General features: G+C 35.4%; 4 protein-coding genes, 1 non-coding gene and 1 pseudogene across 7 annotated transcripts; 2 read left to right on the top strand and 4 right to left on the bottom strand.

Annotated features, from left to right (window-relative positions):
- Positions 1–4,156: 4,156 nt before the first annotated feature.
- LOC113780744 (protein JINGUBANG-like) lies at positions 4,157–5,509 on the top strand. Its single transcript, XM_027326519.1, has one exon. It carries the CDS (start codon positions 4,157–4,159, stop codon positions 5,507–5,509), a length of 1,353 nt encoding a protein of 450 aa, XP_027182320.1.
- A 2,332-nt stretch (positions 5,510–7,841) lies between these two features.
- On the bottom strand, positions 7,842–9,949 carry LOC113779625 (aquaporin TIP4-1). The gene is made up of 3 exons (XM_027325275.1): positions 9,708–9,949; positions 9,239–9,480; positions 7,842–8,420 (listed from the first exon to the last, which is right to left on the bottom strand). The coding sequence occupies exons 1-3, from the start codon at positions 9,832–9,834 to the stop codon at positions 8,046–8,048; spliced, it is 744 nt and encodes a 247-aa protein (XP_027181076.1). The 5' UTR covers positions 9,835–9,949; the 3' UTR covers positions 7,842–8,045.
- On the top strand, positions 9,892–11,431 carry LOC113780743 (annotated as a pseudogene).
- A 10,206-nt stretch (positions 11,432–21,637) lies between these two features.
- LOC113780583 (VAN3-binding protein) lies at positions 21,638–24,994 on the bottom strand. Its single transcript, XM_027326371.1, has 9 exons — positions 24,863–24,994; positions 24,481–24,755; positions 24,290–24,355; positions 23,167–23,235; positions 22,707–23,079; positions 22,440–22,604; positions 22,315–22,364; positions 21,992–22,049; positions 21,638–21,915 (listed from the first exon to the last, which is right to left on the bottom strand). Coding segments are annotated over exons 1-9 (1,254 nt in total). The 5' UTR covers positions 24,864–24,994; the 3' UTR covers positions 21,638–21,718.
- A 3,959-nt stretch (positions 24,995–28,953) lies between these two features.
- Positions 28,954–39,930, bottom strand: LOC113779013 (casein kinase 1-like protein 3). 3 transcript variants are annotated; one of them, XR_003469422.1, is made up of 17 exons: positions 39,691–39,930; positions 39,515–39,555; positions 38,634–38,703; positions 38,370–38,518; positions 38,091–38,186; positions 37,908–37,978; positions 37,283–37,344; positions 37,145–37,208; positions 36,940–37,024; positions 36,337–36,463; positions 35,389–35,471; positions 35,129–35,195; positions 34,782–34,882; positions 34,400–34,583; positions 34,193–34,295; positions 33,679–33,928; positions 28,954–29,273 (listed from the first exon to the last, which is right to left on the bottom strand). XR_003469422.1 is itself a non-coding variant. In XM_027324411.1 (15 exons), exons 1-14 carry the CDS (start codon positions 39,764–39,766, stop codon positions 34,404–34,406), a joined length of 1,272 nt encoding a protein of 423 aa, XP_027180212.1. In that variant the 5' UTR covers positions 39,767–39,930; the 3' UTR covers positions 34,049–34,295; positions 34,400–34,403. The 3 variants fall into 3 exon arrangements, 2 of the variants coding, with proteins under 2 accessions (XP_027180212.1, XP_027180213.1); XM_027324411.1 differs by lacking the exons at positions 28,954–29,273; positions 33,679–33,928 and having other exon boundaries at positions 34,049–34,295; XM_027324412.1 differs by lacking the exons at positions 28,954–29,273; positions 33,679–33,928 and having other exon boundaries at positions 34,049–34,295; positions 34,782–34,879.
- A 6,114-nt stretch (positions 39,931–46,044) lies between these two features.
- On the bottom strand, positions 46,045–46,117 carry TRNAF-GAA. Its single transcript has one exon. It is a non-coding gene; the product is annotated as a tRNA-Phe (tRNA).
- Between the last annotated feature and the right edge of the window lie 16,357 nt (positions 46,118–62,474).

Here is a 62,474-nt window from a genome sequence, read left to right as displayed (position 1 = left end):
TTAAAACTCTGTCGTAGGCATTCACGAAAGTGTCTTTTTTCCTTAAATTTTTAAATGTTGAGTAGGTGAGAATTTCTTTGAGTGATAAATTTGGGGTAAAAATAAATAAATCCGGCATCCAAAATTTAATGTCTTTTTCTTTTCCCCTTTTAGCATGTCGTTGTTCTATCTTCACCAATAAGAATTACATGTCATGAATTATGCGTATTCCAGCAAGTGGCATTGGAATATGAATATTTCCATAGTCCACATGCAGACAAATATATGAGCGGAAAAATCAAAGTACTTGAAGAGGGAAAAAGTTGAGTCGACTCGTTGTTGAAGGCCAACAACTACAATCATCTATTTTCCATGAGGATGAAACTTTAAAGATTATTTGAATCTGTCAGTCAAGGCTACGAACTCGTTGATTACATATATGTATAACACTATGCTGTTCAGAACATTTAAGGACATTAAGACGTGTTATTGCCTCAAACTTCTATAGTCTAAAAGGATATAGTGTGTCTAAAAAGCTAGACCGAATAGCTGTGATAGTTCTCAACATGCCTGATTTTTGGACCTCGCCATTCACAAAGATATACCCATTTTTTCTCATACACCTGTTGGCTTCTCTTGTTTAATAGGAATAACACAATTACCTGAATAAACTCGATCTACCAGTGTACTTGTAAACTATATGATCTATGAAATAATTTTATAGATTTTCTTACATTATCATAAATCACCTATTATCACTTTTCTTACATCTTGACTATTGCATATACCACATGACGTGTAAGTAAATTGTAGACTAAGCCTATATAGTGCAACTTCTTTTTCCTACCAAAAAAAAAAAGTATTTATTAGTGCAACAATTAGTTGGGGAAAATGCAAAGAACGAAAATCAAATGTTTTTTGTCTTTTTCTTGTACCTTATAGAATCAAGACGCACCAATCTGATCTCGAACCACTACTTAATCAGTTTTTAGCTTGAAGTAATCACAAGGCTGCTACATGATGAATTTTACAGGGACAAGAAAGATAAGATTAGGCAATTTTCCCCTAAAAAATTTAGCATGTCCACCTCAAATCATATTACCAATTTAGCACCAATTACAGAAAGCTTAAATAGATAGAAAATGCTCTAGCATAATAAGGGGTGAATAGCAAATCATCCCCTGTATTTATGAAATACACAGATTACCCTTAAAGGCTAATAGTTAAACACCAACTTTAACCTTCCGCCCATGCAACTAGCAAAAAAATCATTATACCATCGGATAATTTATCTATTTACAAGTTTACCCTTTGGACGTGAAAAAGTAAAAATCTCATTCCAAATTTTGCTCTTCTAATGGAGGAAAACTATCATGTGATGGGAAAAAAATGTCCTTCTGCGCAATTCATCTGATATGCATTATTAATGAAAAAGCCATTTTTTAAAATAAATTCAGGTGTTTCATGTGTATTTTACAATTTCCACAAATTCCGGTGCTTCATGTGTATTTTAGTTTTCTTGTTGTTAGCTCTTTTCATGAAAAAAGTGTATGTGCGCATATGGTTCTCAGTGTTGAATATCCTTTTTTTTTCTGTATTTATTTGTCTCTTCTTTATGTCATTTTGGTAGTGCCATGCATGTCCTCTTCTTTATGCCATCTTGTCTCTACTTTTTGCTTTTTTTTCCCCTCTAGTGAAAGCCTGAAAACAACCAAACAAAAAGAGATGGCTAATTGTGGAGAGGATAATAAAAAGTTTCTCTTATCATTTGTCCCAATCAATTAAACTAATCTTAAAGTAATACAAAATAAGAATTTGAGAGAATTTTATGTCTGTAATCTTCATAGTGTTTGTGATATGCTTCTAGAATCCATTGCCAAATTTTATTTGTCCCTGCTGCATCTTTCGAGTTTCGGGATCCCTAGCTGAATGTAACATATACACAGTATTGAAATGAAAGAACTAAAATAGATGGTTTGCTTACTATCTTTCAACTACTTTATGAATAACAACACTAGATTACATGATCCTAAAATGAATCGCAAGAACGAAAGAAATCTCTCTTATTTATTGGAAATCCCAACAAAAGCTGTGTAAAATTGATGAAAGAACAACGAGAAAAGCTCTAGGATTTGACCTATTTATAAGCTACAGCGTTTATTAGTCAAAAGAACGAAAAAAATAAAACGATGCGACTGATAAAGTCTGATGTGAAGACCGGTTATTGAACCGATGACGATCTTTGAGCTTCAGCAATCCGACAGAAACTAGAATAAGTCCGGCGCCATCTCCCTAAGCCATGCCCGGCCGCCGATGTCAGCTGGTCTTCAACTTCGCCTGCGGCTCTTCGTCGAGCAATCCCACTTGGCCAAAACCTGGTTTGATATGTTTTCTACGTCATCATGACCTCAGCTAAAAAGTTACAAAAGAGAAAAAGAAAACGATTAAAGAGGAATTTTCATCTCCTTTTTTCTTTTAATTATTCTTTTTTCACTAATCAAACTATATGACTTTAGAAATTTGTATTACAGAGAATGTACTTCATGAATTAAAAACATGGAATGAAAAAACAAAAAAGGAAACAAAGTAATACAAAATATCAGTAAATTACATTAATCTCCTCTCCAGTTTTTGTAAAAATTAGGGACTTTTCCTCTTGATTTTGGAATAACAAGAACTTCCTCTCTTTATTGTTAGATAATAAAAACTTTTCCATCATTATTAAGGGAGAAAACTTAGCTATTTTTGTCATAAACTCAATTCAAAGTCCCCAATTTACCCTTGCAATTACATAAGTAATTATTTTGAAGAAAAATTAAGAACAAGAGAGTGGAGCTTTTTTTTTTAACTTTATAATCATAACCAATTGCTCACATGTAATTGTATAGCCATAAAAGTTGGCCCTTCATCATTTCTTTCTTTTATTTTTAGATTAAGTGTGTGTATTTTCAAAAGTAAGTCCTTAATAATTTTTTTCTACTTTACCATAAATAAGTTGATATCTTGAATCTTTTACGTAATATTTATGTACATAAAACTTGAAATTTCAAAGTAATAATATATTTCATAAATGTACAATTGTGACACCTCATTTTATTGTAGTCTAGTTTGTTATAGAAGTAGATACACATGCAAATCTATTTATTTTGTTAGGTACGAACAAAAAATAAAATAAAAAAATATCGGAGCTCTCCAATTTTCATGCATTAAAGTCACTTATTCTTGGTTTTTTATTTTTCTTTTCCGAGAGAACTAATACTCTTTGTTTTGAAATAATTTCTTTTGTTTAATATGAGATAAAATGTAAAAAATTGAAATCAAAACTATTATAAATGTTTGCTTGATAGAAAACATTGATAAAGAATGTTTGTGTCAAAAAAAAAATAATAAGGTTTGTGTTATTTTGGCATTAAGAGGAGAGGTCCTTAACTTTCGCAAAATCTAGTGGAGAGATTCACTAGAAATCTCTAAAAGAGCCTCATCAAAGTTTTATACTCTATCCTTATTGTTGTTTCTGTTGAAACATAATAGAAGAAGAAGGAAAAAATGGAATGACTAGCTTAGCCCAAGATGCTAGAGATCAAATACATGCACCTACCGTGGTGATTCACGCACTATTGCAGCAAACGGATTGAAGCTTTTGACTACAGGCTAAAACCAAGTTGGTAGCCTAACTTATGGCCAGAGCTGAAATTAATTCATCCTATTATTTGATTTGACATTGATTTCCACTTTATATAACGATCAAATACTTTTGTGTAGGTACTGTATTAATTAATTAAATAATTCTGAATTTTTTGTTTTTTGTACACAAATGTAAACCTTTTGCATTAATATCTATGAAATTGATCAATATCTGCCTTCTTGTCTGCATAATTTATGTATGTTTGCCAATGAGCTAGCCAACTTTTTGAATGGAATCCAATTATTTAGACAAGTTTGTAGTAGTTTATTCTGATGAATTTCCCTTATATTTTCAAATTCCAACCAACTCTATGAACATATGTCTATATGGTTCTTTTTTTTTCCTTTCCTTTTTGGGTATTATATGTCTGTATCGTGTATATTAATGCTAGACATCGAAATATATACTACCATATCTCTCTCACTCAGTAACCTCAATCCTACTGAAATCCTCCCGTCTCTCTCTCTCTCTCTCTGGAAGTCTGGACCAGCCATGGATTACAACACCAGGAAAAGTCTCTGCACCTTCATGGATGAAGAAAGAAAGGCCAAGCAATCCCCTCCCCGTCTCTCCTTTAAATCCTTTAAGCAGATATCTGATCGAGATCTCAATTATAGCCATTCAAGATCTTCATCAACTGCTGCAGGTATGTATTCATTAATGCCACCTCCTAGTCCAGACTCGCCCTGGACACTCTCACCCCTTCAAACACCATCGCCATCTGTCCTCTACCATTGCATCGCCTCGCTCCATCGCCATGAAGGAATCATCTATTCCATTGCCGTTTCGCGAGGGACAGTCTATACTGGCTCCGAGAGTAGCCGGATTCGTGCATGGCGACAGCCGGACTGCACTGAAAGAGGGTACATCAAAGCCAATTGTGGCGAAGTCCGTGCAATATTAGCTTATGGAAACATGCTTTTTACATCACATAAAGATTGCAAAATCCGCATGTGGAATGTAACAGCTTCTGAGAATTTCAGGGCTAAAAAAATAACTACAATGCCAAGGAATAGCTCGATTTTCTTGTTTAATTGGTCGAGTGGACAGCAACATAGAGATTGCGTTTCTTGCATGGGATATTATCATGCAGAAGGACTTTTGTATACTGGATCATGGGATAAAACAGTGAAGGCATGGAGGGTTTCCGACGGTAAATGTGTGGATTCATTTCTTGCTCATGAAGATAGTGTAAACGCAATTGTTATCAATCAAGAAGATGGATGTGTATTCACTTGTTCATCAGATGGTTCTGTGAAGATATGGAGGAGGGTTTATGACCAAAGCTCTCATACTCTCACCATGACATTGAAATTCCAACCATCCCCGGTCAATGCTCTAGCCTTGAGCACCTCACATAGCTCTTGCTTCCTGTATTCAGGATCATCAGATGGATTTATCAACTTCTGGGAGAAGGAGAAAATGTCTAGTCGATTTAATCATGGGGGGTTTCTTCAAGGACATAGGTTTGCTGTTCTTTCTTTGGTTGCTATTGAGAAACTAATATTCAGTGGATCAGAGGACACAACCATCAGGATTTGGAGAAGGGAGGAAGGGAGTTATTATCATGAGTGTCTTGCTGTCTTGGATGCTCATAGGGGGCCAGTCAGATGCCTGGCTGCTTGTTTGGAGGTTGACAAATTAATGGTGATGGGATTTTTGGTTTATAGTGCTGGCTTGGACCAAACTTTCAAGTTGTGGAGAGTGAAGGTTTTGCCTGATGAAAAGAATGTATGCATGGAAGGTACAGGTAGAAGTGATAAGATGAGGATTACAGAGTATGAGATGAGTCCTGTTCTGTCTCCTTCATGGGTTGAAAAAAAGAGGCAAGGTAATCCAACATGACGGAGTATTACTTGTTTCCCCTGAAGACAAGAGAAGGGCTTGACATGCACTGGAACAGTATACTCTAGACTCTACCCTTCTAGTAGAAACAAATATGTATCCTTTTATCTATTTTTTTTCTTTGGTTGATATCATAAGCATTATTGGTAAGATAATCATTCTCATATCAAAAGAAATCTATAGCATTTCATTACCTTACTCATATATGCTCTCGCATTTCGCCAGGGTTTTCAGGATATGGAATTTTTTGCCACTTTGACCCATGTTAACCATGATCATAATAGCAAATGTTTCATGTTTCATGTAAAGTAGGAAAGGCAACGAGGTATGGGATACTTCAATAGTAGCTAGCTTTAAGAGTCTGGCACTCCTTTTGTCTCAAAATTACAGTCATTTTTTCGCGAATCCAAGTTCTTATAGATGCAAGTAATGATTATAGTGTAGATGAGTGATTGTAAGAAAATTTACAATTTAACCTTGTAATCAAATTATGTGCAGTGCCTTGGTATATGTTAAAGTTAATTTTTCAGTTGCAAAATAGGTGATTAGTGTGTATACACATATGTATATATGAATGCATTTATGTGTGTGTGTTATGTCTTCAAATATATATATAAAAACATGATTTATGTATTAGAACATCAAAAAAGTAGAAACATGATAGTAACAATGGAGGGAGGAAGTATATAATTGAGACATCTGATCAATGAGACTTGAAACATATTATCTTCAAGAAGAGTAAGTTAACCACTACTGAAGTGAATAAACCTATGGTTTTAGTTGTAGCTAAATTGTATAGATGGTAATGACTTGATAAGAGATTGTTGTTGCCATTTATGAACTGGGAGATGGGCATTTTATTTTTCTTGCATAACTGGGGCCTAGGCCACTATTGCACTAAATTTAGAGATACACATTTAACACGATTGGATCTTATGCTCTTCACATCCCCAATTGGACATTGAAACAACTGAAATGAGTAGTTATCAAAAATGATGGGGGGAATGGAAAAAAAAAAATTGTGCACTCAACCAAGTAGCACTGTCAAGTAATTGAGGTCGTTGTTGTTATTAATACAACCACTCGAAGCAATTATAACAGGTAGTTTCAGTATTTATTTTCATTGATAATTTTGTCCCTGTATGTTGTTGTGAGCGCAATTCATACTAGTTTTTCTGTGCCCGGTATTGCTTAACTTTTAAAAGATTGGATAGGGCAGACTCATGATTCTGCATGTCAACTTTTTGTTTATGAAAGATAGATATAGGGCAAATACAGTTGTCCTGGATTTCCTTCAACATTTTCAAAAAATTTGAGTTAGGCCTCAAATAATGTCATGTAACTTAGTCCCTGATTTTCAGAATTTAGTTTTAAAGAGCCTTGAAATTAATACTGTTGTCACTTATTGTAAACATGTGCAGACAGCTGGATGACTATATTATACAAAAATTGCATCCCATGGAAAATTGACTAATTCAATCAGTAATATTTGCAATGTTAAGGGACTAATAAAAAGACGAACCAAAAGTTCACCAACTTTATGCCTAATTAATTTGTTGTTTACTTTTGATCTTATTCTTGCCCGTGTTAATTTACAAGAAGTGAGATCAATTAGAAGAATTTGTGGACAAATGTCGTTGAAGCTAATGAAAATTCACCTCCATATTTTGAAGTTTAGGGACCAAATAAGTCCCTATCAAATAAATGTTTAGGGACATATATTTGAGAAGCCAGGAAATCCTGGCAATTGATGCTGGCAAGGTGATTTTGATCCTCCAATCAGTACCTCGAAAGGGACTTAAAGGCCGTCATAGTAGCCACTTGGGTGTGGTAACTCGTTAGAAAAAACCTTGTTATAAAATACTAGCCACAACATATTAGTCATATATAAAGCTGTTAAATGAAACGAGCAGTTCGAAAGCTCGATTGAACTCGACTCAATAAGGCTCGAGCTCGACTCGTTAATTGTGGTAAACGAGTCTAGCTCGAGCTCGAGATATGCTTGTTTAATTAACAAGTCGAGTAAGCTCAACTCGATTGTTATCTGAGTAGCTAGATTATACTCGATAAGGAAGGATATATATGTCATTTCACAATTCAAAAGTATAAAAATTGAAAATTATAGGTTTTTATTTGGGTTAATTTGCACGAGCTTTAATTCGAGACACATGTCCCATTTGGCGAGTCGAGTTCGAACACATTTCAAAGCTCGTCCACCTAGTCAAGCGAGCTCGAGCTGGGCAGCCAAATACTCTGTTCGACTTGGCTTGATTTACAGCTCTAGTGATATACTTATGAAATGTAATTGCTTGTTTTCTGACCCAACAGAAGCTACTAAGAAACATAGGTTACATATATTTTGTACAATAAGGAGAGGAGAAAATTTAGAATTCACTGAACTTAGATTACATAAAAAAAATTATAACAGATACCTGATAAGCAAAACTCATCAAGGCTAACAGAACAAGTCTGTCCAAGGGCAACATATTACATATAGAGCAGGATTTGGAATCAACTAGAAACAACTTCCACAAGATCAGAAAGTTTCAGCATTTGAAAGTGGCACATGAGACCTAACAATGAAGAAATTCTCATAGACAAAGCCTGCAAGCCCACCTCCAATAAGTGGGCCAACCCAGTAAACCCAGTGATCGGTCCAGTTTCCACTCACCAAAGCCGGACCGAATGACCTCGCAGGGTTCATCGAAGCCCCTGAGAAAGCCCCACCTACCATGATGTTTGCACCAACAACTAGCCCAGTAAGAAGTGGGCCCAGCCCATCAAGGTTTCCCTTCTTGGGGTCCACAATTGTAGCATAGACGGTGAAGAGCAGGGAAAATGTCAAAATAATCTCCATTATCACGCCTTGCGTGTAGTCTACCCCACTAGCAAGTGTATGTGGTGGAGTTGTCTGCGGAGAAATCAATGTAGAAACAAATTAAGTCCTATCAAAGTAGGAATCTTGGAACATTTTGCTTTCTTGATTTTGTCATTTTTGCAATTAAAATGCAAAGAGAATGCTAGGATGCTGGTAATAAAATAAAAGGCAAGTAGGAGGGAAAACAAAGATATGGGGAGGATTGGATTCGATAGTAAAAAAGTAGGGATGATAAGCAGAAAGTTTTGAAAAATAATTTATAAACACCGTATAAATAAAATAAAGATTTGCACTTTTCACAAACTACATGGTATAGGGGAGTCCATAAATCAAGTTTGCCTAAATATTTTTTTTTAAAATTAAAATAGCTTAGTTATATGGACAAATTTTTTGGTGGAATAAATAGACGTCATAATTGCTAAGGGACCTTGGTCTATTAATATTTGTTGTCCTTTTGTTTCAACGACAACAATATATTCTTACTTCTTGACTATGGAAAATGAAAAAACCTAACTAGACTTTGTATAGAGGTTGGTGGGAGAGAAAACCTACTTCTAACAGCACAAATTAATGAACCAGAACTACTACACTTTTTGAATTTTGTTAAAGAAAGGGAAGTATTATGCTCTCTCTTAATGTATTAGATGAAATATGAACCTCTGACCTAGTTTATGAGAAATCTCTAAGAAGTTCTCTCTGACTATTGGATCAAAGTCCAATGTTTCTGAGTCTATTAATCAAGATTAAGAGGTCGTAGGGCAACTCTCATCAAATTGTAAGTTATTCTAACGTGGACCTAGTAATTCACGAAGTCAAATACCAAATTACAAAATGAGTGCAACTGTACTTACAAGTCCTCCGGTGAGATACTTGAGCAAAGCACAAGCAGCTGCAGAAGCTAAACACTGATCAATCCAGTAAAGGATTGATCGGACAACGGTGATATGGCCACCGACACAAAGGCCAAGAGTGACAGCAGGGTTGAGATGGCCACCGGAAATGCGGAAGCCAGCCGAGATCATCACAGCCACCACCAAAGTGTGCGCCAATGCCACGAAAAATAGCCCCGTCAGCGGACTCCCACTCAGTTTATCTGCCCAATAAAATCAATGTACAAGGCATATGTATACTTTGAGTTTCTTGATTGACAATAATCATTCAGGAGTTTGATCTTGGGTTCCTAAAAATCTTATCAAATTTTAATCTTTACATTTTGAAACCAAATATCAAAAGAAAAAATTCATGTCATGAGTCAATTTGAACATGTTTCAACGTTGTTTTGTCAAGCCCACACCGTGTGCAAAGAAATCGAGATCATACCTGCAGTCATGGCTGATCCAACACCAGCAAAAACAAAGAGGAAGGTGACAATGAACTCAACAACAAGAGCTTGGAAGACATCAGGCTGGATTGCCTCCCGGCCGTTTCCAAGAGCGATTTTGGCCATGATCTGAGTCACAAAAAAAAATGGTGGCCTAAGCTCAATGCTCAGTGCTCCTGACTAATGACTAGTGAGTCAGAAGTGAGTATTAGCCAGTAGACACCCGTGGCGAAAGACCTGCAAATATTAAGGATTATATAAAGGACAAGAAGTGAGATTAAGATTCCATTATTGCACCACTTGCTATCACGTTCAGAATTTGGATGGTTGTGGCATGTTATGAATTATTGCATTGATGGTGTGCAATTACATGTATGTCCGCTGACTTCAGCTCAAATTCTTTGCATTGCCATTCTCCATCAAAAAGCTACATTTACTGTTAATCATGCATTGAGGGATTAATTACGGTAGGGTAAAAAATCTGAGGAGTCCTTAAATTATTACCGTTGCCAACTTTTAATCTCTCATCTAAATTTTATTTTCGATTGATCCTTAAATAATTAAAAATGCATACTTTAAGGCTTCTTGTGAATTTAGGCACGAATGTGACGGGATTTAAAGAGCATTTTCATTCATTCATGTTTGAAGCATGGGGACCGGCAACTACTCATTTTGTCCGTTCATGTTCATGCAAGCTTTTTTGGGACCAAAGCTACCTTCGCCAACCCTTGCCACGGCTTCACCTCCTTCCTCCAAGGCGCCACCAGCAACAACGGCCGCATTTACAAACTCTCCCTAAAGGGCTCCATCTCCCTCAATATCTCCAGCTGTACTAATCTCCAAGCACTGGACCTCTCCCCCAACGCCATCTCTGGCCCCATCCTCCCTGACCTCCAATACCTCGTCAATCTCGCTGTCCTGAACCTATCCTCTAACCGCCTTTTCGGCCCAATCCCGCAACAGCTCATTCTCTGCGCCTACCTTAATGTGATTGATCTCCACGATAATCAACTTTCCTGGCTCATCCCTCAGCAGCTGGGATTGCTGGCACGCCTCTTGGTTTCCGATGTTTTGAATAACAAGTTATCGGGTCCGATATCTCGTCCTTAGGAAATAGGAACAGGAACCTGCCGAGGTTTAATGCGAGCTCCTACAAGGGGCATAAGGATCTGTACGGGTACCCATTGCCGCCAATGACGAGCAAAGGGCTATCTATTCTGGCCCTTGTGGGGATTGGATTGGGAAGTGGGTTGTCGAGTCTGGTGCTGAGCTCTACAGCTACTTGCGTACAGTGGAAAATTTCGGAGCAAAAAATGGCTGCTAAAAAAGGCAAAATTAGTCAACTTATGCCGGATTACTGATTCAGCTTTTTTTTTCCTCTCTTCAATTCTTCTTTTTTTTTATATATTATTAATGGAGTTGCCACTAAGAATTAATGGCTGGATAGGATTGGATGGAACTCACCGGTATGTTTAGGGAGATGGTGTTAGTATTGGTAGTAGATTAGTAGTAGTGGTAGTAAATTTTACTAGTGATGAATGTGATGGGCATCTGGATTGGAGTTCCATGTTGTTGGCTTTTTGCTAAAATTTGGGGGCATTTTCCTATTTCATTTTCCTATGCTGGTCCAGTTGCTAGTCCCAAAACTGGTTCTTAAATGAGTAGTTGCTGGTCTAATGCTTCAAACATGAATGGACAACAATGCCCTTTAATTTCGGCTGCATTTGTGCCTAAATTCATCGAAAGTCCTTAAAGTATGTATTTTTAATTGTTTAAAGACTAATCGAAAACAAAATTTAGATGAAGAGCCAAGAGTTGACAACGGTAATAATTTAAGGACTCCCTAAGTATTTTATCAATTAAGGTACACTGGCTTAATTGGGTTTTAAGCAACTTTTTTTATGAACTTTCTTTTTTTTTTTATAAAAGTCACAATTTCACTCATGAGATCCATATTAATGGCAGAATTACATCATAGGCACGTCATAAAAACAACAAATCCGAAGGATCAATAAATATATCGGATTTAAGCAACTGTAGTTAACATCTTGTAGTTCTGCTAATGTAATTGCATGCAAATGCTAACTAGCTGTGTCATCTCCCTCTTGAATTGATACATGCTCTTTTTTTTTTTTGCTGACGGAGTGGGTGTCCGGGTCAATCCTTGCGGGGTCCGACTAATCCCACTCCCGTCCGGGAGGAGAGGTCCCATCCCCCCGAACACGATAACCACGGAACTCGGACCATTGCGGGCACTAGACATCAGCTCCTAAGGAGACTTGCTGAGACCAACCGAGTTGCCCATGAGGGGCAGACAATTTGGTGGGAGGCAAGGGTTGAACCCCTGACCTCCCACCCCACCAAGAGAGGCGGTGGCCACTGAGCAAGGGTTGAACCCCTGACCTCCCACCCCTGAATTGATACATGCTCTTACATACGAGGCAACTAAACTTTTGTGTTAGTCTGATAAGTACAGAGTCATAGACTCGTAAGTACTGAGATTCATATGCTCAAATTTGCACCTTATTTCTAAATTGTCTGACAACTTGATATTTATTTATTATTGAAGAAGGAGAAGTCAATCAAACCTCCTCTTATAAGCATTGGTGATCAATCAATTCTACTATTCTAAAGTTTTGCACACACAAGAACACTGTATTTATCCAATTAACATTATTATGCTTCAACTTCAGCATACATGTTCAAGTTGAATACGATGTATTGCCACAAAGTGTTCTTCGTGTCCGACCAAACCAAAGGTTGAATGGTAACCATCAGTCATATAGAAAGAGTTTACAAAAATGAGTATGTTTTTGGTGTTGCTGTGGTCTTCTTCCTTTCTTTTTCCTTTAAAAATGGCTTTTATTTTCTGTTTTGCTGGGTTCCATTTGACATTTAAATAGTAACAAGCTACATATCACCTAAAAACCTATGAATAAAATTCAATTGACTTCGTCGCCAAACGAATCTCTTCATTGATGAAGAAATTTCATGAATATACCAGTACCATTATTGAGTTTTGGCCATCATTACTTTATATCACTTCTTGAGGAATAAAAGAGACAACCGGGACCATTAGGTCCATTTCAACCTAGAAAAGAAAAGGAAAAAAAAAAAAAGGAACACATTAAGTTCTGAAGTCCAACTCTTTTACCAACCTATGATAAGTTAGATTGAAATTGTCCAAAGGCCAAAAAGCAAAAAAAGTTCAAAATCTTTGTTGTGCCTTAGGAAATCCCAATATTGTAGTTCTAATCAATAAAAACAAATATAAGTATATGTTCTAAACTTAGCAGTACAATCGTGATTAACCTGTAAGATATGCTTGAGAAAGTCATATTTATTAGTTTTTATCCTAGTATGATGCACGAAAGATAAACAAGTACAAGTTGATGCTGTTTAATTTTCTAACACACGACATGCCTAAGTCCTCACCCATGTGTCATGACATAATTCATAATTATAAACTAGAAATAATAAAGTAGCAGAAAAGATTAGTAGAGATGAAAAGATCGATCAGGACCAATGGAAAGCATGAGTAGACTTCAACTTTTTTTTTTGTTAGAAATTTATATGTAAAGCAAAAGGTACATGGGTGACATGTACCTCTCTGTCATATTGTTCATTATGTCCACCAAACAATCATAATCTCATAAAGAATTCATTTTGTTCCTCCAATGGAGAGTCAATAAAAGTGCTAGCCGAATCGCTTCTCGCGTGATTGTTGATGTCAATGAAGATGCTAATGCATGACAGAAGAGAGAAAAAGCTGAGAGTCATCATCCAATTAGCTTTCTTGCATATGGTAATTGCTACGATGAGTCCTTAATTTTTCATTGAGTAATCTACATTTGCGCCAGGAGACATGCGCATTTGATCGAGACATGCAACTTTTATTAGGGATAATTTCAGAAACCTCCCCGAGGTTTCAGACAATTATACATAAATACCTTCTTATATCAAAAATTATACTACTTTCCCCTTGATTGACATATTTGGTAACAAATTGAGTCCATGTTATAAAAAGTAAATTTGAAAATGACGAATCAGTCTTGTTAAACAATTATATTCCAAATTTACCCTACAAGAAAATGAGTTGAAATTTTTGGGCAAGAAAAATGGCAATAAAAAATAGAAGAAAAATTGGATAAAATTGTAAGAATGTACCACCAAAACTTGAGCCTTGGTAATTATATAGTGGTAGAACCACAAGATCAAGATATGGTAGATTTAAATTCATCTACAATATTTAAGAGGAGTTTATCTACCATACTTCAAAATAAAAAAAATTCCAGAACCACTTATACTGCTGCATGTACAAGTGGTACAAAGTACTATAAACCAAATAAACTAAAACAACTCTTAAATATGATAAATAACAAGATCATAAACTCAAGTTGACTGATTACCCATAATGAGCAATCCAAGGCAAAAAAAAAAAATCATCTTAACAGGCTTTGCAGACAGTTAGGATTGTAAATGTTGCAACTATAGCACCTTACTTTCAGTTATAGATTTAAGTTTGCCAAGCAATCCATTGAACGCAAAACACCATCTCAGACTAGTTGTTTGGATGGTGAGGATTGCTAAGCTTAGGTGACTATATAGTAAAAGTTCCATCAGGAGATTTGATGTATAAAAGATTCAGACCACCACCACCGACTGCAGGCTTCGTAAAATACTATATAAATTACTAATTAGATATGTAGTGATCAACCATTAAAACCACATGTTGAAGAAGCTACTAACATTGGTAGAGTTAGTAGTTGCATCAAGTTCTATGGTAACAATTCTAGATGTTTAAGAAGCTCCAATGTTGCTCTCCACAGAGGCATTTTCTCCAGAAGACATACGGGAATGAATGGGGGTACCACCAGTCCTTTTCTCAGTAGTGTTTCTTGGCCTTGTGGCTCTAGCCTTTGCAGGCCTTCCTCTCTAAGAAAAATGAATCATAAAGTGCTCTTTCATACTAGAGACATGTATATGCATATAAAGATGTATGTGGCTGTCTAATGAAATTGAAATGAACAAAGTTATACCTTCTTTGTTCCACTTAGGCCAGCTTGGAATTGAATTTGTACATTAGCAGTAGCTAGAGGTGGCAAAATGGGCGGGATGGGCGGGATTTGCTTGGGTTTGTGATGGAACCGAGTCATATGGGTTTGGGCCCAACCTTACCCATATGTGTTTTGGGACTAATTTGGGCGGGATTACTTTGGGATGGGTTTAGATTGATCCCGCCCAATACCCAAATCTATTTTCTACATATTTTTTTTCCTTTAATTCATTTTTATTTTTTATATAATTTTAATATTTTTTATTTATATAATTTTTTTTAGTTTTATTAAATAAACATGCAAGTGCTTTATACTCAGGATACCTATCAAAAATTGGATTAACAAATAAAAAAAAATAGATATACAGTCATATTCCAACATATATCAAGATGGCCAAGGTACTTAAGGTGTTGAATATTTATCCTTATCATTGTCCAAAGACGACAGGTCTAAATTGACTGAAATGTTGAAAATTCTTGTGGATAATGACTAGGAAAACTACTAGATTATATTCTCTAGTATGACTATAAAAATTGTTAAAGATAATTTTTGAATCTAACACTCCGTTTGGATTGGCTATTTTTTCAAAAAATAAGTTTTTCAAATACAATGTTATAGTAATATACAATAACTCAAAAAACATCCCATCCATATTAGTATATCAAATATTTCAAAAAAATTTTATAGTAAAAATTTTTCATATACACTGCTATAATAAAATATTTCAAAAATACCCCTCAAAAATAGCTAAACCAAACAGAGCCCTTGTTATTTGAGCCCAATGGGTACCCAAGTATTTCCCAAGTATTCCCATCAATTAATGGGTATAATTGGGATTTGTCCCATTTTAAACTCAATATCAAAATCCAATACCCATCCCGCCCAAAGTCCCTATGGGTATGGGTAACCCATTGGGACTTGGGACAAATTGCCACCTCTAGCAGTAGCAGATGGAGTTCCGGCACCCAATTGAGCTCTAGCAGACACAGAATTTGTGTTTCCCTTGATTGTATCCAATATTTAGGTATCTCCATAAATTAATAGCAATCTACAAGGACATGAATATAAGACATACTTGATTTGCTACCTTGACTTGAGAAAACAATAGGTACATTTCCAAAAACATAATCCTGTATTCAGATATTAAATGTGGCAGTTGATAGTGAATCCCATAATAAATTTTGAATCTAACAACTATTGTAGTACCCAAAGTACAACCCCAGATAACGTTGTATTAGCCAATCCTCTGCTTGGTTTCCCTCTTCTTTGAGGAATCTGATAACATGAAATCAGTTAGAATGTCACATTAACCAAAGCAACTAATGAACAAAGCTCATATAAGCAATGTGCATAACCTGACTACTAGAAGCATTGCTTGCCATTTTTGCTTTCACTGGAGCTCTTTCACAAGTTCTCCTATTATGCCCATAAGATTGGCACAATAAGCACCTAAAAGCTTTGGACCTTCCTATTTGAGCTAAAAGAGCATCTTCATCAGCTTCTCTCCTTCTATTCTTCTTTGGTCTACCTGTTGCTCTTCTTAATAGGGGTGGTAATAGTGTAGCAGGATCACCTCAGGCATATCAGGCCAGTTTCTCTCATTAGAAACTGGATTTATCATTCCAGAGTATTGTCCTCTGGTACACCTCAATTGTAAATATTGGATCGCAATATTTTTCAAGATTCTCTCTTCTGTATATAATTCCTAAAACAACATACTTGCATAGAATTCCTGAAATTTGAAATGTTCCACATTCACAAGTTCTCTCCTGAAGATTGGCTATGTAGGACTTGCCAAATTCCTTTACTTCAAACAGTGTCTCACTAGCCATAGAAACCTGACACTTTTTAGATTGAGTGGCAATATCTCTCAGTTTCTCCACAATCTTAGGTGGCACAACACCTGCGTAGGTACAACTCTTATGAAATCTTTTGTGTAGTTTCTTCATGAATTTTCTCCTTAAACCTTTAAGCAATGTAAGAATAAGCAACCCCCTCAGATCACCAACCCATGCATTGAAAGATTCAGTGAAGTTATTCGTCACGTGATCACACTTTATAGCAGGAGAAAATGAGTGTCTTGCCCAAGCTGTTAGCGATATCTTTGTCAAGTATTTCCAAGCTTCAATATTTATCTCTTTAATTCTCTCCATTGCTTCTTTATGACTAGCTGCATCAAAACTCTCAGCTGCCTATCAAAAGTAATTACTAAGCAGCGGCCCTGGAAAGGACAGTTTAAAGTTGCTTTGAATGTGCCAACAATAGTATCTTGCATCAGCATATGGTATTAGTTCTTCATATGCGAAGTTCAAACCCTCCATTTAACATAATTTAATGAGCACAAATAGAAGATTAGTAGTTAAGTCATATGATAGTAGAAATGGGACATTTGTAAATAGAACAAAAAGTACCTTTTGTCTATCACTCGTAAATATTAGAGGCAATTGGTTATCAAATGGACCAAAGTATTCTTCAAAGAAATGAAAGAACTATGACCAAGCTATTTGTTTTCACATTCAGCCACAACAATCGCGAGAAGGAATATGTTGTTATTCCTATCTAAAGCCACAGTAGTAAGCAACATTCCTCCATATGATCCTTTGAGGTGGCAACCATCAAAACCAACAAATGGCTTGCAATATCTAAGAAATCCATCTTTTTGTGTTTTGAAACTAATAAAAATTATCAGAAATCTTCATTCTATCAAGAGATTTGGCCTATCAAAATAAATCTTGCATATGCATTCAGCGTTACTTTTCCTTAAAATCTCAGCATACTTGGGCAATTTTGTGTATGACTCATAATGTGTACCCCGTATCTCTTCCTGTGCCCTTGTCTTTGCCCTCCAAATCTGCATCTTGCTAGGATGCACACCATATTTTGATACAATCTCAACATAGACACTTTCTATATTCATTTGAGGATGGATCCGAAGAAGTGGAACCAGTTTCTTAGCAATCCAATCAGATGTAGCCTCTGCATTCCTATTGTTCATAACACAAGTGTGTTGAGATGTGTAAGACTTAATTTGAAAAGTAGTTATTTCACCAATAGGAGAAGCATGGATTCTCCATGGACAACCTTCAATAGCACACTTAGCAATACACCTTTTCTTTTCATTTTTCAATCTTACTATGTGAAAACATTTCTGGATTGCAAAATCCTTCAAAACAGCCCTAAAAAGATCAACATTGGTGAATAACATATCCTTCGCAAATTCAATATCCTCTCTCGGATTATAGGTGAATATTTTTGCTCTTAAAGCTGCCCTATTTGGATCAATTTCTTCCTCCGATTTGGAATTCGGAATGACATCACCATCATCATTCACCTCATAATCTAAGGAGGCAATATCACTCATATCAAATGATTCATGTGCCTCACTGCCATTGCGTAAGCTATCCTCTTTTTCATTGTTTGCTTCATACAACTAAGAATCATCATCACTTGAAATGAACACTTCATCATCCCTTTCAATATTTTGTAAATTAGGTTCAGCATTTCCAGCAGTCTCCTCAATTCCTAGATTCTCTTGTCCACCACCAAAGTTGTTATTGTTGTTCACCTCAAGCATATTAAATGGAATTACATCCATTTCGTCCACAAACAAATTGATTAGCAGCTCATTTTCATGCACCTTAAACATTTCCATGACTACCTTATCAGTGTTGACATCCATTGTTGCAGCACTTCTTGAAATCCTACATCTTATATGTAGCAAATAATTAAGATCTCTAGATAATTCATGAAGTCCTTTCTCACAAACATCATTCAACAGTTCTATATAAGAATACTTATCAGGATCCATATTGGGAATCCTGGTTCTTCTTCCATTGTAGTGAACTACAATGTCATGTGCAACAATAGGTGACATCCTATTTTACCCAAATTAATCATTAGTATCATAGTTGCTACTAGATCCTCTCCTTACTCTATATCTATTTCTTTTGTACTTTAGAAGCAGTATGACTGTTAGGAAGGCGCCAAAAGCATTATATATCCCAAGTTTAATGGCCCCAAATTGCATGTAAAAAATATTATACTTGGAAGATTTATATTTTTCCCACATTTCTAATATTTAGAGACTGATATTGTGAGGGTATTTTTGTCACTTTGTTGCTGCTGAAGTTGACATCTGGTCACATCAGAATGAAAGGGGAGGACAGTGTAATTTTTTATATTGGAAGGTATTATGTGTAATTATCAGAAACCTCCACTCTGAAATTATCCCCATTTATTAATTTCTCAAACGATGATTTAGATTTCGTGGAATATGTTTACACTAAAGAAATCCTTTCTTTTCATTTTTTGATCCAATGATTGGATGGTTGGTTTGTCTTCTTCCAAGTGAATCCCATAATGCATGATGGGAATAATGGAATTGCTTTCACCTTTGGGCTAGCAGTAGAACTGTAGGTGCCCGAAGGCTAGGAGATTTCTGCATACTGTCAAGTTTGTATTTTATCAAGCATGGTAATTGATGGAGAAGCCAAACTTTCAATCAAATATAATAAATGCATAAAGCAGATAGAGATACAGATAACGAAGCAACTTCAACATCCTGATATGATGAATAGCTTGGACATTTAAGACGATGTGAAAAAGTGGGAGTCAAGCAAGATATCCTTTGTGCCAATTAATCTTCTATGAACTACTATAATTAGCATAACTAAAACCAAAAAGAGAAAAGAGCTACACTATCTCAGAAGAGTTTTTAAACAAAAGCACATATTCTTAGACTAAAAGTGTTATTTGATATAGTAATTTAGTGATTTAGATTTTCTTTCTCCACCAAGACTCTTATTATAACATGTTAATTTGCTATTAGTCCAAATTTGAATGTCATTTTTACCATTATTTATGGTATATTTTTATTTTAGAAAAGAGACATTTGTTGCATTATATTTGTTAAGATATTTACATGCATACGACTTCGAGACACAAAATTAAATTGATATATTAAAAAAAAGAGTATTAATAACATGGAATCCCATCTAGATAGCTAATTCATTTTTGTTTTGTAGGTCCTATCGTATTCTTAAGATACATTATATATCTATCTTCTCGTATATCGATGTTTATTTGTATGTGACAAGAAAAATATAAAGGTAATGTTAATTATACTCTCTTATTTGTTAATAGTATTCTACTATTCTTATTTACCTTTTGATAATGTGAATTAAACAAAAACACTACTCTTTTCATAGTGATACAAGTTCACAATCGCACCTAGCTTGATTCTGAATTCTAGTGGGCTTCGAGCCTATAGTTTCAGATAGGGTAAAATTTTTATAATTTCCCCCAAAATGTTTGGTTTTGATTCGTTATATTTCTGGGTACAATAGGAAGATTAAAAAGATAAAAATTTAAAAAAAAAAAAGAGGAAGAGCAACCTTCTACATGGGTTTTTTTTTTATTGTTATGTAGTACGATTAACAGCGCAGACTACAATTAATGTCCCAAATTTGAGCCATTAAATTTGAGATGAAAATGTTTTTTTTTTAATTTTAAAATGTACAACTCAGATTAGATTTGAAAATAAACGGTTCAAATCAGACTCATAAAAATGTTGCCCGATCTATAAACCTCACTCTATTGTTGCAATGGCTCAGTCTACTGAGGTCTAAGATAAAAGGAACCTTTTAGACATATCTGTGATTTAATTTGATGAACCCAAATTCCACAGAGATGCCTGTTACAATCCTTTGATTGATGAATTGCAGCACTATAGACAAAAATCAAATATGGGACTTGGTTGATCTCCCTCGAAGAAAATACTCCGTTGATTGTAAACTAGTCTACAAAATCAAGACTTTTTTCTTGTGATGGATATTGGAAAGACAGAAAGCCCACTTGGGTATTTTGGGCTCTAAGTGGAATGTGTCAATGTGGCATAATATTGATCATGAAATTCATGATGAAAGCTCCAATTGTCTATTTTACTTCTGTCAGAAATTTATTATCTGTTACTGCTAAGCAATGTTAGGAGTCGGTTTAGATGTAAGTGAAGAATGCTTTGTAAACGTACGATGTTTATACTCTTTACATGCAGCCACCAGATGTGCTCCACCATCAATCAAAAACATAAGCTTCACAAATCTCTCTATGGTCTTAAGACAGATTTTGGGATCTTGGTTCTCTCTAAATTTCATCACAGATCTAGTAAGAAGCAAAGTGTTGCATCAAGGTGCAGCACTAAAGCAAATTGTACTTGGCTGTTGGCAGATTCATATATACCACCCAAGAACTGAGGCTTCGATGATGGTTACTATCTGATGTGGGAGTGTCAAATGAATTAACCTCAAGTCTTTGACGTTATAGTACAAGTGCTATCAAATTGCTCATGGCGGTGTCATTCTTTAAGCATGCCACGCACATCGAGACTGATTGTCATTTGGTTCATCATCATAGTATTTAGGAAACGACTAAATAAGCAGTATTTAGGAAACGACTAAGCTTCTCTATTTCATCTTCTGATCATAAGCAGATCGTCCTGCTCGTTCTCATGATTTGGTTTTTGTACTCAAGCCGGTTTTAGTTCAACCACCATGTAAATTTAAACGAGATATTAATTGTAAGTTGCCATTTCCCTTGTATAATTTCTTCATTTTGAGTATCTAAGCCTATACTAAGGCACCATTGTGCAGCATTATAGATACTTTTAAATTCCAATAGAAAGATTTCTCAATATTGTCTTTCCATAATTAGATATGCATAGAGTTTGCATTCACATACATCTTGTATTCATATGGTAGTTTTTTCTTTTCCCTTTTTTTTTTTTTGGGGGGGGGGGGCGGTGGTTACATGAAGATGAGAATTAATAATGAGAATTTCATTTCTCAGGTGGTTTTTAATTTATTTCTAGTTTCGAATTTGACAGACAGAACACTTTTATTGCTTCATAAGACCACAATCTTGTAATCTCCCACCGATATAATACTTAATACACAAAATTATGCCATGTTTGCACGAAAATGCAACATATGTTGGATCCCATCCACCCACAACTGTTTTTCCCCTTTGTTTCTGCATTCAAACTCAACCATCCTGTCAGCAGTTTGTATCGCAAAATAGGCCCTTTGCTCATTGCATTCCTCCCTTTCTCGTCCTGTCCATGCTGGGATATCAGAATAGACTCCAGAGATTACACCTGAACTCGGCAAGAATCAGTTCACTTAAATGTTGCTGTGGTTAAATGGAACTCTTTACATGTAAAAGTTACTTACACTTCTTTTTCTTTGTGAATGTTCCTGCTATATGCTTGCTCTTCATCTTGGCTACTACCTGTTTCATTCCAGTTCAATTGATTATTTCCCAATAAGTATATAGAAATGTTCAAAAAACCGATAAGGAGATCACCAGAAGATAAAAGTTTTTCTTTTCCTTTTGGTAGTAAAAACAAATTTGGATGTATTTAGAAAACAAATCATCTAAGAGATTAAACTTTAATTTCCTTGCCGAGATTCAATTTGCCGACATATTGCAAGGACCTTGTGGAATATTTGCATTGCCGTTGTTCAGTCATCTAAATGATATATTCATGTCATACCTGCCAACTTGAATTTATGTTGATGGAGACTAGTTTCCAGTGGAGATCACCTGGATCAACAATTACAGCAGAATTAGCTATAAATATCTCTTCCATCGTCTAAAAACATACTGAAGTATCATCACCTTTCCTCGTCCTTTTAAGAAGTTCTCCGCCCCTTGAAACGAAGTCCATTGCAGCTAATACATTTGACTCTTTATTATTGTAATCATGTTCCTCAGCAAGAGCAATTGTTGCCCCTGCATAGCTCCTTTGCAACCTTGCCCTCAATGTGGCAGCACCTCTTAATGCTGTACAACAATGTTTCATAATAAATGAGAGGGTCAGCATTTTATTACTCCATTAGGATGAATTTCTCTGAGAGATAATTATTTGAATAGACATTTTGATACCTGTAGCAGCTCCAGCAGTTAGTGTCATAATATCACCATTAGTTCTTACATTAATTGCTGAACTGACAACTGATAAGATTTGTTCATGATCAGCCCCCATATCCTCAGCAATTTCAATGCAGTGGGATGCAACTACAGCTGCTGCAGATGCAATTGCAGTGGACGCCTTTGAAGATTTCTTGTTCTTAGTCACAGAATTCTCTGGAGACGTTACTGATGAGGCTGCCAGCGCAGCCACTGCAGCAGCAACCCCTGCCACAGAAACTGCTGCGTGCAATTGGGCATTGTGTGTTCTGAGCTCCTGTTTTTTCCTTTCCCTTTGATCCTTTATCCATCTACCCACTGTCTTTCCTCGCGTGGTGTTTCTGTGGAGCTATATTAATATGGAGAATCTTAATGATATTAGAATGATACTAATTAATATGATTAGGAATATTGATTAAGCCAAATGAACAAATACCCCATTTTTGAGCAACTGCTGATTATGGATGTTATCTGGATTAAGTTCTTGATGAAGCAAGAATAGTTCCTGCAAAATAAATTGTTTTTTCAGCAAATCACCATAGAGAAAAAGAATCCTAAAACATGGATGATGCTTATTTACAGGCTTACAGCTACAAATTAACAACCAGGTAATTTATCGCCAAAATTCAGATCGAGAGAATTGATATATACATCATCATATATTGATCCCTTGCAGTTTTATCCTATTTGCAAGTTTGTAATTATCTATGCTTAGCTGATACCTATGGAATTACTCTCAGATGTTTTCAGTTCATACACTTCCTGCTCATTCTTGATTCAATGTACTTTGGTTATACATATGCCGGTACACGTGCATGTCATAGGAGACACTTCTATTATCCGAATGGCCATTGAACTTTTGGAATCGTCAAGTTTGGCCATGAACTATTAAAAGTGTGATTTTGTCCACTGAACTATCTAAAGTTTATATTTCAGGCCATTCGGTCAAATTTAATAGTTACTGTGCCCCTTTCTTTTGTCTCGTAAATCATGCGAGCACTCAGATTTGTCATGTTTAATGATTAAATGTAACAGAATAGCGTGAATGTAAGCTTTAGATAGTTCAATAGTCAAAACCAAACTTTTAATAGTTTAATGATCAAAATTCGACGATTCCCCAAGTTTTGTAGTCATCCAGATAATTTGTTCTCATTCAAATGAAAGCCTAATGAAAACAGCCAAAATTCTACTTTGACAGCCGGAAGCCCTGGGAGGTGGATGAATATGTTTCTGTTCTTTCTTGTAAGAATATATTTTCTTGATTCAAATAGCAATGAATTTGTCAAGCACCAACTTAGATCTAGGTATTCCCATACATAATAAGTCATTGTTTTCACTGATGCATCATAAGATTTTATGAGTCTCTTCAGTTAAATAACTCGATGAAACAAGATATAACGTTGATCTGTTAGGCTTAAACGGGAAGTAGAATAGTAAGGTCAACTAGAATATGCCTAGGAATTTTTGAGTATCATTCATATAGGAAGACAATTATTAGAGGCAACCAATCACAAAAATTATAATAAATAAATAAAGAAAAAACAAAAAGATAAAATTACCTTTGTATCATCACTCCCTCTGGGAGAGACTGGGGGACTATCTGAAGTTGATAGTGGATGAGTTTGCTGTAGAATGTGGAAATTAGATAAAAGTGAATATTGAAGCACGCTTAAATACTTGTAGAAATTAACGTGTGTTGTTTGTGCTGTAAATGACTACTGTAAGAAAAAAGGTTTGATAAAAGGCTTACTGCAGGTTCAGTTGAAATTAGAGGGCGTGCTTTTAGAGCTTGACTGTCACCTAGGAAAGACAACTGTGGCTTTTCATCATGGTTCATTGCACCGTTAGTATGAGTGAGAGCTTTTGAGAGTTCCATGGAGGACAAACTCCAGGACCTGGCAAGGAATTCCATGGACTCAGTAGGGGTTTCAGGTGGAGGACATGTTGCTGGTAGCCAAATTGCTTCACTGTCTTCCTTGATGCCTTCAAGCTTATTGGGCATGCATTTGGAGCTGAAGGAACTCACTGAGAGAGAAACAACACATGCAAAGGAAAAGACTGTGTTTATAACTAAGGTGACATTATTGTAATTTTGTTAACTTTAAAGAATCATAAGTTGTGATCGAGCTTACTACTAAATTTGTACTCCTTGCAGCCTTGGATGGAGAGAAGCCTCTATTTAGCCGCTCAGACTAGGAGGATAGCTTTGAATTGGAAGATACATTGTTATATATAGCATGGCTTATAGCAACAATTAAAGTAGCAGTATTGTCTCTTCTATACTTTAATATCATATTATATGTCAAAAAAGGTTGCACTGCAGTAATGTTATCATACACAAACTAAACAAAAACAACAGAAAGTGTGCAGAAAATCTTTGGTGATTAAATACTCAAATTTTAAAACCAACATTGGAAGTGGAAGTACATGCTCTTCATAGTCTAATTTACTGTGTGATGTGTCCCGATTAAAGTAGAGGAAACTTTGTCTCCAACTAAGCGTCAGCCTTTCTTATCTCCACTTTGTTTTCTGCTTTAAGCATAAAGAGCTAAAGATCGTTTTTCGAGCGGCGGGCTTCATAATGACCAAGGACTACTTTGACGCTATTATTACTGCCCAAAGTAAAGATGTTAGGGCCCTCCATTCCTGTATTCTCCAGACTGCAATCAACCAACAGAAAATGTCGGAATCCTCCTCCTGTTGGGATGTAGTGGAAACTGTTGCTGTTGTTTGATTCTCTTACGCGACCATCTGTGCATGTAACTGAGCACAATTAGCACGGCTTTCCCTGATTGGTTTGAACATTGAGATCACCCTCAGTAACATGTGCAGATTGAATCTTTCCAAAATTTCTTGGAAGGCCTTGAGCAAATTTAGCCATGTAATAATACTACTTTTTATTTTGTGTTTGCAACGCCGAAGAAGCCTTTGTCTATTGACTAAAGTTGAAGCTCCAAGATTTAGAGATTGTGATTCCAATCCCCCTTCCCTCCCACCCTTCCCCTGCTAAAAATATTATGTGTTTGCAAGAACTTAGATTGAGGAATTGAGACATTCTGAATTGTAGACGGATTCTCATGATACAAATTGCTTAATCATTGATGGTATGGAGTATAATCCTATCTAAAAGACCTCCTCTTCTACCATCATTCAAAAAGCTCTTTCCCAGACTGGCTCCATGGCAGACTGTTATAGGTGCATAACAATTCTAAACTCAAAACGCACGGGTGCTTGACTTGTAAATGCCATGTCCTTTTACCGATGTTATTAGCCAAAATTATGCAACCTTGGCTACTAGAATAATGGTTTTCCAGTACAAAAAGGACATGAAAAAAAATATTAACATAGGGCACCTAGGCACTGGACTTATGGGGCTGTGGAGTCCATTTTGTGCCTCTAATGATCACCATTTTTCTCTCGTCCAAGCAGCAGCCATTGAAAAGGCTACCTAAGACTTAAGCAGCAGTTTTTATTTAGGTAATAAAGATGTGATTTGTGACTTCTATGCAATCCCCAAATTCGGGAGTTCCTCTTTTTGTTCACTCTTCATCATTGCTTTTACGGTAATCATTCTCAAAAGATGGCAATGGAGCACTAAGCTTCCTTAGGTCCCGTATTCCATTACAGAATCTCATCATAGCTTGTCATTAACTCCCTTGTCTTTCCGTATAATACCCACATCAGATCATTCTGATTTAAGCAACTAATCTAGGTAGGGAAAAGGAAGACATAATTTACACACTAGGTGCTCCAAGGAATCATTAAGGTTTAATAAGATAATTAGGAAAGCCAAATTAAAAAGTTCAAGAATAAATGCAAACCAGTCCCGTCTGTCTACATGTTATTTATATTTTTTTCACCGGCCCCGTGGAGTTTGGTAGCGAAATCATTCCAACATCTCGTGTCAAAATTTTTTTAATCAAATGAACGATATCTCTCATGCTTGTGCCTGTACTCTCTCTAACTGCTATAAGATCAAATTCCTATGATATTTTCCAGGGCAAGTTTAGATTTCCAGTATGTTGATGTAAATAAGCACATATAGGAAGTTTTACATAACATTGTAGAAAACTTCAAACATTAATTGTATTAGAAAATGAATGAGAAAACTTTTCATGATATGACAAAGCTCAAGGGGTGCTTGGCTTTAGGCAGGTTTTCATTGGTGTCTGCAATTGTATTGGTTTCTGAACCTGGGCATTTTCCTTTTGGGTACTTGGCTTTAGGCAGGCGTTTAGACGTCAGACAGGGAAAACAATTAGAATGTTGTTGCAATCAATCACCAAGCTCTCTCTGCAGACACCAACATTTAGGTTTGGTTTTGGAGCCAATATCGGCAGCCTTTCGTATCTTATCTTAACATGAAAAAGAGATGTAAGAATTACCAGGAAAGCAAACCTTGGGTTCACGATTGGTTGGGCGCCATGAAAATCCTTTACCTTTAGGGTCCGTTTGTTTCGGGTGAAAATGTTTTCCAGGAAAATATTTTCCTAATTTCCCGTGTTTGGTTGCACAAAAGTTACTGAAAACATTTTCCTCTGTAAAATATTTTCACTCATCTTATGGAAAACAACTTCCCTTCCAAACTTACTGAAGTTGTTTTCCGAAATGTATGCATCCTGCCTGTAGTATGTTCCAAACTTACTGAAAACATCTTGTAGTATGTTCTTTTTTTTTTTAGTGTAAACAGGAGGACTCGAACCCAAGACCTCTTCCTTACACTCCCTCCCCGTACCACCCAACCCAACCCAACCCTCCCCTAGTATATTAAAAAAAAAAAAAAAAAAATCTCATCCTGCTCATCCTATGTTAGTAATTAATTATGTATAATAGGGACATTCTTTTCTAGAGAAACTTTCAGCAGTGAGAGTGCAAGATATATGTCACAATAAGCATTGCATGTGATTGATATTTGACACTAAATGGCCAGCAATTTGTTTATTGCTTAAGGGGATATTTTTTATTCCTATATACATTTCTCCAAGATTTTTTAAAGTTAAACAATGAGATAAATTTTCTTATTTTGCATGGGAAGAAGTATGTAGTTATAATGTGTAGAAAGTAAAGATAGAGATAAAAGTGAAAATATTTCAAAAGTTAAACAAACACCAGAAAAATGAAGTAAGAAAATATTTTCAATAAGCTAACCAAACACCTGAAAATGATGAAAGAGAAATGATTTTCATGGAAAATTACTTCCACGGAAAATATTTTCCCAAGGAAAACATTTTACTTCCAACCAAACAGACCCTTAATCTTGTTATCTACAATAACAAAGATAAATAATCATCAACAGGGAAAATCACTCACCAAGAGGCACCTGTGTCTAGATAATCTTCCTCTTATGACATTTTCAGGAAAATTATGCTAGTAATTTGAAATGCTTGCAAAGCCGAAAGAATTCTTCCTTTCTCTGTGTGTATGTGTGTGTGTGTGTGTGTTTTTTTTTTTTTTTTTTTTTTTTGGGTAAAGCTATATACAACTTCTCGCTCTCATAAGGACATTTCATCCAACATTCAAGGAGATGTTAGTCAGGAACAACTGCACAAAGCAGAGGAGAACCAAAAACAATAGTTAGAACATGGGCAAACTGAAGGCAGTATCAAAAACTTCCTGGGGTCAATTCTCTCATAAAGGTGAAAGTCCTTCAGTTCTTCATGATTAGAATCAAAAGGAATTCACCATTTGCGGATAAAAACCAGCAGCACTAAATACCCCCATATGAAAGAAAATCTGCCGAGGTCCTCAATGGATTCAAAACAGGTGACTCCACACACATGCAGGCAAAACAGGAAGCCTAATTCCCTCTCAAAGGACTTCAGAGATATTCCAGACTTGCTTCTCTAAACTGTAAATAGTCCACAAGCCTAAAAAACAATGATAGATTCGTCATCAGGTCCTGCCAATTAACTGGTGAAAGTACTCAACCAATAGGTGAACCTGCTTTCCTCTGCTTTTCGAATACGAGTCCCCAGTTCAACACCCCAATCTATACTTTTGTGCCCATATACGAAATCAATTTAATAGCGCCACTGCTATCGCATTTAAATCCTCTTCCCTCCTTTCAACAAATTTCAGGTCATGTAAGAAACCTTAAAGAGAAAAATGTACCTAGTAACCTTTTGGGCAATAAGTTAGAATTCTTGTGCGCAAATAAGTCCGTGTCAAGTATGGAAGCAGCAGCAGCCCCAACCCCCCCCCCCCCCTCCATTTTCTTTCCTACTGGCTTTCCTACTTTTGCGCGGAGTATCCAATTAACCTTCCATTCATTTACTGAACAGAACATAGAAAAGGACACAACCCATTCAAATTTGAGCAAAGTCATTCAGCTTCAGCTTCTATATTGACCCACAACCAGCCAAAACACCGAAAGATTCGAAAAAGAAATTTGTTTGATCCTCCAGGCTCAAGGAAATGTCATCAATCTCTTAATTGACCAAGCAGACCAGCTACTTAGAAGTCAGCTCAAGATCATCACATTATTATTCTCTGTGCAAGATGACGCCAATTCTAATCCATCCTTTCCATATGAAGCCAAGATCCCTGTTGCATACAAATACTGTCCAACAATAGTAGAGATTCTAACAGAATATTTCCATCAAATCTTGTTACATAATAACATGTCAAAAGTTTTAAAGAGTAACAGTAAAATTCATCAAGTTAACTAGAAATGGTAGAAGGAAACAAAAACCCAGAAAGCCCTTTGATTGGTTATTACTGTATGCGTTATACTAAGCAAATGCAAGAATGGACATAAGTTCTCAAATAGTCGATCCTTAATTTGTCTTTGTCTTTGGGACTTAAAATCAAGAATCTCAACTAATCCTTGTTTCAAGTTTCGCAAACTTATATCATAGTCCTGAACGAGGTGCTATACGTGTAGTATATCCTGTTGACCTTGGTCGATCAATCCTTGGTTTTGATGATTAACAAACCAAAATGTAGATTTGGTCTAATGTTTTTATGTGAGAAATTTGTTAGAATCAGGTTCAATGGTGTCAAGGAAAGAAAACCAACCAAATGAAGAAGCAAAATCAGGTCACTCATGTCGGACGGCCAAAAGGAAACTATCGGACGTCCGAAAGGATGAAGAACATCAAGAAGGAAACTCTGTCGGACGCTCGTGAGGAAGCATCGGACGTCCGGAAGGATCGGACGCACGCCTCGGACGCACATCGATTGCATCGGACGTCCGAGAAATTTCGCAAAGATTTGATGACTCTCTGCCTACGTTCGGACGCAGGGTTCGGACGTCCGACAGGTGGTTCGGACGTCTGACAGGCACCTGTCGGACGTCCGACAGGCCAACGGCTAGTTTTGACAGCATTTAATATTTGACCGTTAGAGAGCCTTTTGAAACCATTTCTCACCTTCTATAAATACCCCAAAGCACAAGAAGACAAGAGACTTTTGCCAACACAAAATACAAGCTTACAAGTGAGATTTTTGAGTAGAAAGATTCTTTGTTGGTTGTATAAGGGGTTGGGGAAGTTGGGTTGTGAGGTTGCTCAAGTGAAGGTTACTCTCTTGGAGTAGTAAAACCTTGGTGAAGGTGAACCAATCACTTGGAGTGGTAAAACCTTGGTGAAGGTTGCCTCATTTGTATAAAATAGTTCTTAATTGGGTGAGTGATCTTTCAAGTGTAGGTTGTTGAGGGTTAACTAGAATAGTTGTAAAACTCCTTGGCTCAACCAAAGAGTATTTGGGGTGAGGAAGGAGTGAGCCATCACTTGTACATCTTGGTTAGCATCGCCATCAATTGAAGAGGCTATTGGTTTGATATTTGGTTTGCATTTCTTATCTTTTCTCTTTAATTAAGTTTTCTTTATTGTGCTTAAATTTGATATATCTTTGTGCATCATTGTGAATTTGTTTGTACTCATTGGGTTGCACCGGGCTCTTACAATTGGTATCAGAGCTTGGTCTCTTTTGATCAAGCTTAACCGCTTAGAGTAAAGATCATGGCAACCATAAAAGTTTCTTTTTTAGAAGGGCAATCTATTGATAGACCACCTATGTTTAATGGTTCTCATTTTAGCATGTGGAAACAAAGAATGATGATTTTCTTACAATCTGTTTACATTGAATTATGGTATGTGGTAGAAGATGGTCCTTATGAAGCTAGAATAGTTGACTCTATCACCAATTTGAGTAGATTAAAGACTAGACAAGAATTGAATGAAAAAGACAAGAAATACCTTTCTTTGAATGCCAAGGCCATGTGTATATTGTACAATGCATTAGATGTAAATGAATCTAGTAGGATTAAAGGTTGTAAATCAGCTAAAGATATTTGGGATAAATTGTGTGTATTTCATGAAGGTAATCAAGATATTAAAGAACAAAAGAAATCTTTACTTGTTTCTCAATATGAATTTTTCAAAATGCATCCTCTTGAAAATGTTGATAAGATGTGTAGTAGATTTTGTGACATTATTGAAGATCTTAAATTGCTTGGAAAAGAATATTCTTTGGGTGAGAAAAATAGAAAGATTTTGAATGCCTTGCCAAAAGAATGGGAAAACAAAATAAATGCTATAGAAGAGGCAAAGGATTTAAATTCTATGTCCATTGAATCTCTTGTGGATACCCTAACCTCTTATGAATTAAAGCTGGAATTCAAAGTGCAAGAGGAAGAAATGCAAGAATGTATAAGAGAGGCATAGCTTTTAAAGCATCTCAAGTGGGGGATAACCCATCCTTCATGGGTAATGAAATCATGGAAGTGGACAATGATATAACTCCTCACATCAAAAGTTTCAAGAAGATCTTCAACAAGAGATGTTCAAGAGGAGATTGCAAAATTACATGGGATGAATGCAATTCAAAAAGAGAAAAAGAAGAGTTGGCCCAAATGGCACTAATGGCCGTTGGAGAAGATGAGGTAAGTTCTTATCACTCTTCTTGTGATGAAGATAATGAAGATGATGATGTGAAAACTCTTATGATTAAAATGCATAAAAGTTTGAAAAAATCTTATGCTAAAAATAAAGATTTGAAAACAAAAATAAATGATTTGTTGGAAGAAAACTCCAAACTTTTTCAAGAAAACAAATGTTTGAGAATGGAAAATGATGATTTAAAAAAATCAAAAAGGTGTTTTTGATTGCAAAAATAATTTGAAAAGGAAGTTGGAAGAGAAAACAAAGTTTTATGAAAAAATGTTGGAGGAACGAAATTTGTTAAAGAAAAGAATTAATGACTTGAACGAGGTTCTCCAAAATGAAAAACAAAAGTTTTCTCAAACAAAAGAAAGCAAATCTTTTCAAGGCACAAATAAGTTTGCTAAGAAAATTAGTTGCATTAAATCCACTTATGTGCAAAATACTTCTATCATGTGTCACTTTTGTTGCCAATTTGGACACATGCAAAATGATTGCTATGTAAAGAAAAATATGAGAAAATGTATGAAATCCATGTGGATTGCTAGATCATGTTGTAATAACTCCCAAGGACCCTATTATGGTCTTGACTTGAAAAATAAAGGGGGAGTTTGCTTTTTGATTGATGCCAAAAGGGGGAGTAGGATTTATTGAAATTTCTTTGCATGTTGGCACTTTCTAAGGGGGAGCTTTATTTGATCTTATTTGATAAAAGAAATCTTCATTTTGTTTGTCATCATCAAAAAGGGGGAGATTGTTGACCTTGGTCGATCAATCCTTGGTTTTGATGATTAACAAACCAAAATGTAGATTTGGTCTAATGTTTTTATGTGAGAAATTTGTTAGAATCAGGTTCAATGGTGTCAAGGAAAGAAAACCAACAAAATGAAGAAGCAAAATCAGGTCACTCATGTCGGACGGCCAAAAGGAAACTATCGGACGTCCGAAAGGATGAAGAACATCAAGAAGGAAACTCTGTCGGACGCTCGTGAGGAAGCATCGGACGTCCGGAAGGATCGGACGCACGCCTCGGACGCACATCGATCGCATCGGACGTCCGAGAAATTTCGCAAAGATTTGATGACTCTCTGTCAATGTTCGGACGCAGGGTTCGGACGTCCGACAGGTGGTTTGGACACAGGGTTCGGACGTTCGACAGGTGGTTCGGACGTCCGACAGGCCAACTGCTAGTTTTGACAGCATTTAATATTTGACCGTTGGAGAGCCTTTTGGAGTCATTTCTCACCTTCTATAAAAACCCCAAAGCACAAGAAGACAAGAGACTTTTGCCAACACAAAATACAAGCTTACAAGTGAGATTTTTGAGTAGAAAGATTCTTTGTTGGTTGTATAAGGGGTTGGGAAAGTTGGGTTGTGAGGTTGCTCAAGTGAAGGTTACTCTCTAGGTGGAGTAAAACCTTGGTGAAGGTGAACCTATCACTTGAGTGGTAAAACCTTGGTGAAGGTTGCCTCATTTGTATAAAATAGTTCTTAATTGGGTGAGTGATCTTTCAAGTGTAGGTTGTTGAGGGTTAACTAGAATAGTTGTAAAACTCCTTGGCTCAACCAAAGAGTATTTGGGGTGAGGAAGGAGTGAGCCTTCACTTGTACATCTTGGTTAGCATCGCCATCAATTGAAGAGGCTATTGGTTTGATATTTGGTTTGCATTTCTTATCTTTTCTCTTTAATTAAGTTTTCTTTATTGTGCTTAAATTTGATATATCTTTGTGCATCATTGTGAATTTGTTTGTACTCATTGGGTTGCACCGGGCTATTACATATCCTTTGGACACTAGGCCTTGCATGTTCAAAGGTTATGGCTTCTTTCCAAGCAAACGTTGATTCCCAAAAATTTTGGGCAAAGGTTTGGGCCAAAATTGAGCTTGATCCGCAGAAATGAAGAAGGAATCCGAAGTGATAAATTCTCAAGCCAAATGATAGAGAAGTATCACAAAAAGGTAATTCTCATGCCTTCTTTAACCAAACAAGGACATTTAGTTCAAATTACATGATCTTCTAGCCAGATTTGCATATTCACAGTGTATGAGCCTGCACAAGTATTTACCTGTAAACACCAAGTATAAAACTTTCCATCCTTGAATGAAGTCCTTAGAAGCTATATATTCGGCATTCAGAAGCAGCAGCTTCACAGGTGTTATATTGATCACATACCAAAATCTGAAAGGTAGTGAAGTGCAAAATAAGCCATAACCAGAAAAGCACTGGCTACAAATGGCTCCATCACTGGATATTACATGGATGCAAAGTACCTCAATCCCATCTTACATGATTCAAACTCTGAAGAACTTCGGTACCTAGGTTAAAACTGATCCAGGTGAACATACAAATTTTCCCAGAGGAATGCAACTGTTTGAGATTGAAATCTAAGATATGAATCAAATAGGTATATGGTCAAACAAGTAGCTAGTGAAACAGCTGGAAAAGGAAATTACGCAATATTTTTATGAGAAGAATGAAAAGATACTGTCCAAATAATCTCTGCAAAGTTTAATATGGAGCTACTTTTATCAAATTTCCATGTTGTAACACTATCAAACTCATTTGTACTTTGTAATCACCTTAAGAAATAAATTAGCAATCTTGTACAGGATTCAAGAAATGTGACTTCACAACAGGAGCAAATCATTTGGCGCCTTAAGTGCTGTCCATCAAATACCACTTCTGCAAGAGACCAATATTCGTTAATTAACCTATACTTTTTAAGTTTTCCGAAAGCATTGATACCGGTCTTCATGCACACTTATTAATCAGAACCTAAATCATACCACTTTACTTGGCAGAAGAAAGGTCGCGTGATGATGGCATCCAGCTGCTTGATGGGCCAGCTTTACTATTGTGTCTATGTCCATGTTTTCCTGTTTCATTTGGCTCTCCTGGTTTTGGAATATTTCTTTTGAATGCATTAGCCAGAGAAAATGAAGATGAGGGGTGTGGTTCCTTGCTTATAGTCTGCAGTCAAAATTAATAAAATTCATTAAGAATAGTATCCAGTTGTTATAACATGCAATCTACAGTTAAATGGTATAGCTTGAAGCACCATCAATGCTAAATGCATCTGCTATAAAAATTAGGTAATTGCAAAAAAAATTTATAAAAAACGCAAGGGGAGCAAATTTCTGGTTACTATTATAGTTATCAGTTACTCACTAGTTTCTCTGCCATAGTACCAGCACTAAGATCGCGTACAGCTCCGGAAAGAGAAGATATGTGACCATTAGGTTGTCTCAGATCACTTGTTCCTCTGTCTGCTGAAGCATATGAAGCACCATTAAAATCCTTAATCAACGTATGACCACAATAAGCATGTTAACAGATATTAAGCTTCTGCCTACAAATTATTTGATAATGCAGTTCTTATACAATCCTCAGAATCTGAACTTTTTTTTAGATACATCATAAAACCATTTTCAATTATATATATTCAACCCAAGCACCAAATTCATGAGTTCACAAAAAATTTAACTCCTTGATTAAGTGTCCAGAACATGAAGTACCTTGAAGCTTATCTAAACCCACTGGCAATTCTTTAGTGCTGGTCAACCCAGAAGCTGACACCGGATGCTGAGAAGTAAAGTCAGTCAAATGAACACCACTTATTTTAAAGGGGAAGCAACCCACTCACAATGTAGAATATAAACCAAGTTTTAACTTTTAAAGTACAAGCATATAACCATGTGAAACAAGAATAGTAAGATGAATTTACATGTGGTGGATAGGAAATTGTAACAAGAAAACCCAAGTCACAGATACTAACATGTAGCTGTAGATTCATCTTTGACCTCTGTGATTGTTGATACTTCATAATAGTCCAATCAAATACATAGTCAAATACAAAACCTGTCACATTGAGAAGGGCATCAATGACGTGAACATCAATTGCATACTAGTTGACCTGGTCAATGATCACTTAGAATCAACACCCTTTCTTTCATTTCCTAACTCTTAAAAAGCAACAGCATGATACTTATCCAATTCAAGGAAGATCTAGAAGATAACAAATGAACTTGAGAAATATCAAATGGGCCACACATATTTAATATGAAACATTAAAAAGAAAACCTTAATTTGTCATGCAATTTAATATTTCATCTAGGAAAAACGCATGTTTCTTTACAACATCAAGAATACATTTTGGTGAATCTTCTTTCCACCTGAGGGGAGTACATTGCTAGAAATCAAAAATGTAGAAATTATAAGACCCTTCCACCTGCCACCCCCTACACCCTGGTACCAAAACCCCCAAAAGACATCCTTACACTTTTTCTTTCTTGTGAGTGAGAGCGTCGTTCTTCAGGAAAATGTCAAAACTGAGTTAAGGGACCTACAAATTTATCCCTGCTTTAAATACCATGGTGACCAAGAAAGAAAATCAGAGCCACCTTTTGCTTGCTAGGACAAGCAAAAGCTTTCCTTTTTCCCCTCTACAAGTCACAATATAAGCAGAGTCACATTCAATGGCTCTATGTCATTCAAGTACAGGCTCTAAATTGACAAACTATAACAGCTACATTGACATAATACTAACATTTTAAATAATGGAAAATCTTTACTTGCTGCTGCTACTTTGCATGCCAAGACTCATAAAACTCTATTTTCAGGAGAATATAGGATAACATGAGAAGTATAAACAATCCATCCCAACATTGGGGTAACAAATATGGTAAACTGGATAGTCAATGGTAAAGAAATTCAAGTTGTGCACCTTCACGAGTAAATAAATCTCGGAATATACGCTTCAAGAATCCATAATCAGGCCGTTGATCAAAGGTTAATGAGTGGCAGTAATGGAGATAAGATGCAAACTCCACAGGATAAGACTTGCATAAAACCTTTTGACAAGAAATTCCCCAATCATTAGTGCACCAACAAAACATGAAGACTGTTCATAATTCAGGAAACTAATTTTATGATTTAAAAACTAAATCAGCATCCATTTATTACTGCCATTCACCTCTATAGCTAGCACATGTGAAATAATTTTTTCACCAATAAGATTACTGCATGTGTGACATTGTAACCAAACAATATAAAGGGAAGAACAAAGAACAAGCCTCCAAGATTGCATGGTCTCAGAACGGTAAATTAGTCAAATTTACCCCAAAAAACTAAGGCTGTTTCAACATATAAAATTTATGCTGTTCCTGGTTGCCATTAAAAAGCCTTACTGTTACCCCAATACTCAACACTCGAGAAAATTATATATTCCAGGATAATGTATTCCAGAATTACTCCTCATCAACCAAATGTATTTTCTTAAGGAAACATTTATAGGAACAAAACAAAATTAAATCATCATGAAAAATACCTCAACAGGTGTTGACACCTTTTTGTCACATATTTTATCATACTTTTGCTTCTTTGTAGCAGCTTTTAGACCCTGCCATGGAAGGCTACATGAAAAAACGAGTACATTAGTCCAACCTGATGAAAGAAAGAAAATATTACAGGTAAGAAGTCATGAGCAAATTCTTGTACACAGAGAAAATAACCTCGAAGAGAAATACACATACCTTCCTCTCAAGAAGTACAAAAGAACATAACCAAGAGCCTCTAAATCATCCCGTCGACTTTGTTCTATAGAAAAGAACCAATTACATAATAAAGGTTAATGCTCAACATGAGATGTGCAATAAAATATCAACACTTACCAATGCCCAAATGAGTATTACAGCTTGCATATCGAGCAGTTCCAGTCAAATTTTTCTTTTCCCTGTCTCGATCAAAAAATTTATAAATTAAACTTCACAATATACATATCTCAAAAGGAATGAAACTAATTCAACCCAATACTGCCAACAGCTGGAGAATATGCCCAGAACAACAATTTTTCTCAAGGTTTCATAACTATTAAACCATATGTGGTCCTTTCCAATGAATAACCAAAATCAAGAGTGTGAGCTGAAGCCTGTTTGTTCAAGTATAAACCGCAAATTCAAATGCTGAAGCAAATTTTGTGACCAATTCTCCACCCTAATTGGGACATATCACATCCTGAAAGCTGTGGAAGAGAATGTTGGACACTAAGTTGATGTCTATTAACAAACTGAAAATTTTACCAGAACATGTTCTGTGCTCCATTAGTTTGATTAATTTTTGACAAACAAGAAGTTCCTTCCAGGAGTTTAACACATGAATCAGAAATACAGATATGTATAATGACTGATCAAAATTATCAACAATAGCATAAGGATCCTGAAGAAGGAAAAAAAATTGCTATTCTCACTATATCAAAGGTAAGTGTTTGGGCCAGGCCAGAAGTTGATTCTGACATACCTGTAAGGGATGTGGCGGTTTGTGGTCGGATCGCGGTATCTTTTCGCAAGTCCAAAGTCAATAATATACACCTAATAACACAATGAATTAGTACCAAAAAAAATAAAAGGGAAACTCAGTCATCTGAATGACAACAAAACATGCATGTAAAGTGATAATAAGATACAAAATAATGATCAGTACCTGATTTGCTTTTCTTCCAAGACCCATTAGGAAGTTATCTGGTTTGACATCTCTATGTAGAAACCCTTTGGAATGCACATATTCTATTCTCGTAATCTGCAGTTCATTAACAAAAAATGTGACAATTTTTCAAAATCTTGACTCTAAATCAAATTTCTATATCAGCACAAACAACCAATATCTGAAAAAATGATCACATTCCAGAATGTATAACAGAAATAAAATGTTGTCACGAGCACATCCTAAAAAAAACACAAGAAACAATAAAAGTCTGGTTACCATCTGGTCAGCCAACATGAGAACTGTTTTTAGAGAAAACTTTGTTCCACAGTAAACGAAAAGATCTTCAAGGCTAGGACCAAGAAGGTCAAGGACAAGGACATTGTCATCTCCATCTGCCCCATGCCATTTAATATTAGCAATGCCACCTGAAATCACCATATCAGATAACAATGAACAATCAACATCGAAAATTAAACTAAACAAGTAGTCCACAACAACATACTTAGCAAGAGAAGGCATAGAAAACCATGGCATACTTACTTCCGCCCTGCAGAATATTATACAACTTCGCCTCATACATTAATTGTGGATGTTTTGTCTGCTTACTTTCCTATAATGCAGAAAACAAATCAAAAATTTTCTAAAAGACTCCAACATTTTGCATTTTGGCTACCTCATAAATCTGACAATGAGCAATCAGTTTGGAACAAAAAATTCCGTCTTTAAGCCTTTTTAGAGGTTCAAGGAACATAAGTAGACAAATTCCAAACCAGCTTTACTGTATGCAAACTAACCACGACAGGTACGAGCTTATAAAAATTACAAATCAATCATGCAAAAACTAACATCTCCAGTACAAATTTCAACACCACCCAAGTCAAAATTTATCCAATTTCGATGAAGTTACTTGAGAATAACATGTCCAGCTTTATTAAGATTATAACCACCACCATGCTAGAATCTATAGGACAAGGCATATCCATTATTTCAAGTACAGAGCCAATCACAAAGTTAAACATAGTCAAAATTCGCTACAGTTACAATAACTAGCATCTCCAGCTGAATTTCACAATCAAGTCAAAAATTACTGAACTTGGTTAGAGTTACAGAAAATAAACATCTCCAGCTCAAGTTCACAATTATTATTATTATTGAACTTAAAATTGATCGAAATTCGATGTAATCTACATTAAACTAACATCTCCACTCAATTTTAAAATAACAAACACCTATCGTTGATAGGTTCCTGGAAATTCAACAGAGTTAAACAAGAGTAACATCTTCAGCTAAATTTTGCCATTCCGATCATAACAAAAGCATGTACCTAAGCTTGTGAATAACAACATCAATAAAATAAGCTAGAAAAAATTGACCAAAAAAAAACTTGGAAAATGATAAATTCATAGGCAAAAGAGACTTACGATTTTAATCGCAACAATTTCACCCGTGTCGATATGAGTAGCTGAATTCAATCAGAAAATGAAAACAATAGAGGATCAAAAATGAAATCTTTCAAAACTTTCAACATAAAAATAAACAGTAGAAATTGAAACAATTACTAATACTACTGCTTAAAATTGGAAAGAAAGCAAGAGACCGAGATATATTACTCCGAACGAACCGCCACCGATCTTGCGCCCAAGCTTATATTTCTCTCCAATTATTCTCTCCATATATTTATGTATGTTTCTGATTATTTGAGGAAAAAAAAATCAGGAATCAATTTTTTTTTTAGGTAAAAAATCAGGAATCAATTTGGAGTTTATTCAATTGATTATAGAACCTAGGATTGAGAATTTTCCTTTCCCCTTATTTGCCTTTGTGTATTTATTCAGAAAATAAACAGAAATTCTCAGTTTCAAGATTTAGAGCTAATTAAGGGAGATTAAGATTATATGGAGGAGGAGGACAGGAGGATTAGAGAATATTCAAGGAAGTTAGACTTTTGTACTTTCACTTTGACTTTGACTTTGACTTGTCTCCTCATCGGTTTTTACTGATTTTGTTTTTTCTTTTTTCTTTTTCTTTTTTTGGGTTAATTTGGTTTTTGACTCTTCTCCTTGGATAACTTGATAAATTTTACTTTTTATCTTTTAACTTGTTGTGAATTCGTAGGTAAGCACGTGTAATTCAATTCGACAAATAGGCTTTTATTTGATTCAATAGATAGGATTTACCGTTTTATAAAGGCTTAATTCCACTTTGTCCCCCCAAACTTTGGACGATTATCCACTTAAATCCCTAAACTTCAAAATGGGACACTTAAGTCCCTAAACTTATAAATACCTCCCACTTAAGTCCCTAAACTTATAAAATGGGACACTTAAATCCCTAAACCCTTATAAAATGGAATACTTCGACCACCAACGGCATTCAGGATTTGTTAACAATTTTCCTTAAGTGAGAGGTATTTATAAGTTTAGGGATTTAAGTGTCTCATTTTGAAGTTTAGGGACTTAAGTGGGTAATCGTCCAAAGTTTGGGGGGTCAAAGTGGAATTAACCCTTTTATAAAAGTTCTTGAAATTAGGAATGTGAAATAGTTGATTTATGATATTAAAATTTGAAATAGTAATTGCAATTCAAGAAAGGATCAAACAAAATTTGTACTAACTCATTTGCATTAATGGTAGATCATATAACCTCAGATTTAACAATTGTAAATATTTTTGGGAGGTGTCTTTATTTCTTTTAGTATACAAAATTCGATCGAAAATTAAACAGTTCCTTTTTTGCCTCCTAACTTGAGCAATTACGACTATAGTTGGAAGGGTAAATGAATTGATAAGTAACTTCAGATGGAACAGAGATCTTGTGAATAGAATATTTAACCAAGAAAATGCAAAGAACATACTGAAGATCCCAATAAGCATATCTGGACTGTGCCTTTTGGAAACACTCAAAATCTGACATATACACTGTCAGAACAGGATACATTGAGTGCATAAAGAAGTCAGGAAGAATGGAAGGGACTACAAAAGAGGGCAAATTCTACCAACAAATGAGCTAATTCATAGGAGGACCAAAACTCGAGAAGCATGGTGCAAGTATTGTGGAGATAAAGTGGAAACACTTGAGCATATTTTATTCTTCTGTCCAAAGGCTGAACAAGTATGGCAAGTAGCCCCTTTTCAATGGGACGGATTACTGGAGAGAAGATGGAATTTCTGGGACTGGTGGGAAGGATTAATTGAGGCATTGAGAAGAGAAAATGGGAGAGACCACATCAACCTAACTGTTAATATACTATGGAACGACTGGAAGGAGAGGAATGGGTTCCAGTTTGAATCAAAAGGAAAGAAGGAAATTGAAGTGGTGCAAAAAGCCTGGCAAGAATGCGAGGAATATGATAGATGTTGCAGGGAACAGGAACCTCACAGGTCAAAGAATGAGAACGATCTTAAGGGGCACAGAGAAGAAAGAAGGATAAAGCACCACATAAACTTGCGGGTAGCTGTAAAAAGTAAGCAAACCAACAGAAAAGTTGGGCAAACCAACTTTTTCCTCCGAAGGAGTTGGCACCACATGAATTATGGGGTGGGAGGTCAATGATTCAAATCTTACCTCCCATGAATTTGTCATTATATGTAATTTTTTCTAAATTCATACGGGTGTGTGGTGCATTCGTCTGATCCAATGATGATTTAATTCTCGTTGATTCTCTCGATTCGATTAAACCACCCCTAAAGTAGGCTCGAGTAGAAGTAGAAATAGGAGTAAACGTAAGGTGGCGTTTGGTTCACACATCGGTATCGGATTCGAATTCGGAATCGGATATCTTGGGTTTGGAATGAGGTCATTCATTCCAATACATTTGTTTGGTTCAAGTACCTGGAATGTGTATCATTACTATAGTTGATGTTTGGTTCGTCGACTCTTTCGGAATGGAATATAATAAATATATTATAAACCCTATCGTAAATGATAGTTATTGGCTCTTTGTAAATGGGATATAAGAAATCTTCACTAATTAAATATATTAGTATAAATGTATTAGTAAATTTAGTCTAACTAATTAATAATTTCTATTAGTAAACATGTATAATTATTAGTATAATTGATAATATTAATTATATTACATAAATTAATATACATTATATAATACATATAAATAATAATAATATTATTATAAGTTTGTAACTAATTAAATTAAATATTATATATATAATTAAATATAAATATACAAAAGTTATAATATAATTATATAATTATATAATATATACAAATATTAATTATAATAATATTTTATATAAATATAATATATATTACATATTAAATATAGTTATTGTTATATATTATTATATTTAAAATAATAATTATTATAATTATATAACTTATTAATATTACATACATGTATATATTATAATTATATGCACATATAATATACATTTATAAATATACATATATATTATAAATATAATATTATATAATAATAATAAATTTATAATATATATTATATAAGTATAATTATATTTAACTAAATAATTATAATATATAATTATATAATACAATAACATCATTATTATAAGTTTGTAACTAATTAAATTAAATATTATATATATAATTAATTATAATTATACAAACGCTATAAAATAAATACATAATTATAATTATATAATATATAAATATTAATTGTACTCATATTTTATATAAGTATAATGCATATTAATATTAGATATAGTAATTATTATATATTATTGTATTTAAAATAATAAATATAATTATAAATATAATTATATAATTTATTAATATTATATACATGTGTATATTATAATCATATGCACATATAATATGCATTTATAAATATACATATATATTATAAATATATTATTATATAATATTAATAAATTTATAATATATATTATATGAATATAATTATATTTAACTAAATAATTATAATATATATTTATATAATGTACTAATATTATAATTATAATACATTATATATATGTATATATTATAATATATAATATATATAATATATATAAATATTAATTATATCATTGTATAATTATAATATGTAATTGGATTTGTTTCTTGGAATCAAACTTGGGAATCGGACAAAACCCACCAAAATACTTGGGAATGGAGAAACACCAAATTTTTAGAAATCATTCCAAAATTTCAATTCCCATTCCAGTGAACCAAACACCATTTATGGGGTTCATTCCATTCCCCGAATCCGATACCCTCTTACTAAACGCCCCCTAAGTTACACCAAGCAAAACGTTCCATTATCCAGAAAATAAAATAAAAATTGGGGTGGGAATCACAGCAGTAGACCTGCGAGGGAAGTTAAGGGTGGCATGGCCTGTGTCAGAACAATTTCCACATGGAGAGACCAAAGGGATGGAGGAAGCTGAAGCTGTCAGATTGGGTCTCGCCAAGGCAGTAGAGCAAGGGTGGCAGAAAGTCAGTATATGAGTAACCATCAAAGAAGGATCAGTCTTTGGGCTGGTGGCCACCACCAATGCATTAAGATTTAGTGGAGTGAGAGTTAAGGTTTGAACCCTTATCTCCCACCAATTTATCACAATTAAATGTGACCTTATTTAAAAAATTTAGACGGATGCGTAGTGCATCCATCTGATCCGATGGTAGTTCAGTCCCCTTCAGGTTCTAGGACCATTTCAAGCCCTCCCTCTCCCTATAATATAGGAAGCTATGTATCGATTAAAAAAAAAAAAAAGAATAACAATCAAAGAGCTCAGTAGAAAAGTACAGAACAAAGACCAAAATGATGCATTGTTAGCAACGCTCATTGGGGACATCATACAATTGAAAGACATGTTTTCAGTCGTGTCGGATATATTACAGCCCAAAAGAGGACATTAGAGTAGCCCAAAAGAGGACATTAGAGTGGCCCAAAATATAGCCAATGTTGCGGTCAGCTTAATACATGATGTAGAGTGGAAGCACAGCTTCCCACTGTGGATTTCACAGTGAAATAGTTAAGCTCTGTAGCTTATCTGTGATGGACATTGGTCCAGAGGTAAATAGTTACACTTTCATTGGTAATAGAAATGAAATTTTGTCGTTTTAAAAAAAAAGAAGACTATAGTTGGAAGGCCCAAGCTTTACGACTATAGTTGCCTTTGACAAAGATAGGCTAGTTGGTTAACCGAAAAAAAGAATAGAAAATGGAAGAACAAAATTTTGTTTTCTTTTTTAAATCAAATCAAGCAAAATTTGAATATCATATTTGTGGGTCCTTATCGTTACAGATTAATTTTCTACGTACCTATTAGATATATACTATCAAGCTTAGGTGTTAGCATATGTAGTATCAAGCTTGTGTGTTTGGATTGCCAAATTATCCTAAATAATATTTCGCTTGCATTATGAACACATTTCCCAATTCACCTTTTCATATTTCCAACTACTTTTTATCTCAAATATATCACATCACAAAAAATGCTACAGTATATTTCAAATAATACTCTATCCAGACATATATATATATATATCTTTATTATTATAAGGACAAAAGTAAAAGATAGTACTAAAAACACAAATAAAATAAGTGAAAATCTTATATATACTAATAATGTATATACTATCGCAGTTGAATGCACAATATATATAAAATTTGGATTTCAAATTCAAATTTGAATTATGTATCATATATTCAATGGTGAACGTGTATATATATTATTAGTATATAGAAAATTAATCCATAAAATGAAGATAAGAGTTTGAATTTCAGAGAAATAGAAAGCTATAATGGGGTGACAGGAGGAGTGATTCTGTGGAGAATAAAAGAGAACAGAGAGATAGAAGCTATGTTATAAAACTCGGACCAGATCGATCGATTCAACCGATCAAACTGAAAATCGATCAAATGTTCGGTCCGAATTATCTTAAAGACTCGGGTTGATAAAACTTGATCGGGTTTGACCAGAAGAACCGGTAAAAACCGGGCTCCACGGCCTAGCCTTGCTTTGCTACTTTCAATGAGCTTTCTGAATGGAAATTTTTGACTGAGGAACACGACTCTCTCTTTCTCTCTCTTCGAATGCTCTGAGATTCTGATTTGACAGAGCAGACCCCAACCAGTTTTATCAATCATGCTTTCACATAGCCCCTCGGGGTCAGCTCGGCTGGTGAGCCTCGGGGGTAATCTTCGGGGTGGCACAGGTTCGAGTCTGGCCTTACATACCGCCTGGGTGCTCTTGGGGGGCGAGGTACTTCAGGCGCAGGGGATTAGTCGGGCCGTCTTCGGGTCTTGACCCGGACAACCCTGTGTTGACAAAAAAAAAAAAAAAAAAAAAAAAAAATCAAAATCATGCTTTCACATGGTGTCAAAAGCATTTTCAATATGTTTTGACTTATAGGTTATTAAAAATTATTAATATATCTCAAATATTTTATACTTTATAAATATTTATCTTAATATTGGATGTTATTTTTTAATTAAATTCATAATTTTAATTCTAAACTTGTTAATGTTTATTGAATAATATAAATTGCTACTTCATCGTTCTAATTTCTTTATATTTTTTTATTAAATATATTTAAAACATCAAATATATATGAATATACCTTTATTAATATTAACATGCTCTTAGATATTTTATATATAATATTTTATTTTAAATAATTTTTATTTATGACATCATTCAATTTAATCTTCGATTGAATCCATTAATCCTTGACCTCTAAACTTGATCGTGTCGATGCCTGGCACGAGTATGAAAACATAGGATAGAAGTACTCTGCTCTGCCTGCAAGTGGAAAAGCAAAGGAGGGAGTAGCCTGTTCTGGGAAAAAGTTCTTGGAGGACGTGGAAAGCATAAAAGTGAAATAAATGAAGACACTTTTCTGATAAAGTAAAGGGTTACAATTTTTTTTTTTTTTTGGTTATTTCCCCTTTGGACTTTTCTATTTTAATGTAGAAGGTGACCTAACTAAGAGTGAGCGGTAAAGAACTTAAACGGGAATAAGGAAAAAATTGCGGTGAGCGTGGATCGAACACGCGACCTTCAGATCTTCAGTCTGACGCTCTCCCAACTGAGCTATCCCCGCTCCCTGCTATTGTTCCAGGATTATTACCTCATAAATTCTTAAATAAGTTTTTATTGACTGAACAAGTCTTCATTTTGATATATCTGTGGGTGAAACCTTAACCATATGAATCATATGATATGATCACTAAAATTCCGTCCTGTAGAAAATCCTACTAATAGCTTACAGGATAAGGTAACATAAAACAGTTCCACAATAAGAAAGAGAATGATTAAGAATATTTCATAAACAAAAAAGAAAAAAATAAACTCTTTGTTTTTGGAGCCAAAAGGTACCTTCTATTTATATTTCTTCTACTCTTTCACTCTTGACAACCAAATGGTTTTCTTCTTGTGTGAGTACAGAAATACAGACAAGGGCATAGAAATAGACTATATATCTTTTGGTCATTTTCGCGTGTGAGTACAGAAATACGCACAAAGGCATAGAAATATACTATAGATGTTTTGGTCATTTTCACAATTGATGTGTAGATATTGCTAACAATAAAAAGTGACCTCTCCTTCTAAACTTCCCTAACTTGTTTTCTAGTAAACACTTGTCTGGAGTGCAGATTTCTAAATTTTCTGTGTATTCGATGTTTTGATTCTTTCTATTTACATGTCCAAAACATCTAGTGTAAGCTGATGCACATAAATTTGAAAGATCACATAGGCTTCAGGTCTAGTTCCGAGTCCAGTTAGCAATTTAGCAATTGTTCGACTCTTTTACCAAGAGAATTTGTACTAGTAACTAGTCTAAATTATGCATAAGTTGTTAGAATCCTTAAGTTTTCAGATTGTAGTAGTTCTCTGAATATTTTTTCTTTATCAAAAGAAAGATGAAATTTAAGAAATGAAAATAAAAAAAAAAACCGAAAATTTGAACTCAAACTTAACGTTTTTTTTTTCTTTTGTTTTCCGCAGACAACAACTATTGTATTACCTATCTATCCTATACTACAGGGGAGGGGGAGCCTAAAGAGACTGTATTTGAGACTAACAGATACACAGATCTTACTACACCAAAGGACTGCTTTGGCACAACGCTGGGATTCTAAACCGTTCAAGTTGTAGTAGTTTTCAGTTTGACGGGTTAGTGCGTTTGGTGGAATGTCCCTATAAGCAAACTAATAATATAGCTGTCTTTTAAATGATCAAAGGGACCATGCATGTACTGCCATTTGACAATCTTGCTACTACTATGGCCTATTTCCATCAATAGTCGATTGAGACCTGACTTAGACTTTCCTTGTTTGAAATCAGCATCTCGATCTGCTTTATGATTTTGCTCAGCATTGATTTAATTCAAGGGTTATTTTAAATTTATCTCTCTGAGGTATATCCCTGCTTTTCCTAACTTTTTTTTTGTCACTTAACCCCTTGAGAGATAAAAACACCTCTCTATTATGCCAAGTTCTTAATATTAAAATTTTTATTTCCTTCCTTTATTTAATTTTAACATGTGGTTCAATTTTAATTACTATCATTGATAGTGATAAAGTTTCTCATGAGAGGAGAATGTATATTAGGGAATACACCAACAATGGATTATCTTTATAAAGGCAAAGAAAAAAATAGGGATAATTTCAGAAACCCCCCTTGAGGTTTCTGACAATTTCACTCAACTCCCCCAAATTTAGAAAATCACACTAACCTCTCTTACTTATACTGTTTAAGTAACAGTATAGACCCATCATGTTAGAATTATACTTAAGTATCATAAAATGCCCTTATGCAACATCATACATCAAAAGAAAGTGAAAAAAGGTTTAGTGATCAATTTAACCCAAAAAAAAAAAAAAAAGTTAACAAACACTTGCATCCAAACTTGCTATGTTCCACGATAATTGTAAACCCAAAACCTTATCAACTTGTTCAAGCAAACTCCAACTTAATCCCCAAATTCTATCAATTTGGCATCACTAAAACCCCAAAATTTACCAAAATTGCACTCCAACTTAAGCTCCAAATTCTATCAATTTCGGCATTATCAAAATCTCAAACTCTACCCAAATCACTTTCTCTACAAATCGATTATAACCACCACTACCAACTAAAATACCCTCAAAAAGCTTCCTACCCCAAATCAACACTATATTTTGTCTATTGACTAATCTAACACCTCAAATTATGAACTTACTACTTATTGCCTGTCACCTTCCTTGAACAGAAAAGAACTTGGCCAACCACTATTGATGGCTATGCCAAGAGTAACCTCATAGTCCAATGGCGTTAGGAATAGAGAAACTAATCTTTGTGACAAACCATCACCAATACTTGTAAATCAAACAAAAAAGAAACCAAATGAAGATATTTGATTCTAGTTCGTAACAGACATAATAGCATAACCCAAATTCGTCCCTTTTTCTCTTTCGACAATAGCCCATTAATTTCATTTTTCCTCTCTATCACAACCACATTCATCATCTCCATCTAATTTGACCATGAAATTTTCATTTGCTTCCTCAATTTGTAATTTTGGAAATTTTGATTCTTTAATGTATACAAATTATAATACGAGAAGAAATAAATAAGAGGGGCTGATAGTTAACTATCACAGAAAGAGAGAAGTAGACATGAAATAAACACTTCGGGTAGGTTTGCATGGTGGTGTAGTTGATGGGTGCAAAAAACTATGGAGTTATAGGCAGGAAGGAGAGAATCATAACAGGTAGAAAAAAAGGAGGGAGAGAGAAAAGGAACTACTGTTAATTAAAGTAGGGTTGGGGATGATAACGAGTTGTTGCAGGTTTTTATTTTTTCTTTTACTTTTGGTTTGGTTTTTGTGTCCCACATATGTGGTAAGTTATCTATTAAATAGAGGGCATTGTAGTCATTTTATTGAATTGAGGGAGGTCAATATAATTTTCTAAAATTGGGGGGATTCGAGTGAAATTATCAGAAACCTCAAGGAAGGTTTTGAAAATTATCCCAAAAAAATAATGCAATAAGCAATATATCCATTAGAGAAAAAAGAACAAAAAATGTCCAGATAACTAACATGTGAATGTGTGATTATACATTGTCGTTTGACAAAAAAAAAAGTGTGATTGTAAAACAATGGCGACTTTCAATTGTCCAATTAAAAGAAAATAGAATACAAAATTTTTTGTAAAATAGAAGAATAAATGATATTGATTTATAATTAACTAATTATGTAAAAAAAAATTCTATGTAGTTTCTTCATAATTACAAATTAGAAAATGAATATCTTCAATTTTTTTTGTTAGCAAAATTTTTTATTTGCTCAAAAATAAAAATTTGAAAAAACTAATTTTGACTAAAAAATATAAAAGAGAGGAAAATATACCTATATAGTATAAGGGTATTTTTGTCTCCCATGAGCTTAAGTGACAAAAAATAAAAATTAGAGAGTAAAGTAAGAGTCAAAGTATAATTTCAAGGGATAAATTGTAATTAACCCTTAATTCAATTGTAGAAAAACTTAGGTCAACAACTAACCATCTTCTCCACTTTCATAACCGCTTCTTTTTTGTCGGGGAGGGTTGGATTGGATGGCAAGGTGAAAAATATTATAAGTAGAAAGCCCTGTATTCAAGACCTCTTATTTACAAATATATATATATATATATATATATATATGTATAGACACACACACAAATACAAATACAAAAAAAAGTCACTTTTCCTAGTTGCCTTCGTCTTCGACTGTGACCTTTTCCTCCAATTGTTCAATAGTAATACAGGGCGTTTTAGCATCCGTGGTACATTATTACAAGATTTATTGATCACAGTGGGATATCTTTCTTAAAGTCGATTCCCATAGAGTAAGTTTCCTTTAGGAAAAAAAAAAGAACTTCCACCTAGATTATTTCATCTGATTATTTTTTTTTTTTTGTATGAGCTAGTGGGTATACAGACCCAACTAAATCAAGAAAGTGCTATAACACAACTTTTAAATTTTTTTTCGCTGCTGATGAGATTTGAACCCTCATCAACAGCCCAAGAAGAGACTTAAGTCCCTCCCTGATGGCCACTGAGCCACTGGCCCAGCGGTTCTGTCATCTGATCATAGTGCAAACATTTTTGTACCACAGGACAACCTCACGTTTTGCACGAGACCCCACAGGACATCCTCCACGTTTTGCACGACAACCTCACGTTTTGCACGGGATCCCAATAACAAGTTTCTGAAAACGTCGAGTCTGGATATTTTTAGTAGATGTTTCCTATGGCACCACATGTTGGCTAGGTAAGGTCGTGTGTTTGTGTTTGGCCGTGACATGAAAATTATGTTGCTGAATGATCTCTAATAATCTCTGCCATTAAATTATGATCCCAAAAATAATTGAAACCCGTTCCCTATCTGTACCATCTCTTGGTACCACCTTCATTGGCCCACTTTCTCATAATCCAATACCCAGCATCCACTAGTTAACTGTGGAGTGATTCATGATTGTACTTATTTATTTATTTGTAATGTGAGCATTAGGGCTCGAACGGGGACTTTTCACTTACACTTTTTTTTTTCGAACCAATTAATTTAGCCCTCCCTCCCCATTCATAATTTTACTCAACTAGTAACATTTTCTTAATTTTATTTTGGCCATCCATAAATTGTGAAATTATTTCTAAAATTCTAAATACGCTTTTCTATGGAGTTTAATGCATACATACATATAACTAAGCAAATACAAGTGAAGTTGTTACTTTCACAAAGGTACAGATAAATGATGCAATTGATGATCTTTCATTTACTTGTTTCATGTATTTTGAAAGATCTTTCATCTTGTTTCATCTTTTAACTTTTTACGTTGTGTTAATTTATTTATTATTATATATATATATATATTTTTTTTTTACATTTTTTCTTTTAGTGTAAGCGGGAGGACTCGAACCTGAGACCTCTTGCTTACACTCCCTCCCCCCGTACCACCCAACCCAACCCAACCCTCCCCCGTGTTAATTTATTTTAATTAAAAGAGGACTTAGGTGTTAAACTTTTAAAAATGTGAAAATATATGATGCAATTGATGATAAATACACATAGATATGATTCTGCATTTATTTATTCATTTCATATGTTTTGGAAGATCTTTCATCTTTTTCCCTTTTATATTGTGTTAATTAATTCTAATTAAAAGAGGACTAAGGTGTTAAATTTTTAAAAATGTGAAAATGTGCTATGTGAGGGTGTATATGCAAGGGATTATTCATGTGAGTGTTTAAATTTAAGTTGAATATACAAGGAAATATCAACTTAAATCAATTTGGCTTCTGCTTGACTATTAAGTCATTCAAGCTAAAACTCTTAGGCTAAAAAATTGAATAAAGCTATTGCCATAATCTAAGGAGCTGTCCGATTTAAGGGTATGGGGTGCCCCTCTACATCTAAACACTTTCAAACACATTGTCATAGTTATTAACTCATTTACATTTAAATACTTAACCCTACTTTATTTTTTGATCCATAACAAAAATTTGTCCAACTTCTTGACGTCAAAAAACTAAGCTGCAAGAATTTTTGCAAGCTTAAACAATATTTTCACTTGGCCACAAGAATTTGCCATTATTTTCCTCAAATTTCAATTAACACAATTTGAATTTCCAATTAAACCCCAGTTTAACTTGTCGCGCCCCACTTTTCGATTCGAGTTGTGAACTGTGTGTTGGTGATGTGTGGTGTGTGGTGTGAACGTGTGCAAAATGAAAAGTAAAAAGGCCATGGGACTTTGGAAAGCGACGATTTGGCCAAATGAAATTTTAAAAAGGGTTTTTAAATATGAAAAAACGGAGTCGCCACTTGGTATAGATTTGGGGTGTACCAAGTCACCCAAAAAAGTGTTTTTTAAAGACAAAGTAGTAAAACCCTTTTTAAAACGACTCCTAGTCCACGTAAGCCAAAGAAAAAGGTTCGGGGGTCACGTTTGACAAAGGGGAAGGCAAGGATAAAAATCCAAGGCACCCCTTCGACCTAGCCAAGGCTAGTTGCGTGACTTAAACCAATTTTTCCTAATTTTTCTACCCATGGTATGTATCGCATATTGGATATGTCTATATGAATGCAAAACCCTAGACCTAGGGGGATTGGGGGAAATTTCTCTTCAAAGGTTGAGTGGTGCCAATCACATTAATTGTGAAGCCCAATAATGATCCTTTTGGAGAGGTCACACCTAAACCTAAATGACGTGAAAAATGAGTGGAATGCATGCATGTGAAAGTGTGAGTTTATGTGAAGTGAAAAAATGATAAAAGTAATAAGATAAGAGTGAAGGTGTGCAAATGTAGATGAAAGTACTCGTGTGCGAGTGAAGATAAAAGTGTTCGTGTGCAAGTGAAAGTGATAAAAGGGTGCATGTGTGCAAATGAGACAAAAGTGAAAATGTAATGATAGAGTGGATTGAGAATGCATGAGCCTAGGGAATTCATGCATATTGGGTACGGGGAGACCTAAATCGTGACTTGATTTTCCCTTTGATTAGAAGGCGAAACTAGCGTGCTAAGGCTATCGAGTAGCCACACTCGCTCGTTTCCCTTATCGGAAGGGGACACTCAAGCAAAATGAACCCTATAGCTAGTATGGGATGCAAAACCTAAAATGAGGGGAAAGGGGTTCGAGGATCATGCCAAATGATAAAACTAAGGAAAATGCGTGATATGTAGTGAACAGGCAAATAATGCATTAATGAAAAACCAAAGGAAAAATCCTATTGGGTCTAGCGTTGGACTAGCCCTTTCTATGAATTCCTAATAATAAAAAAAAAGCCACAACTAGCATTAGGCTAGTGTGGTGACGTACATTCATCCATTCCATTCATTCATGGTTATGAAAGCAAGTAGACATGCCAAAACGCTCGTAAACACGTAGCACGTAGCACTTAGCATGCTCGACTAGATGCAAGAGCCTACTAAAGCAATTTAACATGTAACAACAAAAACAAGCAACCAAGGGGAAGGGGAAATGGACCAGATGCTCTACGAGCACTATCTATTACAAGCCAAGAGGTGTACACATACCCCATAAAAGCATAAAGGGGAAGGGAAAATGGACCAAATGCTCTTCGAGCCCTATCTATTACAAGCCAAGAGGTGTACACATACCCCATAAAACTTAAATAAAAGTAAAAAAAAGCAAGTAAATGCATGCAAGGAGGTAAGGAAAGCGGAGTAGACAGGCATATTCACATAACACATAAGATCACATAAGGGAGACAAAAAGGGATAAAAGAAGTTGTACCTTCCCCCCGTGTATAATGCTAGTAAGGTGAACAAAACTCAACTCGGGCTATGGTCACTAAAGAAGAAGCTAATTTGGGCTAAAACCATTCAAAGGAAAGGATTAATGCACCAATTTAGTGATAAGATATAAACTAAACAATTTGAATCCACCAAAACATCAAACTTTCCCTCAATTGCAACTCAATGAAGTCAAAACTACTTAAAGACCAAGGCAGAAGGCATGATCATCCAATCCCCAAGCATAACATCTACTAAGACCCAAATGCAAGCACTACTCAAATCAGTTGAACCTAATAAATCGTTTAAGCACTTCAAAGATTCCAAAAATAAAGAAAGAGTCAAACAATGATTGAAGTTGCAATGATTTTAGGACTTAATCACAAGATACTGAAACATGCTTGGGCTATTGTGGCACAAAGAGAAACTTAGAGGGATCAAATTGATTGAATTCTTCAATTTGCTTGGGCCATGGTAAGATAAGGAGAGACTTAGGGGGCCAAAGTGTAAAGAAAAAGCCAAGGAATGGTTCAATTTGCACTTTTAGAAACCAATTACAACCATCAACAACCACTCAAGTCTAATTAACACATTTTGGGAAATTCACGAGCTCAAAAGCAAGGAAGGGGGCCAAGTCATGACTCAAATTGCAATTATTTTAGAACCCAATTGTAAGCTACTAGAACATAGTTGGGCCTTAGTAATATGCGGAGGAACATGGGGGACTGATTTGCAATTTTTTGAAACTTTTTACATGCCAAATTCATGCAACAAAGAAAACAACGTAAACAAGTTTCTGCAATAAACTTTCGGCAGCTTCCTCTTGTAAACTTCATGCCAGATTTTAAACAAACTAACTAACTAACACCAACTCTCAAACACCCTTGACAACTGAACATTTTTGTTAACTCAATCCCTTCATAAACAACCAACCATTAAAATGAAATGAAAGATCAAATGATGAACCATATTGCGGCAGAAAATAGAACTTGCTGAAAATTTTATTTCCCAAAAATGCAGGTTCCCATCCAAATGCCCAATTTTGATCTAAACTTTGTTCCCCAGACACCAAAATGGAAAACTAAGCAACCAAAATAAGAACTTCCGCATCTAAAAAGGCTAAAAAACTTAACAGGATATCACGCCACATTCTGAAAGAAAAGCATGCAAACATTTGATGTTCAAAATCTGCTACAACTAAAGGAGAGGTTTGCTGCAGCTTCATTTACAAATAGGCTCTAGACAGCCTTAAGTATAACCATTTCATTTGTCCAAACTTTGGATTAAGCAATCAAAACAAATAAAACTCACATCCAACAAGCAAAACATAGAAGGAAATTATATAAAACACTTATGGAACTTTTAGGCAAGATGGAAAGAGATTGTTGTAATTTGGGAGCTTTGGCAAAAGGGTAGGATCTTTTGGCAACAAAACTAGTTGTGATTTTCATTTCCAAGCACAGATTTCAAACCCAGAAGATAGCTTAATTCAAAACAGAAAATGTTAACCAAATCACATTGTGGAACTAAATCACCAGGTTCGAAACTTTGACAGCAAACAAACATAACCCACTGATGCCAGTTTCTTGGCAACTTTCATGCCAAATGATCCAACTACTTATTGTCTATGTGGCCAACAAACATTCAGTTCCAACTCAAAGATGTTTAGACTCAAACACCCAAAACAATCAAGCATCATAACAACCATTTCCACATGCAAACAAACCAAAACATAGCAGAAAAATTATGCAAAGGCTGGAAAAATCTGGGCAAAACATTCGTGTGACAGTGACATAGCAACCTGGAATTCATTTTCCAGCCACATGTTCGACTATAGTTCCAGTATCTCAAACTTTAAACACACAAACTTAACACCAAACCTCTCATTTCCTAGACAAACTAATATGAAAAATGAACATAAAGAAAATGCAGCAAATGGACCGAAACTTCAGTGTGTGCAGGGCAATGTTTATGGCTATAACAAACCACAAGCTGTCGGGAAACTATTAGACAGCAAGTGTGTGAGTTCCTTTTTTTTTATGCATTTAGAAGAGAGGGACACCAACCTGAATAGAACAATTATCAATCCCATGCTAGACTTCAATGTAAACAAACGATAGCCAAGGAATCAAGAAACAGGAACAATAGATATGCAAATAAAAAACGAAGAAATAAGGAAACCCATCAGCAAAATGCAAATTGATTGTATACCAAAGATAATGGACAGCCAACCTTTGTTGTACACATTTTGAACATGACCCATATTCACCTAAAAGAAATCTAACGTTGCTCAGACCAATCAAAGGAAAGAAAAAGGGCGTGAAAGAAACCTATGACACAAAAGAAACAGATTTCCCTCACAGGTTTCCTCACCCTAAACCACGCGAGCAGAAACACACGGACAAATCAGAACTAAGCTCAGATGGATCCTCAACAAGAGCAGGGAATACACAAATGAACATTCTTTAACACAATCGTGGATCAAAAGCTTTCTTCTCCCCCTCCAAACCCAACCAAAATCTCGGTCAGACATACCAAAAAAGAAAGAAAGTTACAGAAAAAGGCATGACTTTCAATGTACATCCCAACAATCGGCTATCAACAAAGTATAAAAGAAAAAAGAAATCACCTTTAACCTTTTTGAAGGCAAATCAGGGCGTAAAAATGATTAAACAGAGCAGCTCTTGGGCTTGAAACAACTTCACTCTAATGTTGATGAAGCTGGGGTTTCTCCAAAAACTTTTCGCTGCCTTCCTCCTTCCAGCTTTCTCTCCGTTTCAATCCTCTAACTCTCTTGGTTTCCTCTCAACTTTCTGTCGCCTCCCTCTAGTTTTTCCGTTCGTTTCTCTTGCTTACTTCCCTAACTCTCTGCCCCGGCAATCTCCTCTATCCATCCCCTTTTGCGGCTGATGTTTTCTTTCAGCTTGTCGATGCTCTCTAATTCTCAGCTCCCAGTTTTTTCCTTTTTCGTTCTTACTCTCCCCAGCAAAAAAAAAACCCCCTTTGCGGCTGTAGCTCTTCTCTCTTTTATATCCACTTCCAAATCTCCTAAAACCCTCATCTCAACGATGAGGATGAGGGCTTGTTACCCCTGTGAAATCCAGCCCTCCAATTGTTTCCTACGAATGTCCTTTGCACGCTGCAAAAAATTGCAGCGTGCATGCCGCGACAAAATATATCTTTTTTTTTTTTTTTTTTTTTTTTCAATAATAATTACAGAAATGATAAAATAAAATATAAATATAAATAATAACAATAACAAAATTACACAAACCAGGTAACAATAATAATAACAAAACAAAAATAATTTTAAACAAAAAACTAAACAAAATGGCCATTTTTTAACTTTCAATTTTCCTCTTTTCATCATTTTCTTTTTCTCAAAATAACTTAATAAAAATAACTAAAGTGCCCAAAGATTGAATTTAAAGAAATAAACATATTTTTGTGAACAAATTTTCCTTTTTTCCTTTTTCTCTTTTTTTCATTTTTTATGATTTTTCATTTTCATTTTTCTTTCAAGAAAGCATTGAATAAAAACAAAAATGACTAAAATGATTTTTCTTTTCTTTCTAAAAACTCTATAAACTTAAAAACTAAAAAAAACTAAAAACTAAAAACTAGAAACTAAAATCTAACTAAAATGACAAAATAAAAATGAATAGACAAACTAAAAGAGCAAAATGAATAAAACTAAAATAAAATAACAACTAGAAATGCAAAACACACAACAATGAACTAAATGCAAGCGTTCTAAAATAAAAATCATGAAGTAGATGCCACATACAAATTATTCAAAATTTGGTGTCTACATAACTTAATCCCACTTTATTTCTTGAACTATCACAAAGATTTGTCCAGATTGCTTGAGATAAGAAAATTAACCTACAATTTCCATTCTTAAACAATAATTTGCCATTGATTTCTGCAAATTTCAAGGTAACATATATTAAGTTTATGCTAAGGTTATGCATGCCAGTGAATTTGAATTCAAAAGAAGAAGGAAAAATTAAATTGATCGTCCCCCACATACCACTGTTGTAAAAATTTAGTCCTTCAAAATAAAAATCGGCGATTTTAATCCCTAGCATATAAAATGTGCTTGTTTTGTGTCCTTCAACACCTTTTCAAGCCAATTTTGGCCGGAATGAGTTATGGACCCGTTATATGTCCCACGTCTAAAGATAAATTTGGCAAGTTACTTATTGCGTTGACCCAAATGTAAAGTACAAATACTTTGATGAATCGGTTCATGAGCCCACATATAGACCTTATGGTTTCTATGGAGCCATGTTACTCATCTTAATAAAAGTTATTAGTTTTTTCTCTCATTTTCCTTTTCATTCCTTCTACAATAAATGTCCAAAAAATTATACAAAAACCACAATTCAGATAATGATTAAAAAGGAAAATTAATACAAAAGTCCAAAAACTCAAATCTGTAAAGATAAAGAACAACAACCCATAAAATTCTAAATATTATCAAATCCAGAAACTTTTGCTTATACATACAAATAGTGATTTGAAAAGTTTGTTTGGATATGAGTGATTTGAAAAAAAAATAATTTGCTTACTTTTCGAATGCAGATTTCAATATATTTTTTTATCTTTCCAATCATCTTTCTATCTCATATATATCATATTATAAATGTGTCATAGTAATTATTTCAAATAATTTCATATCCAAACAAAAAAAAGTCACCAGCACTCATGTCAGGAATCTTCTTTCCCAACCTTATCTGCTGCCTTCCACCACAACCAGTTTCCTACAATCTGTCAGGCTGCAAATTGTAGGGACTTAAGCATAATAAAGGCTCAATCTGAGCATTAGGCTGTTAATTCAATAGATTAGTAAAAATGATGTTGTTTTGGGTTTACTTAAGCACTAGCAAACGATGTCGTTTCATTTAATGAGTCCATTAGTTAGGTAATTCGGTTGTTAACCATCTGACACAAGTTGTTAGGATTGGTTATATAAGCGGGGCCCACATGATTGAAGAATAACAGAAATATACGTTCATTGGTTCCATTCTCTCTCTTCTGAATCTTCTTTCTTTCTTTTCTCTCTATCTTCAATCCCCTGCTTCTTCTCCAATTCTTCTGAACTCTACCTGTTCATTCAAGTTCAATCAATAAAATTCCAAAAACAACCTTGAGTTCGTGACAAAGTGGCATCAGTGCAGTAGATCCTTGGAATTTACAACACAATCATGGCAGAAAGCACAAGATTCCGCACCATCGAAGAGCAAGTCAGGAAACAAGAAATCAAGCTACAAGAATTGGTAGAATCCCTACATACTTCCAAATCTGAACACCAGCAAATCAAGAAAGACTTGAAGATGGAGCTTGAAGAAAACAACAGGCGGATGGAAGGCCTGTTATCAGGAATGGAGCAGAACTTCACTCGGATGCTTGAGCAAAAATTCAGTGATCTGCTACTAAAGATGAATTCTGGCAAGGAGCAAGCAACCGAGGGGAGTGGCAGAATGATCGACCAGCCGCCAATTCTACCAACTCCACCAGCTCATCAGAGGTTAACCATAGACTGCGAGGCTCAGAGATCCTTCAGGAAGGATTGGAGTAAGTTTCAAATTCCAAATCCTCCTAAGATTGATTTACAGATGTTTGCTGGAGAAAATCCTAGGGAATGGTTACGTAAATGCAACAAATATTTTTTGAACTATTAAGTTCCAGAAGAACATAAAGTGGATGTAATTGAAATGTATTTGGAAGGCAGGGCTGATAAATGGTTCCAGGGAGTAAAAATTGAGAAACCTATGCTAAGTTGGGAAGAATTTGGGGATCTGCTATGTCGCAGGTTTAATGATAGGACTTGTCGAGATATAGTGGAAGAATTCAATAAGCTACAACAGATAGGTAATGTTGAAGAATATCAGGAGAAATTTGAGGAGTTAAAGGCATTGATGATGATGACGAATCGAAATATGGATGAGACCTATTTCATTTCTAGTTTCATAAGTGGACTGAAGGAAGAGATCAAACCTATGATCAAGATGTTGAAACCTGCTACCCTGGCTGAAGCATTTGAACTGTCTCAGTGGCAAGAGTATTCATTGAAATTGCAGAATAAGAGTTCTAAAGAGAATGTCAAGCCACTAGGAGAAAACAGGCTTGGATTGTCAAGAAACACTACTATAGCATTGGGGGTTAACTCATATAGGATTCCACTCCACAGCAACCCCAAACATCCTAAATTGGCCAATTGGCAAGAAGGCACTAAGGATCCTAGGAGGCTTTTTGCACAGGAAATGCAGTATAGGAGGAACAATGGACTGTGTTTCAAATGTGGAGAGAAATATGGGGTTGGCCATCAGTGCAAGGTTGGCCATACGAACTGCATGATGTTAGAAGAAGAAGAAGAGGAATCTGCATTTGAAGATGCTCTGGGAGAACAGGATGAACATACTGGGAATCCTGGTCAAACCATGGAAATGTCCTTGCATGCATTATCGGAGGCCTTAAAGAGGAAGACAATCACACTCACAGGAGTCTTAGATGGAAAAGAGGTGCTCATCTTAGTAGATACTGGAAGTTCTGACAGCTATATCAGCAGTGAACTGGTTATTGGAATGGATGTCAAGTACCAGTGGGTGGATCAACCTTTCTCTGTCATCATGGAAAATGGGACTTCTGTTACCAGCAATGCTGTCTGTCTTGGTGTACAGTGGAGCATTAACCAACACAATTTCAAATTCAACCTCAAAGTGATGGAACTAGGAGGGTGGGATATAATACTAGGAGTGGACTGGATGACACACTTCAGTCCCATCACATTTGACTTTCAGCAGCTCAGGATATCATTGCATCATGAAGGAGGGGAGATTCACCTACACGGGCAAGCAGACAATTGTGACATCGACCTGATCAGGGGCAAGGACTTGAGGACATTCATTGAATACAAAAAGCAGATGTGCATGGCCATGACTTCTCAACAGCAGGAGGGAAGCAAACTGGAGTCCACCCCACAGGAAGTACATGAGCTACTGCAGGAGTATGAAGATATATTCCAGACTCCCAGTTCATTACCCCCTAGCAAAAGTGTAGACCATGAGATACCCCTTAAACCAAACGCTCAACCATTCAAACTCAAACCTTACAGGTATCCTCACTGCCACAAAGAGGAAATAGAGAGGCAGGTGACTGAAATGCTGCAGAAAGGCATTGTAAAACACAGTAACAGTCCCTTTGCCTCTCCTGTGTTACTGGTCAAGAAGAAAGAAGGAACTTGGAGGTTCTGTGTGGACTATAGGAAGCTGAATGAACTCACTATCAAGGACAAATTTCCAATACCCAATGTAGATGAATTGCTGGATGAATTGGCAGGAGCTGTGTTCAAAACCAAGCTAGATTTGACTGCAGGTTACCATCAGATCAAAGTCAAACCTCAGGACACCTACAAGACAGCTTTCCAGACGCATTGTGGACATTTTGAGTTTCTGGTTATGCCATTTGGCCTCACAAATGCCCCTGCAACCTTTCAATCATTGATGAACCAAGTATTCCAGCCTTATCTGAGAAAGTTTGTCCTAGTTTTCTTTGATGACATACTAATATATAGCCCCACACTAGAGGACCACCTCCAGCACTTGAGAATTGTTCTAAATCTATTGAAGGATAACCAACTATATGTGAAGAAATCCAAATGTGAATTTGCTCAGAAAAGAATAGACTACTTGGGACATACCATCACTGACAAGGGAGTTAAAATGGATGACTCCAAGGTCAATAGCATCTTGCAATGGCCTGTACCACAAACTGTTAAGGAGTTAAGGGGGTTCCTGGGTCTAACTGGCAACTGCAGAAGGTTTGTAAAGCATTTTGGATTGGTGTGCAAGCCCTTGACTGAACTACTCAGAAAAGACAGCTTCAAATGGAATTCACAGGCACAGGCAGCCTTTGAACACTTGAAAAGGCTGATGTGTTCAGCCCTAGTCCTTAGTTTACCAGATTTTAAAAAGGCATTTGTGGTTGAAACAGACGACAGTGGGGGAGGTATTGGGGCAGTCTTGATGCAGGAAAGGCACCCCATTGCTTTTTTGAGCAGAGCACTATCAACCAAGAACTTGGGACTATCAGTTTATGAAAAGAAACTTCTTGCACTAGTAATGGCAGTCACGAAATGGAGGCATTATTTGGTTAGGAGTCACTTCATTATCAGGAGAGATCACCAATCATTGAAGTATTTACTGGATCAAAAACTGAATACTGCTCTCCAGCATAAGTGGATGACAAAACTAATAGGCTTGGACTATGAGATACAGTACAAAAAAGGGACTGAAAATCAGGTTGCAGTTGCCTTATCTAGAAGACATGAAGCTGTTGCAGACCCTTTCCTCCACTCATGCTTGGCTATTACTGCAGTAAAACCTGTATGGATGGAAGAATTGCAGAAAAGCTATGAAAGGGATGGTCACTGCCAAGACATTATAGCTCAGCTAATACTGGATCCCAATACTCACACTGATTATGCTATGGTGGATGGAATGCTGAGGTATCAAGGAAAACTGTATGTGGGGAGTGCCAATAACATCAGAAATCAAATTATCCAAGTGCTTCATGCTTCAGCAATAGGGGGACATTCTGGACAGAAAAGCTGCTGGCAGAAGGTTAAATCATTGTTTTATTGGCCAGGAATGAAACAGGAGGTAATAACCTTCATACGAAGCTGTGATACATGCCAAAGAAACAAATCTGAGAATGTGCTTTACCCTGGTCTGCTGCAACCAATTCCAGTTCCCACCCAGGCATGGACCCACATTGCCATGGATTTCATTGAGAAACTACCTAAGTCACAGGGTTATGATACCATACTAGTGGTGATTGATAGATTCATTAAGTTTGGTCACTTTATTAAGCTCACTCATCCTTTCACTGCCAAGGTGGTTGCACTAGCCTTTCTGGATAACATATACCGGATGCATGGATTACCTGAATCCATCATCACTGACAGAGACAAAATCTTCACCAGTGATTTCTGGAAGGAACTATTTAAGGTAATGGGGACAGAATTACACTATACATCCTCTTACCACCCCCAGTCTGATGGCCAGAGTGAAAGGCTCAACCAGTGTGTGGAGAACTATTTGAGATGCATGACAGGGAAAATGCCATCCCAGTAGAGCAAATGGCTAACTATGGCTGAATGGTGGTACAATTCT

This window comes from Coffea eugenioides, chromosome 8, assembly GCF_003713205.1.
Source record: "Coffea eugenioides isolate CCC68of chromosome 8, Ceug_1.0, whole genome shotgun sequence".
NCBI classification, from domain to species: Eukaryota; Viridiplantae; Streptophyta; class Magnoliopsida; order Gentianales; family Rubiaceae; genus Coffea; species Coffea eugenioides.
Note: the sequence above shows the minus strand (reverse complement) of the source record. Positions and strands in the feature narration are given on the sequence as shown.

Coding starts and splice junctions, on each gene's coding strand:
- LOC113780744 (XM_027326519.1), top strand. CDS start 4,157: ATGGATTACAACACCAGGAAAAGTCTCTGCACCTTCATGGATGAAGAA.
- LOC113780583 (XM_027326371.1), bottom strand. Junction 23,236..24,289: donor GAGGGAGTGATGATACAAAG/GTAATTTTATCT, acceptor TTTATTTTGCAG/GAACTATTCTTGCTTCATCA. Junction 22,365..22,439: donor TCTTAAAAGGACGAGGAAAG/GTGATGATACTT, acceptor TTGTTGATCCAG/GTGATCTCCACTGGAAACTA.
- LOC113779625 (XM_027325275.1), bottom strand. CDS start 9,834: ATGGCCAAAATCGCTCTTGGAAACGGCCGGGAGGCAATCCAGCCTGAT. Junction 9,481..9,707: donor TGGATCAGCCATGACTGCAG/GTATGATCTCGA, acceptor TTTATTGGGCAG/ATAAACTGAGTGGGAGTCCG. Junction 8,421..9,238: donor AGTATCTCACCGGAGGACTT/GTAAGTACAGTT, acceptor ATTTCTCCGCAG/ACAACTCCACCACATACACT.
- LOC113779013 (XM_027324411.1), bottom strand. CDS start 39,766: ATGGAGAGAATAATTGGAGAGAAATATAAGCTTGGGCGCAAGATCGGT. Junction 35,472..36,336: donor AGATTTATTTACTCGTGAAG/GTGCACAACTTG, acceptor TCAATGTGACAG/GTTTTGTATTTGACTATGTA. Junction 34,584..34,781: donor GTACTATGGCAGAGAAACTA/GTGAGTAACTGA, acceptor TTTTGACTGCAG/ACTATAAGCAAGGAACCACA.